We start from the raw sequence: 72,089 nt of genomic DNA, 5'->3' as shown, positions 1-72,089 counted from the left end.
TGCCTCCAGCTCTTCACGAGGGCGGCGATATTCTCCCGGTTGTGCCCAAGGACCCTTTCCAGCCAGTATCTCCTCCCATGTCCATGAATCCTTTGGAGCTGGGTCCTGTTGCCGCTTGACACGCTGCTTGGTCCTCTTATGGTGGGTTTTTCTGTCACGGTCGTCTATGTCGTCTAAGTAAGACCAAGGCGCAGCGTGTCCAAGAAACATGACTTTAATAGAGTAAAGCACGTAATACAAAACAAAAGACGACTCACATGAAGTCCACGGTACACTGACCGAAACGGAACAAAAACCCACAATTCCCACAGGAAAACATTCAGATAAATATGGCTCCCAATCAGAGATAACGAGCCGAACAGCTGACACTCGTTACCTCCGATTGGGAGTCATAGACCAAACCTAGAAATGAAGCCAACAGAAAAGCAAACATAGAAAATACACCCAAATCCAACATAACAAAATACACCGTGGCTCAAATACAAAAGTCCCGGAGCCAGAGTGTCACAGAACCACTGCTAGAGACTTTTTCTAACCTCTCTGGATTACAATCAAATTATGATAAGTGTACTATATTACATTATTGCATCACAAAAAAATACAACTATTACATTACCGTGTAGTTTACCAATAAAATGGTTTGACAGTGATGTGGACATACTCGGTATTCATGTCCCGAAAGATAGAAATTATCTCACTACAATATTTTTTTATAGAAAGTTAGCAAAAATAGATAAGATCTTGCTATTATGGAAAGGAAAATACCTGTTTTTGTGAAAGAAATAGGCCTGATTAACTCTTTAGTCATATCCCAGTTTAACCATTTGCTTATGGCCTTGCCTACACCTAGCGACTTGTTTTTTTAAATTACATGACCAAAACATATTCCATTTTATTTGGAACGCCAAGCCAGACAAAGTTAAATGGGCCTATTTATATAATGAATAAGAATTCAGAGGGCAGAAATTATAAAATATTAAAGCATTAGACCTCTCACTAAAGGCTTCAGTCAAACAAAAAGTTATACTTAAATCCGAACTGGTTCTCTAGCAGATTACTAAAAATGTCTCACCCCATTTTCAAGAATGGCCTTTTTCCCTTTATTCAGATTACAACCTCTCACCTTCAGTTATTCTGAAACTGAAATAATCTCCAAAATATCGCTATTTTTAAAACAAGCCATAGAAAGTTGGTTGCAATTTCAGTTTAATCCAGCAGGAAAGACAGAACAAATAATACAACAAATATTATGGTTGAACTCAAATATACTAATTGATTTTTTTTTTTAAACATTATTTTGTAATAACAATTCAAAAAAGGTATAATCTTTGTAAATGATATCATAAACATGACTGGTGGAGTTATGTCACACATGCAGCTAACAAAAGTATATGGAAATGCCTGCTCTACCCAAAATTACAACCAACTAATTGCAGCATTACTGCAAAAATGGAAGAGGCAAGTGGAAGGGGAAAAAGTAAGGAATTTGACTGTCTTAAAGACCAAAATTGGTTAAAGAAAAGTGTCATAAATAAAAAAGTATACCAGTTTAATTTCAGGACCAAAAAATGGACAGCTGTTGCATATAGATTGCAAAATAGTTGGGAAAAGATTTTCAATGTACTGATTCCATGGCACATAGTTTATGAACTCATACACAAAAACGACGCCGGATTCAAAACGTATAATTTTTCAAATTAAATTATTATACAAAATTCTTGCAACCAATGGAATGTTATATTTATGGGGGATACAACCATCCCAGCACTGCAGATTTCTCTGCGAAGAGACAGAATCATTAGATCGTTTTTGGGTGGGACTAAAAACAACAAGTAAACTAATGTAAAATATACTGTGTCCGTAAAATGTAAAATGTATACACAATACCAGTACAGAAGTTTGGACACACCTACTCATTCACAGCTTTTCTTTATTTTTACTATTTTCTACATTGTAGAATAATAGCGAAGACATCAACACTATGAAATAACACATATGGAATCATGTAGTAACCAAAAAAGTGTTAAACAAATCAAAATATGTTTGATATTTGAGATTCTTCAAAGTAGCCACCCTTTGCCTTGATGACTGCTTTGCACACACTTGCCATTCTCTCAACCAGCTTCACCTGGAATGTTTTTCCAACAGTCTTGAAGGAATTCCCACATATGCTGAGCACTTGTTGGCTGCTTTCCCTTCACTCTGCCGTCCGACTCATCCCAAACCATCTCAGTTGGTTTGAGGTCGTGGGATTGTGGAGGCCAGGTCATCTGAAGCAGCACTCCATCACTTTCCTTCTAGGTAAAATATCCCTTACACAGCCTGGAGGTGTGTTGGGTCATTGTCCTATTGAAAAACAAATGATAGTCCCACTAAGGCCAAACCAGATGGGATGGCGTATCGCTGCAGAATGCTGTGGTAGCCATGCTGGTTAAGTGTGCCTTGAATTCTAAATAAATCACAGACAGTGTCACCACCAAAACACCCACACACCATAACAACTCCTCCTCCATACTTTACAGTGGGAACTACACATGTGGAGATCATCTGTTCACCCACCTCGCGTCTCACAAAGACACAGCGGTTTGAACCAAAAATCTTCAATTTGGACTCCAGATCAAAGGACACATTTCCACCGAACTAATGTCCATTGCTCGTGTGTCTTGGCCCAAGCAGGTCTCTTCTTCTTATTGCATTTACATTTACATTTACGTCATTTAGCAGACGCTCTTATCCAGAGTGACTTACAAATTGGTGCATTCACCTTATAGCCAGTGGGATAACCACTTTACAATTATTATTATTTTTTTTTTTGGGGGGGGGGGGGGGGGGGGGGGGGTTGGGGTGGGGTAAGGGGGGGGGGGGTTAGAAGGATTACTTTATCCTATCCCAGGTGTTCCTTAAAGAGGTGGGGTTTCAAATGTCTCCGGAAGGTGGTGAGTGACTCCGCTGTCCTGGCGTCGTGAGGGAGCTTGTTCCACCATTGGGGTGCCAGAGCAGCGAACAGTTTTGACTGGGCTGAGCGGGAACTGTGCTTCAGCAGAGGTAGGGGAGCCAGCAGGCCAGAGGTGGATGAACGCAATGCCCTCGTTTGGGTGTAGGGACTGATCAGAGCCTGAAGGTACGGAGGTGCCGTTCCCTTCACAGCTCCGTAGGCAAGCACCATGGTCTTGTAGCAGATGCGAGCTTCAACTGGAAGCCAGTGTAGTGTGCGGAGGAGCGGGGTGACGTGAGAGAACTTGGGAAGGTTGAACACCAGACGGGCTGCGGCATTCTGGATGAGTTGTAGGGGTTTAATGGCACAGGCAGGGAGCCCAGCCAACAGCGAGTTGCAGTTATCCAGACGGGAGATGACAAGTGCCTGGATTAGGACCTGTGCCGCTTCCTGTGTAAGGCAGGGTTGTACTCTCCGAATGTTGTAGAGCATGAACCTACAGGATCGGGTCACCGCCTTGATGTTAGCGGAGAACAACAGGGTGTTGTCCAGGGTCACGCCAAGGCTCTTCGCATTCTGGGAGGAGGACACAACGGAGTTGTCAACCGTGATGGCAAGATCATGGAACGGGCAGTCCTTCCCCGGGAGGAAGAGCAGCTCCGTCTTGCCAAGGTTCAGCTTGAGGTGGTGATCCGTCATCCACACTGATATGTCTGCCAGACATGCAGAGATGCGATTCGCCATCTGGTTATCAGAAGGGGGAAAGGAGAAGATTAGTTGTGTGTCGTCTGCGTAGCAATGATAGGAGAGGCCATGTGAGGATATGACAGAGCCAAGTGACTTGGTGTATAGCGAGAATAGGAGAGGGCCTAGAACTGAGCCCTGGGGGACACCAGTGGTGAGAGCATGTGGTGCGGAGACAGCTTCTCGCCACGCCACTTGGTAGGAGCGACCGGTTATTGGTGTCCTTTAGTAGTGGTTTATTTGCAGCAATTTGACCACGAAGGCCTGATTCACACAGTCCCCTCTGAACAGTTAATGTTGAGATGTGTCTATTACTTGAACTCTGTGAAGCATTTATTTGGGATGCAATTTCTGAGGCTGGTAACTCTAATGAATTGATCCTCTGCAGCAGAGGTAACTCTGGGTCTTCCATTCCTGTTGCGGTCCTCATGAGAGCCAGTTTCATCATAGCACTTGAAGGTTTTTGCGACTACAAAAGTTCTTGAAATGTTCCGTGTTGACTGACCTTCATGTCTTAAAGTAATGATGGACTGTCGTTTCTCTTTGCTTATTTGAGCTGTTCTTGCCATAATATGGACTTGGTCTTTTACCAAATAGGTCTATCTTCTGTATACCCCACCTACCTTGTAACAACACAACTGATTGGCTCAAACGCATTAAGAAGGAAAGAAATTCCACAAATTAACTTTTAAGGCACACCTTTTAAATGAAATGCATTCCAGGTGACTACCTCATTAAGCTGGTTGAGGGAATGCCAAGAGTGTGCAAAGCTGTCATCAAGTCAAAGGGTGGCTATTTGAAGAATCTCAAATATAAAATATATTTTGATTTTGTTTAACACTTCTTTGGTTACTACATGATTCCATATGTGTTATTTCATAGTTTTGATATCTTCACCATTATTCCACAGTGTAAACATTTTTAAAAATAAAGAAAAACCATTCAATGAGTAGGTGTGTCCAAAAATTTGACTGGTGGTGTATATATATTTAACAAAATAGACATGGGGGATTGGAAATGATGCAGCCAATTACATTGATGGAAGCTACAATCTATCTGCAATATTAAAACTGATCTACCCCCTAATATATATATATATATATATATATATATATATATATATATATATATATATATATATATATATATATATATATTTTTTTTAGGATGGCTAGTCATTATTAGCCTGGTTCAGTATGGAATGTGGATACATTGTGGGCCAGGTCAGGTCACTGTCAATTTTTTATTTAAAAAAATGGTGCAACCAAAACATGTGCTGGTGTCACCAACTGAAAAAGGTGGTGCCACCAGTGGACAAAGTTAGTGTAGAACCGTGAATTTGCAGAAAGCTTATAAATCTACAACCTTTGAGTGATGAGGTGAGTTCCCCCTTACAATATTAGGCACTTTGAGACCTTTGGAAAGAGTGCAATAAAACTGTAATCCATTCCATTAATTACAATATCTAATATTTATGATAAGGTCCCATATGGGATTTATTTTCATAATTAAAAAAACCCAAATGACTTTCTATTATTAGCATATTTGATTTACGTCACAAGGAATACAATCCTTTCCATACGATAACATGACATAACCTCACAAAATATGGTTAATGATTTTGGCATTGAGCCTGAATATGTAGCTTGAAGCTGTGTTTCTTGTAGTATGGATCACGTTTCAGGAGAAGACCCAGATGCAGACAGTGTTGAAGTAACAAAAGTTTATTACAAAAACAGGGGGCAGGCAAACGACAGGTCAACGGCAGGCAGAGGTCAGTAATCTAGGGTGGTGTGACAAGGTACAGAACGGCAGGCAGGCTCAGTGTCAGGGCAGGCAGAATGGTAAAAACTGGGAAAACTAGAAAACAGAAACTTGAGAAAGACAGGAGCAAGGGTAAAAACGCTGGTAGGCTTGACGAAACAAAACGAACTGGCAGACCAACAGAGAACACAGGTGAAACAGATCAGGGTGTGACAGTATGAGGCTTTAACAAATCAGCTATCACACTAATTAGTTGTTGTAAGTCAATGGCAAGAAACTGATTATAGAAGAGGGACAAATATTTGGAGGACAAGCCAGGCAACTGGACCCCCTCTCCAAGACATACACTACCGTTCAAAAGTTTGGGGTCACTTAGAAATGTCCTTGTTTTCCATGAAAACATACAGTGGGGAGAACAAGTATTTGATACACTGCCGATTTTGCAGGTTTTCCTGCTTACAAAGCATGTAGAGGTCTGTAATTTTTTATCATAGGTACACTTCAACTGTGAGAGATGGAATCTAAAACAAAAATCCAGAAAATCACATTGTATGATTTTTAAGTAATTAATTTGCATGACATACAGTGGGGAGAACAAGTATTTGATACACTGCCGATTTTGCTGGTTTTTCTACTTACAAAGCATGTAGAGGTCTGTAATTTTTATCATAGGTACACTTCAACGGTGAGAGACGGAATCTAAAACAAAAATCCAGAAAATCACATTGTATGATTTTTAAGTAATTAATTTGCATTTTATTGCATGACATAAGTATTTGATCACCTACCAACCAGTAAGAATTCCAGCTCTCAGAGACCTGTTAGTTTTTCTTTAAGAAGCCCTCCTGTTCTCCACTCATTACCTGTATTAACTGCACCTGTTTGAACTCATTACCTGTATAAAAGACACCTGTCCACACACTCAATCAAACAGACTCCAACAATCTCCACAATGGCCAAGACCAGAGAGCTGTGTAAGGACATCAGGGATAAAATTGTAGACCTGCACAAGGCTGGGATGGGCTACAGGACAATAGGCAAGCAGCTTGGTGAAAAGGCAACAACTGTTGGCACAATTATTAGAAAATGGAAGAAGTTCAAGATGACGGTCAATCACCCTCGGTCTGAGGCTCCATGCAAGATCTCACCTCGTGTGGCATCAATGATCATGAGGAAGGTGAGGGATCAGCCCAGAACTACACGGCAGGACCTGGTCAATGACCTGAAGAGAGCTGGGACCACAGTCTCAAAGAAAACCATTAGTAACACACTACGCCGTCATGGATTAAAATCCTGCAGCGCACGCAAGGTCCCCCTGCTCAAGCCAGCGCATGTCCAGGCCCATCTGAAGTTTGCCAATGACCATCTGGATGATCCAGAGGAGGAATGGGAGAAGGTCATGTGGTCTGATGAGATAAAAAGAGAGCTTTTTGGTCTAAACTCCACTCGCCATGTTTGGAGGAAGAAGAAGTATGAGTACAACCCCAAGAACACCATCCCAACCGTGAAGCATGGATGTGGAAACATCATTCTTTGGGGATGCTTTTCTGCAAAGGGGACAGGACGACTGCACCGTATTGAGGGGAGGATGGATGGGGCCGTGTATCGCGAGATCTTGGCCAACAACCTCCTTCCCTCAGTAAGAGCATTGAAGATGGGTCGTGGCTGGGTCTTCCAGCATGACAACGACTCGAAACACACAGCCAGGGCAACTAAGGAGTGGCTCCATAAGAAGCATCTCAAGGTCCTGGAGTGGCCTAGCCAGTCTCCAGACCTGAACCCAATAGGAAATCTTTGGAGGGAGCTGAAAGTCCGTATTGCCCAGCGACAGCCCCGAAACCTGAAGGATCTGGCGAAGGTCTGTATGGAGGAGTGGGCCAAAATCCCTGCTGAAGTGTGTGCAAACCTGGTCAAGACCTACAGTAAACGTATGATCTCTGTAATTGCAAACAAAGGATTCTGTACCAAATATTAAGTTCTGCTTTTCTGAAGTATCAAATACTTATGTCATGCAATAAAATGCAAATTAATTACTTAAAAATCATACAATGTGATTTTCTGGATTTTTGTTTTAGATTCCGTCTCTCACAGTTGAAGTGTACCTATGATAAAAATGACAGTCCTCTACATGCTTTGTAAGTAGGAAAACCTGCAAAATCGGCAGTGTATCAAATACTTGTTCTCCCCACTGTAAGTATTTGATCACCTACCAACCAGTAAGAATTCCAGCTCTCACAGACCTGTTAGTTTTTCTTTAAGAAGCTCTCCTGTTCTCCACTCATTACCTGTGTTAACTGCACCTGTTTGAACTCGTTACCTGTATAAAAGACACCTGTCCACACACTCAATCAAACAGACTCCAACCTCTCCACAATGGCCAAGACCAGAGAGCTGTGTAAGGACATCAGGGATAAAATTGCAGACCTGCACAAGGCTGGGATGGGCTACAGGACAATAGGCAAGCAGCTTGGTGAGAAGGCAACAACTGTTGGCGCAATTATTAGAAAATGGAAGAAGTTCAAGATGACGGTCAATCACCCTCGGTCTGGGGCTCCATGCAAGATCTCACCTCGTGGGGCATCAATGATCATGAGGAAGGTGAGGGATCAGCCCAGAACTACACGGCAGGACCTGGTCAATGACCTGAAGAGAGCTGGGACCACAGTCTCAAAGAAAACAATTAGTAACACACTATGCCGTCATGGATTAAAATCCTGCAGCGCATGCAAGGTCCCCCTGCTCAAGCCAGCTCATGTCCAGGCCCGTCTGAAGTTTGCCAATGACCATCTGGATGATCCAGAGGAGGAATGGGAGAAGGTCATGTGGTCTGATGAGACAAAAATATAGCTTTTTGGTCTAAACTCCACTCGCCGTGTTTGGAGGAAGAAGAAGGATGAGTACAACCCCAAGAACACCATCCCAACCATGAAGCATGGAGGTGGAAACATCATTCTTTGGGGAAGCTTTTCTGCAAAGGGGACAGGACGACTGCACCGTATTGAGGGGAGGATGGATGGGGCTATGTATCGCAAGATCTTGGCCAACAACCTCCTTCCCTCAGTAAGAGCATTGAAGATGGGTCGTGGCTGGGTCTTCCAGCATGACAACGACCCGAAACACACAGCCAGGGCAACTAAGGAGTGGCTCCGTAAGAAGCATCTCAAGGTCCTGGAGTGGCCTAGCCAGTCTCCAGACCTGAACCCAATAGAACATCTTTGGAGGGAGCTGAAAGTCCGTATTGCCCAGCGACAGCCGAAAACCTGAATGATCTGGAGAAGGTCTGTATGGAGGAGTGGGCCAAAATCCCTGCTGCAGTGTGTGCAAACCTGGTCAAGACCTAGAGGAAATGTATGATCTCTGTAATTGCAAACAAAGGTTTCTGTACCAAATATTAAGTTCTGCTTTTCTGATATATCAAATACTTATGTCATGCAATAAAATGCAAATGTATTACTTAAAAATCATACAATGTGATTTTCTGGATTTTTGTTTTAGATTCCGTCTCTCACAGTTGAAGTGTACCTATGATAAAAATTACAGACCTCTATATGCTTTGTAAGTAGGAAAACCTGCAAAATCGGCAGTGTATCAAATACTTGTTCTCCCCACTGTACATGAAATGAGTTAGAATAGGAAACATAGCAAAATGCATAGGAAATGTAGTCATTGACAAGGTTAGAAATAATGATTTTTAATAGAAATAATAATTGTGTCCTTCAAACTTTGCTTTCGTCAAAGAATCCTCCATTTGCAGCAATTACAGCCTTGCAGACCTTTGGCATTCTAGTTGTCATTTTTATGAGGTAATCTGAAGAGAATTCACCCCATGCTTCCTGAAGCACCTCCCACAAGTTGGATTGGCTCGATGGGCACTTCTTACGTACCATACGGTCAAGCTGCTCCCACAATAGCTCAATAGGGTTGAGATCCGGTGACTGTGCTGGCCACTGTGAATACCAGCTGACTGCTTCTTCCCTAAATAGTTATTGCATAGTTTGGAGCTGTGCTTTGGGTCATTGTCCTGTTGTAGGAGGAAATTGGCTCCAATCAATCGGCGTCCACAGGGTATGGCATTGCGTTGCAAAATGGAGTGATAGCCTTCCTTCTTCAAGATCCCTTTGACCCTGTACAAATCTCCCACTTTACCACCACCAAAGCACCCCCGGACCATCACATTGCCTCCACCATGCTTGACAGATGGCATCAAGCACTCCTCCAGCATCTTTTCATTTGGTCTGCGTCTCACAAATGTTCTTCTTTGTGATCCAAACACCTCAAACTTCGATTAGTCTGTCCATTACACTTTTTCCCAATCTTCCTCTGTCCAGTGTCTGTGTTCTTTTGCCCATCTTAATCTTTTCTTTTTATTGGCCAGTCTGAGATATGGCTTTTTCTTTGCAACTCTGCCTAGAAGGTCAGCATCCCGGAGTCGCCTCTTCACTGTTGACGTTGAGACTGTTGTTTTGCGGGTACTATTTAATGAAGCTGCCAGTTGAGGACCTGTGAGGCGTCTGTTTCTCAAACTAGACACTCTAATGTATTTGTCCTCTTGCTCAGTTGTGCACCAAGGCCTCCCACTCCTCTTTCTATTCTGGTTAGAGCCAGTTTGCGCTGTTCTGTGAAGGGAGTAGTACACAGTGTTGTACGAGATCTTCAGTTTCTTGGCAATGTCTCGTATGGAATAGCCTTCATTTCTCAGAACAAGAATAGACTGACGAGTTTCAGAAGAAAGTTCTTTGTTTCTGGTCATTTTGATTCTGTAAACGAACCCACTATTGCTGATGCTCCAGATACTCAACTAGTCTCAAGAAGGCCAGTTTTATTGCTTCTTTAATCAGCACAACAGTTTTCAGCTGTGCTAACATAATTGCAAAAGGGTTTTCTAATCAATCAATTAGCCTTTTAAAATGATAAACTTGGATTAGCAAACACAATGTGCCATTGGAACACAGGACTGATGGTTGCTGATAATGGGCCTCTGTACGCCTATGTAGATATTCCATTAAAAATCAGCCTTTTCCGGCTACAATAGCCATTTGCAACACTAACAATGTCTACACTGTATTTCTGATCTATTTTATTTTATTTTAATGGACAAAAAAAAAAGATTTTCTTTTGAAAACAAGGACATTTCTAAGTGACCCCAAACTTTTGAACGGTAGTGTAAATAAGAAGTCCTAGTGTGAGCCTTACACATCTTTATTATAGGGGTTGTTCATGAGGTTAAAGGTCAAGTTTGTTGAGCAATGGTGTGTGATGATGATGTTATTTTGTTGATATATTAGTGTTTGTGTGTGTGTGCGTGTGCATTCTTGTGTGCATGTCCAAATCGTACATTTTCTCAGCTTACGCATAGTGGCAAACGTAAAGGTAGTGAAAATGGTCACTTTTTAACGAAAAGCAATTAGCGCTAAATGGCTAATTAAAAATCTGAGCGTGGTCTGGGACAAATTTCTCCAGAGGGGGTGACAGTTGGGAGGGTTTGAAGGAAAGCTTCAATTAAGTTTGAAATCAAAGTTCGAAATCACTATTCTGTCCACATTGCTTTAATTAAAGTGCACATCAGCACATTAAGCAATTCAAATACACTTTTCTATCATCATATTTTACTTTTTAGACTGCTAAACAGAGAATAGGAGTTTATCTACTAGAGCCCGAGCTTCTTGACTAACCAATTTTTCACAGGTTAAATACATGGAATGAAAAAAACTGATATAAATGAAAGCTCTGAGTAAATCAGAAGTAAAGGGAAGAAACTCATCATGCAGTTTGGGTCACTGGCAGAATTGTTTGCAGTGAGTTCCCATACCACAAAATAAGTTAAACATTTCATCACCCTTTCGACTACTTTGCTCCCACACCCCAGTGACTGATTTGTTCCCCCATGTGCAACTAATTAGCACTGCAACTCGTGCTAATTATATTTCTGCCGATTGGTATGCTCTTTCTTTTTTATTTCAAAGATGTTGCCCATTTAGATAGAATCCCACGTATTCATGCCAGGAAAAGCATGGTTCACATGCCAGTTATGTGTTAGGCAGCACTCTATAGACTCTCTGGTATGTTTGTCTGACACTCCCCAATGGAGAATATGATAGTGAAAGAGATGCTTTTCCTTTTTGTCCCATTTCTGCAAACTCTGTAATGAAAGTGATTATTAAAATGTAAACATTTTACTTTCAGACATTCTTTTTTGCTGCTGAAAGGATCGTTTAGGCCCCAAGACAGACAGGGAGCCTTTTTGAGTGGCCTAGCACGATGTGGTTAGCTGTCGAGGAGCTCAGGTAAGCCATTTATTCCCATTAGTGCTGATGGTGGAATAACACTTTATTATTATTTACCTTTCATGGCTGCCAGATGTAGGCTACGCTAGCACTGTGCAGCTGGGGAGGAAAGCTCACCTTGCGTGTCCGCAGCTAAACAGTTCTGCCAGAGAGTCTAAAGCACAGCCCAACATCTACAGACTACCTGCTAATTGGCTGAGTAAGTTCACTAAACATTTTCTGAGGAAAGCTAAGTAAAATCCTCTGCTTGCTTCATTGAAAGGGCAACTATGACTTTCTTTATGAGAAATCCCTGACTTTTTTGCACTTTAAATAAATGAAGAGGGATGCATCTCATAGATGTGGAGAATTGTAGGCCTAAGTGTAGGGTGTTTTGGCATGTAAAAACTGTCATTAGAGTCTACAGCCAAGCTTGGTCCACCACATTGCTTCTATGGACCACCAAGTGTATAAGTGGGCTTTCAGAGTTTGTACGTTTAGATAATGGAAACACAAGTTATAATTGGGATTGTGCATATGTATCAATCATGTGAAATGGATAACCCAGCGAAATTAGAAAGTCTTGCCACGTTAAGATTTATTGAGGAATCAGTAAAACTGTATAAGAGATCGTTTTTCAAAGGCAGTCCAGGATGTTGTCATTGTTTTTATCTATAACGGATGTAAATAAAAAGTTTAAGGACCACATGCGTTCTCCATCCTCTGAGATTTTGATTCATTTTCTGTTTATCTGCATGTTTACAGTTGTTTTTGTGAGCCAGAACTCTCTCTTTATGGATATATTGACGTAGGTGGCTGGGTCTTTATCCCCTCATCTGGCTCCAAATTCTCTCCACATGTGTCTCACACATTTGACTGCAGCCCTGAATTCTATTACATCCTGCACACCATAACTGTCCTGTTAACAATTAGCTAATCTTCACCAGGGAAATAACAGAGCTGGCAAGACTTGAGAGCTCTCTTCTGATATGCACACCCCCTCAAACATATCACGTCCCTGTGAAAAAACAGAGCAAAATAATCACCAAAAGATGTCCAATGATACTGCAATGAACCAGCTCTGTGTTCCATTACCATGGATAATTTACAACAGCATTGAGTGTAATGAAGGAAGGAAGGAAGGAAGGAAGGAAGGAAGGAAGGAAGGAAGGAAGGAAGGAAGGAAGGAAGGAAGGAAGGAAGGAAGGAAGGAAGGAAGGAAGGAAGGAAGGAAGGAAGGAAGGAAGGAAGGAAGGAAGGAAGGAAGGAAGGAAGGAAGGAAGGAAGGAAGATGGAAGGAAGAAGGGAGAGAGTGAGGGAGGGAGGGAGGGAGGGAGGGAGGGAGGGAAGACAAAGAAAGAATGAGAACAAAATAAAGAGAAAGAAGGTTGAAAGTAAGAAAGAAGGCAAGAAAGCATTACTGCTGTTGTATGGGATCAGATCCTTCAGTTTAGGGTGTGTGTGTGTGTTGTGTGTGTGTGTGTGTGTGTGTGTGTGTGTGTGTGTGTGTGTGTGTGTGTGTGTGTGTGTGTGTGTGTGTGTGTGTGTGTGTGTGTGTGTGTGTGTGTGTGTGTGTGTGTGTGTGTGTGGCTGGACATAGGGGTAGATAGCAGAGCTAGCAGAGCAGGCAAAAGAGGGACTGGGAGTGGGATTGATTACACCACAACATCAGATATAGAAGACGGCTAATCTGATGGTCTATCTGCAGTCGTACATCTTCATCTATCATCCTCCGTCCTGTCCGTCAGCACGGGGGCTTCGGGGGCATCTCAGGAGCTCAGGGGATAAAGCCTCCATGCATGTGTGTCTCGTGAGCTCTTTACTCAACACCTATGAATTCATCAATCTGTCTATCTCTGTCCACTGGCCTGTCAGACATGACTTTCTGTTGTCTGTGGAAAAGGTCTGCCAAAATCAGTGTGGATGAATCCCTTTGCCTTCCACAGAGATACAGTATACATTTCACTTTTATTTATCCTCCGAATGGGAAGATGAGATAGAAGATAAGGGCCAAGCCCAGGATGATGTTTCTTGGCTTTATCCTATTTTACTGTTCTGGTAAACATGTGTTTCCTGCGTGGCCTATTGTTCAGCTCTCCCATTCTCATTGTTACTCTGAGCGCATTTGCTTTGTATCAGACAATATAGGATGTGTCTTATTTTTTGTTTGCATTTTTCACATTATCTAGACTACTAATCACCCTAATCTTCCCACTTAAATTCCATAATGAGGCATTGCTTTGTTTTGGAGCAAAGGAAATGCACTCTACAAACAGGGAAACGAATAATGCCCTGGGAGTGGTACCAGGACATACATTTTACATTTTAGTCATTTAGCAGACGCTCTTATCCAGAGCGACTTACAGTTAGTGAGTGCATACATTTTTTCATACTGGCCCCCCGTGGGAAACGAACCCACAACCCTGGCATTGCAAGCGCCATGCTCTACCAACTGAGCTACTTGGCTTTAGGATCCACGTCCTCTAAGTGGAACGAATCACAGAGTCCAAGGTGTTTTTGATCACAACAAGTAGGACCGGAGCAGCAATTTTGACATCTGTATTAAGTAGAGAGATCGGCCTATAACTGTGCCATGTAAATATGCTTCATAAGTGCTGCTAAAAGGTGCATGATGGAAAGCATGAGGATCTATCCCCAAGTAGAAATTCAAACCAGAGTTTCAGGGGGAGTTTGCAACAGGCTTTATTTCCTTAGCAGACGGCGACTTCGTTCGCCACCAACGTTTACTCATTATAGAGGACGAGGTGGTCGACAATGGACGGGAGACAGACTCATAGCTGTTATCACCTCATATGATGAGAGAGACTGTCTGCTTCGGAGACACCAGTCCTTCAAACTCTGAGGCAATTACGCAGAGAGCAGAGAGGTCAGCGAATCAGGGATGCAAGAATGAGCCGCGTGGAATGGCTTATCGGATGGCCAGAAACCCAGAACAGCTGAGGAAACTACTGAGGCCCCTTTTATTTTAGAAGTCAGGAGAGTTCAGCACAAAGAGGGAGGTCGATGGTCGAGGATTGGACTTTTTTTTCACAGATCTCTTTACAATTTTCATAGAAGCCACGGGGAGTGGGGGCATAGAGTAATTATTAGACACTCAGTGTACTGTACAGTGGGTTTTGACCTGTTGGATTAACTTTAAATCATCACAGGCTCTGTCAAGGGCACCTATTGGATTGCAAGCATTCCTTTGACCAGGAGAGGAGCTGGTCAGATGATGTATCACTTTAAAAAAACTAGAATGACCAGAAAACACATACACAGTGTAAAAAACATTAGGAACACCTGCTCTTTCCATGAAATAGACTGACCGGGTGAATCCAGGTGAAAGCTATGATCAATTATTGATGTTAAATCCACTTCAATCAGTGAAGATGAAGGTGAGGAGACAGGTTAAAGAAGGATTTTTAAGCCTTGAGACCACTGAGACATTGATTGTGTGTGTGCCGTTCAGAGGGAGAATGGACAAGACAAGATATTTAAGTGCCTTTGAACGGGGTATGGTAGTAGGTGCCAGGAGCACCGGTTTATGTCAAGAACTGCAACGTTGCTGTGTTTTTCATGCTCACCAGTTTTCCGTGTGTATCAAGAATGGTCCACCACCCAAAGGACATCCAGCCAACTTGACACAACTGTGGGAAGCATTGGAGTGAACATGGGCCAGCATCCCTGTGGAACGCTTTCGACACCTTGTAGAGTCCTTGCCCTGACAAATTGAGGCTGTTCTGAGGGCATGCTGGCCCAACTCAATATTAGAAAGGTGTTCCTAATGTTTTGTATTCTCAGTCCATCAGAGCATAGAATTCAACAAGAAATGGAGCAAAAACTAAATCAAGACGCAAGGTATCAGCTTTCCGACTGCTGGCATGTCTTCACTAGATTAAATAATAAATGTGTAATGGCTTGTATCACGAGCAATACAATTACAATGAGAGTCCCATACCGTAAGTTTGTTATTCATGTCAAAGCTCAACTCTGATTTTGCAGACCTCATAAATTGAATTCCTCGCATTAAAAATAAGACAGAAGTCTGCATTGGGGAGCTTACTGAGGGCTTCTACTCCTGGCCACTGTATGCTTTGATCAGACTCTCTCCGGCCTCGTCAAACCGCGGTCGCCACCTGTTCCATGATCCCCATATCAGGCTTCCCGTCCACCACATATTTGTCCTGTACCTCAGTCTGCCTCCATAGTAGACATGTTCTGGAGTTTAAGGAGGCCGGTCGACAGAGTGCCCTGGCTAATAAATCACCAGCTGGTCAACTTACGATGCTTTTTAAATGTAATCCATTACAGTTACTAGTTAACTGTTTAAAATTGTAATCAGTAATGTAATTTTTTGATTACCTAAACTCATTAACGTAATCTGATTACTTTCAGTTACTTTTGGATTACTTCACCCGTTAAACACATAAGAAGAAGAAAAAAGATTATTACCAATTTAACAACATTTATTGCAGGATGTTTGAGCCACAAAGCAGAGCCACATTAGAACACATCACAAAACATTGTGACAAAAATGTATTTAAGCCCTGTATACCTGCCTCTAGCATGCATCCTTCATCCTGATCTTGTCAATTTACACCTATAAGATCTGATCACAGTCAGACCACAATCATGACTTTTAATCATGTACACCTGTTTAAAAATGTGGGCACAAACACAATGTGCAGGACAAAGGTTAAAACAATGTTAAAACCAGGTATAAGTAAGGGCTTAAGTACACAGCAACATGGATGGTGCTAAACACTTATCCCACGGGACACCAGTACAAAAAAGTATGAAAATGTATGCACTCACTACTGTAAGTCGCTCTGGATAAGAGCGTCTGCTAAATGACTAAAATGAGAAATAGAAATACAGTGAGGGAAAAGAGTATTTGATCCCTCAGTGAGAGACAGAATAACAACAAAAAAATCCAGAAAAACGCATGTCAAAAATGTTATAAATTTATTTGCTTTTTAATGAGGGAAATACGTATTTGACTCCCTCTCAATCAGAAAGATTTCTGGCTCCCAGGTGTCTTTTATACAGGTAACGAGCTGAGATTAGGAGCACACTCTTAAAGGGAGTGCTCCTAATCTCAGTTTGTTACCTGTATAAAAGACACCTGTCCACAGAAGCAATCAATCAATCAGATTCCAAACTCTCCACCATGGCCAAGACCAAAGAGCTCTCCAAGGATGTCAGGAACAAGATTGTAGACCTACACAAGGCTGGAATGGGCTACAAGACCATCGCCAAGCAGCTTGGTGAGAAGGTGACAACAGTTGGTGTGATTATTCGCAAATGGAAGAAACACAAAAGACCTATCAATCTCCCTTGGCCTGGGGCTCCATGCAAGGTCTCACCTCGTGGAGTTGCAATGATCATGAGAACGGTGAGGAATCAGCCCAGAACTACACGGGAGGATCTTGTCAATGATCTCAAGGCAGCTGGAACCATAGTCACCAAGAAAACAATTGGTAACACACTACGCCGTGAAGGACTGAAATCCTGCAGCGCCCGCAAGGTCCCCCTGCTCAAGAAAGCACATATACAGGCCCGTCTGAAGTTTGCCAATGAACATCTGAATGATTCAGAGGAGAACTGGGTGAAAGTGTTGTGGTCAGATGAGACCAAAATCGAGCTCTTTGGCATCAACTCAATTCGCCGTGTTTGGAGGAGGAGGAATGCTGCCTATGACCCCAAGAACACCATCCCCACCGTCAAACATGGAGGTGGAAACATTATGCTTTTAATCCCATAGAAAATCTGTGGAGGGAGCTGAAGGTTTGAGTTGCCAAACATCAGGCTCGAAACCTTAATGACTTGGAGAAGATCTGCAAAGAGGAGTGGGACAAAATCCCTCCTGAGATGTGTGCAAACCTGGTGGCCAACTACAAGAAACGTCTGACCTCTGTGATTGCCAACAAGGGTTTTGCCACCAAGTACTAAGTCATGTTTTGCAGAGGGGTCAAATACTTATTTCCCTCATTAAAATGCAAATCAATTCATAAAATCTTTGACATGCGTTTTTCTGGATTTTTTTGTTGTTATTCTGTCTCTCACTGTTTAAATAAACCTACCATTAAAATTATAGACTGATCATGTCTTTGTCAGTGGGCAAACGTACAAAATCAGTAGGGGATCAAATACTTTTTTCCCTCACTGTATGAAAACATTTTTTTTACAACATGAACAGTGTAGTTTTAGCAAAAAAAGTGCGGCTAGGTGCAATAAACCCACATATCAGACAGTAGGCCTATTCTGAAGCTAGCCTACTCAGATGATTGAAGGCAGATATTGCTGTTGTATCACAGCAAGAAGACATGCTCTAGGTGAGTGTCATCTCTATGATGAAGTCAAATACCAGGTGATTAACCCGGCGTCGTGAGGTGTGTGGTCCTCCTGGTTGTAGTTTTGCTTGTTTCAATGGCTCCGGGCAGCTGAGCGGAAATGGAGGAAAACTAGACTCCCTGCGGACCTGTCATCTTTTCACTCCCTCCTCTCTACATTATCTTCCTCTGTTTCCGCTGCTAAAGCCACTTTCTACTACTCTAAATTTCAAGCCTCTGCCTCTAACCATAGGAAGCTCTTTGCCACCTTCTCCTCCCTGCTGAATCCTCCTCCTCCTCCCCCTCCCTCCTCCCTCTCTGTGGATGACTTCGTCAACCATTTTGAAAAGAAGGTTGACGACATCCGATCCTCATTTATTAAGTCAAATGACACCGCTGGTCCTGCTCACACTGCCCTACCCTATGCTTTGACTTCTTTCTCCCCTCTCTCTACAGATGAAATCTTGCGACTTGTGACGGCAAGCCGCCCAATAACCTGCTCCTACCAGGTGGCGTGGCGAGAATCTGTCTCCGCACCACATGCTCTCACCACTGGTGTCCCCCAGGGCTCAGTTCTAGGCCCTCTCCTATTCTTGCTATACACCAAGTCACTTGGCTCTGTCATATCCTCACATGGCCTCTCCTATCATTGCTACATAGACGACACACAACTAATCTTCTCCTTTCCCCCTTCTGATAACCAGGTGGCGAATCGCATCTCTGTATGTCTGGCAGACATATCAGTGTGGATGACAGATCACCACCTCAAGCTGAACCTTGGCAAGACGGAGCTGCTCTTCCTCCCGGGGAAGGACTGCCTGCTCCATGATCTCGCCATCACGGTTGACAACTCCATTGTGTCCTCCTCCCAGAGTGCAAAAAGCCTTGGCGTGACCCTGGACAACACCCTGTCGTTCTCTGCTAACATCAAAGCGGTGACCCGATCCTGCAGGTTCATGCTCTACAACATTCGCAGAGTATGACCCTACCTTACACAGAAAGCGGCACAGGTCCTAATCCAGGCAGTTGTCATCTCCCGTCTGGATTACTGCAACTCGCTGTTGGCTGGGCTCCCTGCCTGTGCCATTAAACCCCTACAACTTATCCAGAACGCCGCAGCCCGTCTGGTGTTCGACCTTCCCAAGTTCTCTCATGTCACCCCGCTCCTCCGCACACTCCACTGGCTTCCAGTTGAGGCTCGCATCTACTACAAGACCATGGGGCCTACGGAGCTGTGAGAGGAACGGCACCTCCGTACCTTCAGGCTCTGATCAGACCCTACACCCAAACGAGGGCACTACGTTCATCCACCTCTGGCCTGCTAGCTCCCCTACCTCTACAGAAGCACAGTTACCGCTCAGCCGAGTCAAAGCTATTTGCTGCTGTGGCACCCAATGGTGGAACAAGCTCCCCCACGACGCCAGGACAGCGGAGTCACTGACCACCTTCCGGAGACACTTGAAACCCTACCTCTTTAAGAAATACTTGGAATAGTATAAAGCAATCCTTCTACCCCCCCCCCCCCCCTCCCCCACCCCCCCCATCAAAAAAAAAGAAGAAAAAAAGTGGTTGTCCCACTTGCTATCATAAGTTGAATGCACCAATTTGTAAGTCGTTTTGGATAAGAGCGTCTGCTAAATGATGTAAATGTAAATGTACAAGATGTCCCTTTCGGACATCTGTAGGTGGCTGTGCATATTGTCTTTAGGGATTCCCGAGTGGTGCAGCGGTCTATGGCACTGCATCTCAGTGCTTGAGGCGTCACTACAGACCCGGGTTTGATCACAGGCTGTGTCACAACCGGCTGTGACCGGGAGTCCCATAGGGTGGTGCACAATTTGCCCAGCGTCATCCGGGTTAGGGGAGGGTTTGACCAGGGGACCTTACTTGGCTCATCGGGTTCTGGCGGGCCGGGCACCTGCAGGCTGACTTCGGTCGTCAGTTGAATGGTGTTTCTTCCGACACATTGGTGCAGCTAGCTTCTGGGTTAAGCGGGCAGGTGTTAAGAAGCGTGGTTTGGTGGGTCAAGTTTCAGATGACGCATGACTCGACCTTTGCCTCTCCTGAGCCTGTTGGGGAGTTGCAGTGATGAGACAAGATCGTAATTGGATATCACGAAAAAGGTGGTGAAGAAGAAGTGCCATCTTTATTTTAATACTTATCGTTAATGCCGTCTTTGGTGTGGTTTGGTGTGCTTATCAATGAACAAGCACCTTTTTCCCACTCCTATCGCTCCTTCTATTTGTGGAACAGCTTGTTACGTTGTGGCCATATACATATAATCCATAGAAGGGTTTTGGAACCTCTAACCCTGGCAATTTGACTGTTAAACTCCTTTTTGGGCGTATTAATCAAATATTTCCTCAACTCCTGGCTCAGACACTTCATTCAGGATAAATGGAGTTAGCCCTATGTTAACCTGGAGCAGGTTAGTTCTGAAGTATTCATTGACATAAAAATATACCTGGCTAAAAGATAATCCACTTTCGTGGTACTGGTTATCCCGACTTGAACTCAGAGTTGACCAAAGTACCTCGCTAACTCCTTAAACCTGATTCGTAGTATAGGGCTCTGGCCATATCAACGGTGATAGTAGGCTATAGCAATATACATTTGGGAGCAGTATAACAGTGAGTGTACATTTCCCCTTTCTCTTTATATATTAGATATTTTTCCAGCTCCTGTGAAAAGTTTGGATGTGCGTAAAACCCTCCATAGTCAATGTTGTCTTAATATTATATGCCCACGGGGAACATAGCCTATTTAAAACAAGTTGTTTATTTTTATTAGAATTTGCTTAGAATTATTCATTGTCTTTTTAGGTCTTATCAATAGTGAATTTAATCTTGTTTATTAACAACGTTTGGCATGTCCATGGCTCAGACAAAATGCATTTTAAAGTAGGCCTATATCAATGCGAATGCTATGTTTAACAATATATTTCCATATTGAAACCACACAATTACTTTAGAACAATGTGGATTGCGAAGATGCTAAACATATTTAGCAAATATGTGATAGGCCTACATTTTGTTATTTTGTTTCTGTAGACTATTTAACAAACTAGGCTATAACGGACTAACGTTTCGAATTGGAGTTGATAACAAAAGACTGTAAATACACAACTTGAAGCAACCACATATTTAACCATGGAGCATGTTCTGATTGGCAAGTGAAGGGTCAATCCTCTAAACACCTACAACTTATTTATTCATCAAAACACAGCCCTTTCGCGCCACCACCATCTACCGCACCCATAATTCCCGCTGTGAAAATAGCAAAAATATTTCTGACACACCCCCCGACCTATAGCGCTACCACCAGCACCAAGATATACCATTGTGTTAGTTTTGTGCAAATACAGCCCAGAGTCGTCTTTGCCTACTCAATTTAGCCCAATGCTCGAAACTGAGGGACTTTAAATCTCTAGATGATCTAGCTCAGGGATGGGCAACTGGCGGCTTGTGGTCCTTTTGTAGGCCCACGGATCAATTTCCCTGACACTCACTCAATTAGCCGATGTAAGCAAAAAACTTGGAGTAATCATGGTCGATTTATTTTCTTAGTCACTCTCACTCACTCAGATATCATATTAAAAACTGCAAACATTTCTCTACACCCTATGCCAAAATGTGTACAATTTGCAGGAAATGAGCTGTAAAACTGCAATTTGTTCTCTCTGCCCAACGGGAAAATTAGTAGAATTGCATGAAATTAGTTATAAAATTGCTAAATCTTTATGAGTTCAGATTTTTTGTGGCCCCCACCCCATCAAAGTTGCCCATCCCTGATCTTGCTAGATATCTTAATTACCATAAATTATTTACAGTACATGACATGAAATGCCTTATTCCAACTTCACACACTCAAAATGTCTCCTAAATTTAGCTGGCTCTGCTCATTAAACTGCAATGTGTATGAACTAGGTTGTAGGAGATGCTGTTTATTTTGACTCGATCAGAACAATCTCACATCTCCATTACATTCTCCCGCCAGATTAATTGGGGTAATTGTCTTGTGTTAGTAACACAAGGTAAAGCCAGGCTCCAGAGAAACCTGAACCAGCCAACCTGGCAGCCACGAGCGATTGGCATCTGGTTGGAGCGCCATGCAGCAGCAGCTGTGACGAGACAACCAGACCTGCATTCTGGGTAATTGTCGACAGCTCAGCTGGTTTCAAATATCTGAGTGAATTGGCATGAAAATCCGCTGACGTGGCAGAATTACTTCCTGTTTTGTTTACTTCCTGGTTCTTTTGTGTTTAACATGGATTTGGGGATGCATTTCCTGCCTGTGGTGCAAATTCGATACTGCAATGTAATGTTCTAATTCACATTATCTCAAGCTCACTGTTACATCTGGGGGGGCAGTGTCTTTTGGCAGTGTTAAGGAGATATATCAACTACGTGGCAGGGCCTCCGTCAACGAGTCAGCACTTCCTTTAAAACAATTACTCTAGACGAGTGCCCATTAGAGCGACCATCTATCAGCGAAGCAGGGGGCTTGCGGGACTCCCGATGACATTTGTGGGACACCTAAGGGATCTCCCCCCTGCCAGCACCACCTCTCTTGAATTATGACCTCATCCCTCTGAGTCCCGTCATTGGCCCAGCCTAGCCCTGACCTCAGCTGCCAGCATTAACATACATTCAGTCAGAAGAGGAAATTGCCTCTTAGTATTGTCATGGCTTCATACATTTTTATGAAGCTCTTTGCTGAAAATGCCCTCACCTAACAATTAAACATACAGACAAGCTGAATTACCCTAGAGCATATTAAGTGGAGGGAAAAGTTATGTTGGAAGTTTGAGTGGTATACCTCACCCATAGAAGCAAGTTTGGGAGATATTGGTTTGTTTGAGAACTACACCCAGCATTTAATGTACAATATTTAGTGACCATAAACTGTTCATCATCATTTTGAACATTATGCATTACGCATTACAATGAAGTAGTCATTGATAATCCCCGACTTCATGCATTTTTTTAGGGCGATGGTTTAAGGAATAAACTAAAACCTGTGTGAGCATTATGAATTTACCCAGGGTTTGGTGAAAATGAAAGAAAGCTGCTACTTAAAAAAAGTTTTTAACGTAATCAAGATGACTTTCCACACTTTCACACAGCGATCTGGTCGATACGAATGAATGCTGCCTCTGCTGTCCTCTTCAACTGTCGGGGCCTTCGGAAAAAGAGGCCACAAACTTGTTTACTTACTCCCCCTCTTCCCCTCTCCTTCTCCCTTAATAGCTTCCCTGTTGTCTCTCACTTGTTAGTCTGAAAAGTTTGGCGGGGTGGGGAATAGATGGATGGAAGACTAAAGTACATAAATGGTGGAGGAGAAAAAACACAGGCAGGTAATCAGCTAAGGAGTCACATAATTTAACTAGAGTAATTAGCCAACTGTCTACAGGGAGCAATGCAGAATGCCCCACTGAGGCATGCTTTTGCGGTTACGGTTTCTGCCATAAAGCCACATTTGGTAGCACTTTATAATAACTCCACGTAATAAAGCATTTATAATGGATTAGTAAATAGTTATTCATAATTTATTGATCATTGTATCATTCATAAGATGTTTAATATAGGTCCTTATAAACCATTTACTAATCATTAGTATTTTTGCGTGGCCTCATCTAAAGTGTGTGCTATTTGAACTTTATAAATACTTTATAAATGTTTTGAATGACCAGTGTAATTTCTTACAAAAAGATGGGTCTCAAAACAGCCTAGAACATATCAATGGTAAATTAATAAGCACACAACACAGGATGTTAAAGGAAATATATTGAACATTTTATTCACAAAAACTGTTGTGAAATAACTGTTGCAAGGACTTAAGGAAAAGTTGTCATGTGAATGTTTGGCTAATGTTGTCAACCTCACGAACGCAAACTAATCATAAAACAGGGAGATGTAGCCTATACACAACAGCTGGCCGGACCAGTCAGTTTTTCTCTAGTGGATTTGAATTCCTTCATTACTACTGATATGTGATTGAGGTTGTAACGTATGATTTGCAGGTAGAATTGTTACATGTACAACCTTTAAATGCTTCCAGTGCTTCAGTCTTTTAACCGCAGACTATTTTCACACATGGCTTTGTTTGGCGACACCTTTACTGGTCCTCTTTAAAAATCACGATTTTCAACAGGAAAAGTTCAAAAATCACTGGAGGACTTCTTGAAACACAATGGGATAGTTCAAAGAATTAATGTATTGAGATATTTGTTTCCAAATCTCGTAAGCAGTCTGTGGACAGATTCTGGACAGATTCTGCGCGTAAACTGAATAATCTGCCTTGAGGAGATGGAATGCATATGATAAGGAGCAGCAGTAGTTCCTGTGTTTGGGTTTTCCTCACTGATTATTTGGATATACCAGAATTGGGCAAAGTTGGTGCTCACTGAATATTTGGACATACCAGGATTGAGCGAAGGCGGTGCTTAAAGTTTGACTGCTTTGCGCTTGTGGTAAAATTGGATCAACTTTTAGTTCTGGGTTAACCGAGATTAGATTGACTGCAATCCATACTTTGGTTTTGGTAGAAAAGTGTGCCAAGAAACACTTATGTTAGCATTTTCACACTAAAAAACTTTATATTACTCAGCATAGAGTGTCTGAAGTTACAAATCAGACTGTTTTGTAATAAAATGTTCAATACATTTTCTTAAACATCCTCTGAATTGTTTGCTTATTCTTCAACCATTGATATGTTCTAGTGGCCATTTTGAGACCTTATGGAGAATCAGGTAATGCTAGAATGTCTACCAATGTCATGTCCATCTTTTTGTGAGAAATTACACTGGTCACTCAAAACATTTATAAAGTAGGTTATTTATAAATTATGAATAGCCCACGCATTAGAAGAGGCTTCGCAGAAATACTAACTAATTACTAAATGGTTTATAAGGACCTATATTAAACAATCTCAATTGCACTTCACACTGCCCTCTCCCACCTGGACAAGAGGGTAAATAACTATGTGAGAATGCTGTTCATAGACTACAGCTCAGTGTTAAACACCATAGTCCCCTCCAAACTCATCACCAAGCTAGGGACCATGGGACTGAACCCCTCCCTCTGCAACTGGATCCTGAACTTCCTGACGGGCCGGCCCCAGGTGGTGAGGGTATGGTGAGGGTATTCAACAACACCTTTGCCACGCTAGCCCTCAACGCGGGAGCCCCTCAGGGGTGTGACTTAGTCCCCTCCTGTACTCCCTGTTCACCCACGTCTGTGTGGCCATGCATGACTCCAACACCATCATCAAGTTTACTGACAACACGACGGTGGTAGGCCTGATCACCGAATCCGATGAGTCAGCATACAGGGAGGAGGTCAGATACTTAGCAGTGTGGTGTCAGGACAACCTCTCCCTCAATGTCAGTAAGACCAAGGAGCTGATTGTGGACTATAGGACAAAGAGGGAAGAGCACGCCCCCATCCACATCGATGGGGCTGTTGTGGAGCGGGTCCACACATACCTGCATAGTCATGAAGAGTGCACGGCAGTGCCTCTTCCCCCTCAGGAGGCTGAAAAGATTTGGCATGGGCCCTCGGATCCTCAAAAAGTTCTACAGCTGCACCATTGAGAGCATCTTGACTGGCTGCATCACCGCTTGGTATGGCAAATGCACCGCACTTGACCACAAACTGCTACAGAGAGTGGTGCGGACAGCGCAGTACATCACTGGGGCCGAGTTCCCTGCCATCCAGGACCTCTATAGCAGGCAGTGTCAGAGGAAGGCCCGGAAAATTGCCAAAGACTCCAGAAACCCAAGCCAGGCTGTTCACTCTGCTACCGTCCGGCAAATGGTACCAAAGCATCGGCTCTCGGACAAAAAGGCTCAGAGACAGCTTCTACCCCCAACCCATAAGACTGCTAAATAGTCAATTAATAGTACCCAAACTATCTGCACTGACTCTATCGCACACTCACAAACCATATACACACTCACTCACACACACTACATTGACACTCGCACAAAAAACCTACTTGCGCGCACACACATAACAAACACACGCAGACCGATAGAACACTCACATACACATTACACACTACACACTTTTAAACACATAATTTGCTACTGCTGCTCTGTTCTTTATTTTACTCTTATTATTATCTATCCTGATGCCTAGTCACTTCACCCTGCCTTCATGTACATACAGTGCATTCGGAAAGTATTCAGACCCCTTGACTTTTTCCACACTTTGTTACGTTACAGCCATATTCTAAAATTGATTAAACTGTTTTTTCCCCTCATCAATCTACACACAATATCCCATAATGACAAATCAAAAACAGGTTTTTAGACATTTTTAGACATTTATTTAAAATAAAAAACAGAAATTTGACATTTACATAAGTATTCAGACCCTTTACTCAGTACTTTGTTGAAGCACCTTTGGCAGTGATTACAAGCTCGGCACACCTATATTTGTGGAGTTTCTCCCATTCTTCTCTGCAGATCCTCTCAAGCTCTGTCAGGTTGGATGGGGAACGTCGCTTCACAGCTATTTTCAGGTCTCTCCAGAGATGTTTGATCGGGTTCAAGTCCGGGCTCTGGCTGGGCCACTCAAGGACATCCAGAGACTTGTCCTGAAGCCACTCCTGCGTTGTCTTGGCTGTGTGCTTAGGGTCGTTGTCCTGTTGGAAGGTGAACCTTCCCCCCAGTCTGAGGTACTGAGCGCTCTGGAGCAGGTTTTCATCAAGGATCTCTCTGTACTTTGCTCCGTTCATCTTTCACTCGATCTTAACTAGTCTCCTAGTCCATGCCTCTGAAAAACATGCTGCCATCACCATGCTTCACCGTAGGGATGGTGCCAGGTTTCCTCCAGAGGTGACGCTTGGCATTCAGGCCAAAGAGTTCAATCTTTGTTTCATCAGACCAGAGAATCTTGTTTCTCATGGTCTGAAAGTCCTTTAGGTGCCTTTTAACAAACTCCAAGTGGGCTGTCATGTGCCTTTCACTGAGGAGTGGCTTCCGTTTGGCCACTCTACCATAAAGGCCTGATAGGTGGAGTGCTGCAGAGATGGTTGTCCTTCTGGAAGGTTCTCCCATCGCCACAGAGGAACTTTGGAGCTCTGTCAGAGTGTTCTTGGTCACCTCCCTGACCAAGGCCCTTCTCCCTCGATTGCTCAGTTTGGCCGGGCGGCCAGCTCTAGGAAGAATCTTGGTGGTTCCAAACTTCTTCCATTTAAGAATGATGGAGGCCACTGTGTTCTTGGGGACCTTCAATGCTGCAGAAATGTTTCGGTACCCTTCCCCAGATCTGTGCCTCGACACAATCCTGTCTCGGAGCTCTACGGACAATTGCTTTGACATCTTAGCTTGGTTTTTGCTCTGACATGCACGGTCAACTGTGGGACCTTATATAGACAGGTGTGTGCCTTTCCAAATCATGTCCAATCAATTGAATTTACCACAGGTGGACTCCAATCAAGTAATAGAAACATCTCAAGGATGATCAATGGAAACAGGTTGCACCTGAGCTCAATTTTGAGTCTCATAGCAAAGGGTCTGAATAATATGGAAATAAGGTATTTGCAAACATTTCTAAAAACCTGTTTTCACGTTGTCATCATGGGGTATTGTGTGTAGATTGCTGAGGAAAATGTTTTAATTCATAAATGTTAGAATAAGGCTGTAACATAACAAAATGTAGAAAAAGGGAAGGGGTCTGAATTCTTTCCAAATGCACTGTATCTACCTCAAATACCTTGTACCTGCACATTGATATGGTACTGGTACTCCCTGTATATAGCTCAATTATTGTGTATTTTATTGTATTCCTCTTGTTACTATTTCTTTAATATTTTTAAAATCTGCATTGTTGGGAAGGGCTCGTAAGCAAGCATTTCATGGTTGTCACGGTTTCGGCCGAGGCTGCCTCTCCCCCTTGTTCGGGCAGGCTTCGGCGTTCGTCGTCTCCGGAATTCTAGCTGCCACCGATAGATGTTTCATGTTCGTTTGCTTTTGTCTGTTTGTTTCACACCTGTTTCTGTTTTACGTAATTAGTGTCCTATAAGTTTCTCGTTGTGTTTGTCTAGTGTTGTGTATGATTGTTTTCGTCAGTGTTGTGTTTTGCTCGGTTGAGCGTATTTTCTCCACTGCGCTGGAGCTCAGTTGCACTTGTTTGTGCACCACATCGTTTTGTCGCACCTGTTTGTGCGCATTTGCCTTTTCGCCTTCGTGCGTAGTTTAGCTGTCGGGCTTAGTTGTCCTGTTGCCTGTGTTGGGCCAGAAATACAGCGTTTGGAACATACAGTCTGCGTCCTGCATTTGATTTCCTACACTACACCTACACACGCCCTGACAGAATCATACACCATACAATGGAATCAGCAGGAGCCGAAGCAGCCCAGACGAGACTGGAAGCCCAGGTTCGGGACCAGCAAGAGCAGCTCCTGCAGATGGGGAACGCCCTGCAGGAGGTGATTACCACACTCCGAGGCTGGGGTTCGCCTCCACCGCCGCCCGCCCTGCCAGCACCATCGGCCAGCCCGCCCATTCCAGCGCCGGAACCTCGAGGAGTCCGACTATCTCTCCCGAGGGCCTACGACGGGACAGCGGCTGGGTGTCAGGGATTCCTGCTCCAGGTAGAGCTATACCTGGCCACCGTGCACCCGGCACCTTCAGGGCACGAGAGCGTGTCCGCCCTGATCTCCTGCCTGGCCGGAAAAGCGTTGGAGTGGGCCAACGCGGAGTGGAGGAAGATCGACGCCACGACTATTACGTACACCGAGTTCTTCAGGGCGGTGTTTGACCATCCCCCGGAGGGGAAAGCGGCGGGGGAGCGTCTGGTCTTCCTCCGGCAGGGGAGGAGAAGTGCCCAGGAATTCGCGCTCGAATTCCGTACTCTAGCGGCAGATGCAGGGTGGAATGATCGGGCCCTCATCGATCTATACCGATGCAGCCTACGAGAGGACGTCCGTCGGGAGCTGGCTTGTAGGGACACCAGCCTCACTTTCGACCAGCTGGTGGATATGTCCATCAGGCTGGATACCCTGCTGGCTACCCGTGGACGTCTTGCGGAGGGTCCGTCCATTCCACCCTCCAGCGCCTCCGAGCCTTGTCCCATGGAGCTCGGGGGCGCTGGCGCTAGAGAGAGGAGGAGTCGGCAGGCTAGGGGGTCCATCCACTGCACCAACTGTGGTCGGGGAGGACACACCGCGGCTAGGTGCTGGGGATGGCCTCCTAGGGGAGATGACGACAGGTCCCGCACTGGGGATTCCCTCCAGGTGAGTAGGCGCCCCACTCACCCAGAGCTCTCTGTTGCCCATTTTTGTATGCCTGTACGTTTTCCACAGGTAGCACCTCATTCCCAGCATAAGGCGCTGGTAGATTCAGGCGCGGCTGGGAATTTTATTGATAAAAAGTTTTGTTTAGCGTTAGGGATTCCCCTCATTCCTGTTGATGTTCCTTTTCCCGTTCACGCCCTAGATAGTCGTCCGTTGGGTACGGGCTTAATCAGGGAGGTCACGGCGCCACTTAGGATGTGTGCGCAGGGGGATCATCAGGAGATGATTCAGCTGTTCCTGATTGACTCTCCTGCGTATCCGGTGGTGCTGGGCATGCCCTGGTTGAGTACCCATAACCCAGTGATTTCGTGGCAGGAGAGGGCTCTGATGGAGTGGTCTGCTCAGTGTGTGGGTAGATGTTTGGGCGTTTCCGTAGGGGCTACCTCGGTGGAGAGTCCAAACCAGGTGCCCGCATTGCACATTCCACCTGAGTATGGGGATTTGGCTATTGCGTTTAGTAAGGCGAGGGCGACGCGGTTGCCACCCCATAGGCAGGGGGATTGTGCGATAAACCTCCAGGCAGGAGCTGCGCTCCCACGGAGCCATGTGTATCCTCTGTCTCAGGAGGAGAAGAAAGCTATGGAGATTTACATAGATGAATCACTGAGACAAGGATACATACGGCCGTCCACTTCCCCCGCGTCCTCGAGTTTCTTTTTCGTGAAGAAGAAGGATGGTGGTTTGCGCCCATGCATCGATTACCGTGGTCTCAATCAGATTACGGTGAAGTATAGTTATCCACTCCCGCTGATTGCGACCATGACTGAGTCGTTGCATGGGGCGCGTTTCTTCACGAAACTAGATCTCAGGAGCGCGTACAACTTGGTGCGCATCAGGGAGAACGATGAATGGAAAACAGCCTTTAGTACCACCTCGGGCCATTACGAGTATCTGGTCATGCCATACGGGTTGATGAACGCTCCATCAGTTTTCCAATCATTTGTGGATGAGATCTTCAGGGACATGCAGGGGCAGGGGGTGGTGGTGTACATTGATGACATTCTCGTGTACTCACCTACCCGTGTCGAGCATGTAGCCCTGGTGCGCAAGGTGTTGCGGAGGCTGGTGGAGCACGACCTGTATGTGAAGGCAGAGAAGTGTCTGTTTTTCCAGGAGTCGGTCTCCTTTTTGGGTTATCAGTTGTCTGCGTCAGGGGTGAGGATGGAGGTAGATCGGGTGTCGGCCGTGCGTAATTGGCAAACACCAACCACTGTGAAGGAGGTGCAGCAGTTTTTGGGGTTTGCAAATTACTACAGGAGGTTTATCCGGGGTTTTGGACAGGTGGCAGCTCCCATCACGTCTCTGTTGAAGGGGGGTCCGGTGCGTCTGCAGTGGTCGGCCGAGGCGGACAGGGCGTTTGGGAGGCTGAAGGACCTGTTTACCTCGGCCCCGGTGCTGGCGCACCCGGATCCCTCTTTGCCGTTCCAAGTAGAGGTGGACGCGTCGGAGGCCGGTTTAGGAGCCGTGCTTTCACAACGATCTGGCGCGCCACCTAAACTCCGCCCCTGTGCTTTTTATTCTAAGAAGCTCAGTCCGGCGGAGCGGAACTATGACGTAGGGGACAGGGAGCTGTTAGCCGTGGTACAGGCTCTAAAGGTGTGGAGGCACTGGCTTGAGGGGGCTCAACACCCTTTCCTCATTTTGACGGACCACCGTAACCTGGAGTACATCCGGGCGGCGAGGAGGCTGAACCCTCGCCAGGCAAGATGGAGTATGTTCTTGACCAGGTTTACGTTTAAGATCACGTACATCCCTGGGTCACAGAATGGCAAGGCAGATGCGCTGTCTCGGCGGTATGACGCGGAGGAGAGGTCCGTGGAGCCCACTCCCATACTGCCTGAGTCGTGTCTGGTGGCACCGGTAGTGTGGGAGGTCGATGCTGAACTCGAGCGGGCGTTACGCACCGACCCTAGTCCACCACAGTGCCCGGAGGGTCGGAGGTACGTTCCGCTCGAGGTTCGGGATCGATTGATCTATTGGGCTCACACGTCACCCTCCTCTGGACATCCGGGTATCGGCCGGACAGTGCACTGTCTTAGTGCCAAGTACTGGTGGCCCACGTTGGCTAGGGATGTGAGGGTTTATGTTTCCTCCTGCTCGGTGTGCGCCCAGTGTAAGGCGCCTAGACATTTACCTAGGGGTAAGTTGCTACCCCTGCCCGTTCCACAACGGCCATGGTCCCACCTCTCAGTGGACTTTATAACAGACCTTCCCCTCTCCCAAGGGAATACCACCATCCTGGTCGTTGTGGACCGGTTCTCTAAGGCCTGTCGTTTGCTCCCCATGCCGGGTCTTCCTACGGCCCTGCAAACTGCCGAGGCACTGTTTACCCATGTGTTCCGGCACTACGGGGTGCCCGAGGACATTGTGGCTGATCGGGGTCCCCAATTCACCTCCAGGGTCTGGAGAGCGTTTATGGAGCGGTTGGGGGTCTCGGTGAGCCTCACCTCGGGCTACCACCCGGAGAGCAATGGGCAGGTGGAACGCGTAAACCAGGATGTGGGTAGGTTTCTCAGAACATACTGCCAGGACCGGCCGGAGGAGTGGTCAAGGTACGTTCCCTGGGCCGAGATGGCCCAGAATTCCCTACGCCATTCCTCCACGAACCTAACTCCATTTCAATGTGTGTTAGGTTACCAGCCGGTTCTGGCACCCTGGCAGCAGAGCCAGATCGAGGCTCCTGCGGTGGATGAGTGGGCGCGGCGCTCGGAGGAGACTTGGAACGCTGCACACGTCCACCTGCAGCGGGCCCTCCGACGTCAGAAGGCGAGCGCTGATCTCCACCGCAGTGAGGCACCGGTGTACGCACCTGGTGATCGAGTCTGGCTCTCTACCAGAAACCTGCCCCTCCGCCTGCCCTGTCGGAAACTGGGTCGGCGGTTTGTAGGGCCATTTAAAGTCCTGAGAAGGTTGAACGAGGTTTGTTATAGATTACAGCTACCTGTGGAGTATAAGTGTATTAACCCCTCGTTCCATGTGTCCCTTCTCAGGCCGGTGGTAGCGGGCCCACTCCAAGAAGATGAGATCTTGGAGACTCCTCCGCCCCCGTTGGACATCGAGGGGGCACCGGCGTACTCCGTGAGATCCATCTTGGATTCGAGACGTCGGATGGGGGGTCTCCAGTATCTAGTGGAGTGGGAGGGGTACGGTCCGGAGGAGCGGTGCTGGGTGCCGAGGAGAGACGTGTTGGACCCGTCGCTCCTGACGGAGTTCCATCGGAGGCATCCGACGCGCCCTGCGCCGCGTCCCCCTGGCCGTCCCCGAGGCCGGAGTCGGCGCACGTCTGGAGCCGCGCGTCAAGGGGGGGGTACTGTCACGGTTTCGGCCGAGGCTGCCTCTCCCCCTTGTTCGGGCAGGCTTCGGCGTTCGTCGTCTCCGGAATTCTAGCTGCCACCGATAGATGTTTCATGTTCGTTTGCTTTTGTCTGTTTGTTTCACACCTGTTTCTGTTTTACGTAATTAGTGTCCTATAAGTTTCTCGTTGTGTTTGTCTAGTGTTGTGTATGATTGTTTTCGTCAGTGTTGTGTTTTGCTCGGTTGAGCGTATTTTCTCCACTGCGCTGGAGCTCAGTTGCACTTGTTTGTGCACCACATCGTTTTGTCGCACCTGTTTGTGCGCATTTGCCTTTTCGCCTTCGTGCGTAGTTTAGCTGTCGGGCTTAGTTGTCCTGTTGCCTGTGTTGGGCCAGAAATACAGCGTTTGGAACATACAGTCTGCGTCCTGCATTTGATTTCCTACACTACACCTACACACGCCCTGACAATGGTAAAGTCTACACCAGTTGTATTTGGCGCATGTGACAAAGAAAATGTGATTTGATTTGACATCTTATGAATGATCTTATGATTAATTAAAGACTTGAAAAGTTGTTTATACAGTGAGGGAAAAAAGTATTTGATCCCCTGCTGATTTTGTACGTTTGCCCACTGACAAAGAAATGATCAGTCTATAATTTTAATGGTAGGTTTATTTGAACAATGAGAGACAGAATAACAACAAAAAAATCCAGAAAAATGCATGTAAAATATGTTCTAAATTGATTTGCATTTTAATGAGGTAAATAAGTATTTGACCTCTCTGCAAAACATGTAGTTTAGTACTTGGTGGCAAAACCCTTGTTGGCAATCACAGAGGTCAGACGTTTCTTGTAGTTGGCAAATAGGTTTGCACACATCTCAGGAGGGATTTTGTCCCACTCCTCCTTGCAGATCTTCTCCAAGTCATTAAGGTTTTGAGGCTGACGTTTGGCAACTCGAACCTTCAGCCTTCTCCACAAATGTTCTATAGGATTAAGGTCTGGAGACTGGCTAGGCCTCTCCAGGACCTTAATGTGCTTCTTCTTGAGCCACTCCTTTGTTGCCTTGGCCGTGTGTTTTGGGTCATTGTCATGCTGGAATACCCATCCACGACCCATTTACAATGCCCTGGCTGAGGGAAGGAGGTTCTCACACAAGATTTGACGGTACATGGCCCGTCCATCGTCCCTTTGATGCAGTGAAGTTGTCCTGTCCCCTTAGCAGAAAAACACCCCCAAAGCATAATGTTTCCACCTCCATGTTTGACGGTGGGGATGGTGTTATTGGGGTCATAGGCAGCAATCCTCCTCCTCCAAACACGGCCAGTTGAGTTAATTCCAAAGAGCTCCATTTTGGTCTCATCTGACCACAACACTTTCACCCAGTTCTCCTCTGAATCATTCAGATATTCATTGACACACTTCAGACGGGCATGTAGCGAGTGGTGCAGTGGTCTAAGGCACTGCATCGCAGTGCTAGCGGTGCCACTAGAGATCCTGGTTCGATTCCAGGCTCTGTCTTAGCCGCTGCGACCGGGAGACACAGGAGCGGCGCACAATTGGCCCAGCGTTGCCCAGGGTAGGGGAGGGAATGGCCGGCAGGGATATAGCTTAGTTGGTAGAGCATGGCATTTGCAACGCCAGGGTTGTGGGTTCGATTCCCATGGGGGGGCCAGTATGAAAAATTAAAAAATTATAATATATGCACTCACTAACTGCAAGTTGCTCTGGATAAGAGCGTCTGCTAAATGACTTAAATGTATATGTGCTTTCTTGAGCAGGGGGTCCTTGCGGGCGCTGCAGGATTTCAGTCCTTCACGGCGTAGTGTGTTACCAATTGGTGACTATGGTCCCAGCTGCCTTGAGATCATTGACAAGATCCTCCCGTGTAGTTTTGGGCTGATTCCTCACCGTTCTCATGATCGTTGCAGCTCCACGAGGTGAGATTTTGCATGGAGCCCCAGGCCGAGGGAGATTGACAGTTCTTTTGTGTTTCTTCCATTTGCGAATAATCGCACCAACTGTTGTCACCGTCTCACCAAGCTGCTTGGCGATGGTCTTGTAGCCCATTCCAGCCTTGTGTAGGTCTACAATCAGTCCCTGACATCCTTGGAGAGCTCTTTGGTCTTGGCCATGGTGCAGAGTTTGGAATCTGATTGATTGATCGCTTCTGTGGACAGGTGTCTTTTATACAGGTAACAAGCTGAGATTAGGAGCACTCCCTTTAAGAGTGTGCTCCTAATCTCAGCTCGTTACCTGTATAAAAGACACCTGGGAGCCAGAAATTTTTCTGATTGAGAGGGGGTCAAATACTTATTTCCCTCATTAAAATGCAAATCAATTAATAAAAAAATTTACATGTGTTTTTCTGGATTTTTTTGTTGTTATTCTATAATTATAGACTGATCATTTCTTTGTCAGTGGGCAAACGTACAAAATCAGCAGGGGATCAAATACTTTTTTCCCTCACTGTAAATGTGTGAATAACTAGGTTACTAACATTTACAAATGTGTGAGTAATGATTAATAAATGATGAATAAACTATTTACTAATCCATTATACATGCTTTATTACGTGGAGTTATTATAATGTGCTACCCCACATTTTACTCTAGGCACAGTTTTTTGCCTGGCAGGTCACATCATCCATCACATTTTCTATTCCAAACCCCATTGTCCCTTTTGAATCCTATCCTTTTTTTTCTACCGTCCCTTCAATGATCTTAATTAGGTGTGCTTGCTAAAGGCAACGCACAACTCTAGATTTCTTAAATATTCTTATTAGGTGTGCTTGCTGAAGGCAAAGCACAACTCTAGATTTTTTACATAGTCTTAATATTATTCTATATTTTCCGCCCGCTCTAGAGCTTAAACAATTTCTGCTATTAAAATGGAACCAACTTCCAAATGTCCAGACTTCCCCAACTTAGATAGCTTGATAAAAAAAAAATTGATAGAATTTTTACTTTTTGAACTATAACAATACTTAAATGAGCTCCCAATGCATTTCAAATGGGGCAAAAAGGACCATAGACTTGAAGGGTCACAACTACTGACCACACAACTACTGAGCACAACTACAGACCACAACAACAAAACTACTGACCACAACTACTGACCACTACTGACTACAACTACTGACCAAAACCAAACAACTACTGACCATAACTACTGAACCACAAAACTACTTACCACAACTACTGAACCACAACTACTGACCACATAACTGCTGACCACAACTACTGACCACAACCACACAACCACACAACTACTGAAACACACAACTACGGACCAAAACCACACAACTACTGACCACAACTACTGACCACATCCATACTGAAGGGCCCAAAGAAGCTGCAACACAACCACACAACTACTGACCACAACTACTGCTCTGGTCTGCACTAGCTCTGGTCCAGCCCTGCTCCTGTGCATAGTTGGCTAGCTCTAGTTCACACCCGGTCTGATCTAGCTCTGGTCTAGCTCTGGTCTGCACTATATATATTATAAATACTTAAATGTGCATAATTTAGAATATAATACCCACCAACAATAATTGTAACTCTTGAACCGTTCAAGCTAGACACACCAAACCAGCTTTCACATATTCAGGCTATCCTATCCTATCAATCAATCAATTAATCAACCAATATATCAAACTTTTCATCTACCTAGTATTTCAACTATAACCAGTCACCACCATTACTTCTGCAGATACTACCAATCAATCAATCACATTCATTTATAAAGCCCTTTTTATATCAGCACATGTCACAAAGTGCTACACAGAAACCCAGCCTAAAACCCCAAACAGCAAGCAAAGCAGATGTAGAATCACGGTGGCTAGGAAAAACTCCCTAGAAAGGCAGGAACCTAGGAAGAAACATAGAGAGGAACCAGGCTCTGAGGGGTGGCCAGTCCTCTTCTGGCTGTCCCGTGTAGCTCAGTTGGTAGAGCATGGCGTTTGCAATGCCAGGGTTGTGGGTTTGATTCCCACGGGGGGCCAGTATGAAAAAAAGAAGGAAAAAAATGTATGCACTCACTAACTGTAAGTCGCTCTGGATAAGAGTGTCTGGTAAATGACTATAATGTAAAATTATAAGAGTACATGGCCATTAAGGGCAGATTGTTCGAGACAGCAGGGAGAGAGAGAGAGTCAAAAACAGCAGATCCAGGACAAGGAAGCACGTCCGGTGAACAGGTCAGGGTTCCATAGCTGCAGGCTGAGCAGTTGAAACTGTAGCAGCAGCATGACCAGGTGGACTAGGGACAGTCAGGAGTCATCAGGCCAGGTTGTCCTGAGGCATGGTCCTATGGCTCAGGTCCTCCGGGAGCAGAGGGAGAGAGAGAGAATTGGAGGGAGCATACTTAAATTCCCACAGGACACCAGATAAGACAGGAGAATTACAATTTTTTGACCATTAAAATAACATACAATTTATCAGAAATACAGTGTAGACATTGTTAATGTTGTAAATGGCTATTGTAGCTGGAAACGGCTGATTTTTAATGGAATATCTACATAGGCGTACAGAGGCCCATTATCAGCAACCATCAGTCCTGTGTTCCAATGGCACGTTGTGTTTGCTAATCCAAGTTTATCATTTTAAAAGGCTAATTGATCATTAGAAAACCCTTTTGCAATTATGTTAGCACAGCTGAAAACTGTTGTGCTGATCAAAGAAGCAATAAAACTGGCCTTCTTGAGACTAGTTGAGTATCTGGAGCATCAGCAATTGTGGGTTCGATTACAGGCTCAAAATGGCCAGAAACAAAGAACTTTCTTCTGAAACTCGTCAGTCTATTCTTGATCTGAGAAATTGCCAAGAAACTGAAGATCTCGTACAACGCTGTGTACTACTCCCTTCACAGAACAGCGCAAACTGGCTCTAACCAGAATAGAAAGAGGAGTGGGAGGCCAGTCAAAACACCATTGGAGGCCAGTCAAAACACCAGTCTCAACGTCAACAGTGAAGAGGCGACTCCGGGATGCTGACCTTCTAGGCTGAGTTGCAAAGAAAAAAACATGTCTCAGACTGGCCAATAAAAATAAAAGATTAAGATGGGCAGTCTGAGATATGGCTTTTGCTTTGCAACTCTGCCTAGGTCAGCATCCCATAGAAGGCCCTTACGTTTCCCCACTGCATTTCTATGATTGCTGAAAAAAAAATTGTTAGAAAAACAATGTTCTCGTTCCACTGTGGGGGGATTTTCATTTGGGGTATGTGACCTTGCGGAAGACAGAGAACCACCCCTCTCCAATTTTTCCATCCGACTACATTTGTTTTTCATTTGAGAAACAAAACTGTTCTCCGTTTTCTTCTGTGAAAACACAATGTCCCAGGAGGCACTGGAACATGGAAGTATCCATCATTGTAGCCAATTCATATTGGGCCAGATTCAGACTTAGGAAATCTATTCCTTTAAGCATTTTGATATAAACACTTCTCAGTAGTTGGTAATCATACTTACCATAAACAGGTGTGTAACAGGCTTTGCAGGTGTGGCTCCATTGCACACACTGAATACATTTAATTAAACCGCTAATTAAAAAACGTGGACAAATCTGGATTTGGCGGATGCCAGGAGAACGCTACCTGCCCCAATGCATAGTGCCAACTGTAAAGTTTGGTGGAGGAGGAATAATGGTATGGGGCTGTTTTTCATGGTTCAGGCTAGGCCTCCTAGTTCCAGTGAAGGGAAATCTTAATGCTACAGCATAAAATGAGATTCTACACGATTCTGTGCTTCTAACTTTGTGGCAACAGTTTGGGGAAGGTCCTTTCCTGTTTCAGCATGACAATGCCCGTGTGCACAAAGTGAGGTCCATACAGAAATAGTTTGTCAATATCGGTGTGGAAGAACTTGACTGGCCTGCACAGAGCCCTGACCTCAACCCCATCGAACACCTTTCCGATGAATTGGAACTCCGACTGCTAGCCTGGCCTAATATCCCATCATCAGTGCCCGACCTCACTAATGCTCTTGTGGCTGAATGGAAGCAAGTCACCGCAGCAATCTTCCAACATCTAGGTGAAAGCCTTCCCAGAAGAGTGGAGGATGTTATAGCAGCAAAGGGGGGACCAACTCCTTATTAATGCCCATGATTTTGGAAGGAGATGTTCGACGAGCAGGTGTCTAGTTTTCGTTCAAAATGGTTTTCAGTAAATGTATCTAAAACCATCCCTTTAAATTCGGTGTACCTACAGTGGGGGAAAAAAGTATTTAGTCAGCCACCAATTGTGCAAGTTCTCCCACTTAAAAAGATGAGAGAGGCCTGCAATTTTCATCATAGGTACACGTCAACTATGACAGACAAAATGAGGGAAAAAAATCCAGAAAATCACATTGTAGGATTTATTATGAATTTATTTGCAAATTATGGTGGAAAATAAGTATTTGGTCAATAACAAAAGTTTCTCAATACTTTGATATATACCCTTTGTTGGCAATGACACTGGTCAAACGTTTTCTGTAAGTCTTCACAAGGTTTTCACACACTGTTGCTGGTATTTTGGCCCATTCCTCCATGCAGATCTCCTCTAGAGCAGTGATGTTTTGGGGCTGTCGCTGGGCAACACAGACTTTCAACTCCCTCCAAAGATTTTATATGGGGTTGAGATCTGGAGACTGGCTAGGCCACTCCAGGACCTTGAAATGCTTCTTACGAAGCCACTCCTTCGTTGCCCGGGCGGTGTGTTTGGGATCATTGTCATGCTGAAAGACCCAGCCACGTTTCATCTTCAATGCCCTTGCTGATGGAAGGAGGTTTTCACTCAAAATCTCACGATACATGGCCCCATTCATTCTTTCCTTTACACGGATCAGTCGTCCTGGTCCCTTTGCAGAAAAACAGCCACAAAGCATGATGTTTCCACCTCCATGCTTCACAGTAGGTATGGTGTTCTTTGGATGCAACTCAGCATTCTTTGTCCTCCAAACACGACGAGTTGAGTTTTTACCAAAAAGTTATATTTTGGTTTCATCTGACCATATGACATTCTCCCAATCCTCTTCTGGATCATCCAAATGCACTCTAGCAAACTTCAGACGGGCCTGGACATGTACTGGCTTAAGCAGGGGGACACGTCTGGCACTGCAGGATTTGAGTCCCTGGCGGCGTAGTGTGTTACTGATGGTAGGCTTTGTTACTTTGGTCCCAGCTCTCTGCAGGTCATTCACTAGGTCCCCCCGTGTGGTTCTGGGATTTTTGCTCACCGTTCTTGTGATCATTTTGACCCCACAGGGTGAGATCTTGCGTGGAGCCCCAGATCGAGGGAGATAATCAGTGGTCTTGTATGTCTTCCATTTCCTAATAATTGCTCCCACAGTTGATTTCTTCAAACCAAGCTGCTTACCTATTGCAGATTCAGTCTGCCCAGCCTGGTGCAGGTCTACAATTTTGTTTCTGGTGTCCTTTGACAGCTCTTTGGTCTTGGCCATAGTGGAGTATGGAGTGTGACTGTTTGAGGTTGTGGACAGGTGTCTTTTATACTGATAACAAGTTCAAACAGGTGCCATTATTACAGGTAACGAGTGGAGGACAGAGGAGCCTCTTAAAGAAGAAGTTACATGTCTGTGAGAGCCAGAAATCTTGCTTGTTTGTAGGTGACCAAATACTTATTTTCCACCATAATTTGCAAATAAATTCATAAAAAATCCTACAATGTGATTTTCTGGAGAAAAAAAAACTCAATTTGTCTGTCATAGTTGACGTGTACCTATGATGAAAATTACAGGCCTCTCTCATCTTTTTAAGTGGGAGAACTTGCACAATTGGTGGCTGACTAAATACTTTTCTTCCACACTGTATGTGTCTTCATTTCAGCACCAATTAGTAGATTTAAAAATACTCTGATCTTGTAGATTATTTAGGATTAGGAAAGTATTTGTGAATCAAACATGAACAAGGTTGGAGGGCCTTTACGCATGAAAAATATTGGTGAATCAAAAACAAAGTCTGTTTCATCCTTAAAGTTGCCATATTCAATTGTTCAAACCATAAAATATTGGATGGTGAGAAAAGTGTACAATAGGGGGTGAACAGTAGTGTAGTATATCTACATTAATCCTCACTAATCACGGAACTGTGATGACAACGGTCCACCGTGCACCAGGCTCCAGGTTTAAACTGCTATATACAGTGGCTTGCGAAAGCATTCACCCCCCTTGGCATTTTTCCTATTTTGTTGCCTTACAACCTGGAACTAAAATGGATTTTTGTGGGATTTGTATCATTTCATTTACATAACATGCCTACTACATTGAAGATGCAAAATATGTTTTATTGTGAAACAAACGTGCATAACTATTCACCCCCCCCAAAGTCAATACTTTGTAGAGCCACCTTTTGCAGCAATTACAGCTGCAAGTCTCTTGGGGCATGTCTCTATAAGCTTGGCACACCTAGCCACTGGGATTTTTGCCCATTCTCCAAGGCAAAACTGCTTCAGCACCTTCAAGTTGGATGGGTTCCGCTGGTGTACAGCAATCTTTAAGTCATACCACAGATTCTCAATTGGATTGAGGTCTGGGCTTTGACTAGGCCATTCCAAGACATTTAAATGTTTCCCCTTAAACCACTTGAGCATTGCTTTAGCAGTATGCTTAGGGTCATTGTCCTGCTGGAAGGTGAACCTCCTTCCCAGTCTCAAATCTCTGGAAGACTGAAAGAGGTTTCCCTAAATAATTTCCCTGTATTTAGCGCCATCCATCATTCCTTCAATTCTGACCAATTTCCCAGTCCCATACGATGAAAAATATCCCCACAGCGTGATGCTGCCACCACCATGCTTCACTGTGGGGATGGTGTTCTCGGGGTGATGAGAGGTGTTGGGTTTGAGCCAGACATAGCGTTTTCCTTGATGGCCAAAAAGTTCAATTTTAGTCTCATCTGACAAGAGTACCTTCTTCTCTATGTTTGGGGAGTCTCCCACATGCCTTTTGGCGAACACCAAACGTGTTTGCTTATTTTTTTCTTTAAGCAATGGCTTTTTTCTGACCACTCTTCCGTAAAGCCCAGCTCTGTGGAGTGTACGGCTTAAAGTGGTGCTATGGACAGATACTCCAATCTCCGCTGTGGAGCTTTGCAGCTCCTTCAGGATTATCTTTGGTCTCTTTGTTGCCTCTCTGATTAATGCCCTCCTTGCCTGGTCCGTGAGTTTTGGTGGGCAGCCCTCTCTTGGCAGGTTTGTTGTGGTGCCCTATTGTTTCTATTTTAAAATAGTTTTGGTGGGCACCCATCTCTTTAAGGGTTGATCTGAGCATTCTGTACTAACAACAGAAGTCAAGTACCCAAGCTAACTTGCTTGCTACTTCCAGACACAACAGAACAGCTCACTGAACATTACTCGCCCTAGCAGAGCTGGTTAGGCTGTTATGTTATCCAGAGCATTGGTGACTGCAACTGTGCTGTCAAAAAGTTCAAAACGTGTCGCTCTCGGAGCGTTCAGAGCGCACACCGGACGCTCTGGCCAACGAGTAGGGTTGATCCGAACGTTCTGACCTCACAATGGCAGTCAAGCACCCAAGCTAACTGGCAAACATTGGCTAGCTTGCTAGCTACTTCCAGACACATAATGAGAGAACACCCCACTGACCATTTTACTTGCCCTAGCAGAGCTGTTTTTTTTTAAATGTTATCCAGAGCATTGGTGACTGTAACTGTGCTGCTGGCAACAATTTAATTACGCTTTTTTGCTGACGTTTACTGACACCGGCCATATTCAACGGGTGTTGAGCGTTCATAAATTCATCAGTTCTTGAAATCGGAGTAGTTGGCCAGACTGAATTTACGAACGCACCTGAAATGGTTACTTGCATAGTGGAGTCTTTTGTTAAGACATGTAGCTAGCTAGCTAGGTAAACAATGAACCATAATCACAACTCATGACGTTACTACCCTGCATGAATATGCAGTTAGCTAACCAACCAGGTTCAATGTTAGTTAGCTAACATTAGGTTATAGCTAGCTAAGCAAATTGCTCTGAGATACAAATAATAAGGTTGAGCCATCCAGCTAACGTTAGCTAGCTAGCTAGGTAAACAATGAACCATAATCACAACTCATGACGTTACTACCCTGCATCAATCTGCAGGTAACTAACCAATCAGGTTCAATATTAGCTAGCTAACATTAGGCTATAGCTAGCCAAGAAAATGGCTCTTTCTGTCAAAATTAGAAATGTGTAATATCTGAAAATATAGCTAGCTAGACTCTCTTACCCGTATACATCATTCATGGATGGACGCGTCTCCTGTCGGATGCCATGGTTGCCCTTAGTTTGAAGATGTAATCCGGAGACAGGTGTTTTCTCCATCTCCTTAGCTATCGAATTCCACTGATTTCAAAACTCGGTCCTCCAGAAAGTGGAGAGCAACACTTATGCAGTTTTAATAAAAAAATGTTTAAAGCAGCGTTAGACAGGATTACCTAGACATACTGACCAGCTCAAATAGACAGAAGCGTGCTATATGGCAGAACAATCCAAACTCATCTCTCGGCATGTCCAGCCCACTCATTATCTCAGCCGATCATGGCTAGCAGGAAGGTTGCTGTCTTCTTCTTTGGCTAAACCAACTAGGCTCGAAATGTCACAATTGTATTCGTATTTACAGATGGCATACAAGTTTGTTATTAAGGCACATGAAAGTTCACATATTCGAGAAGGCATTTCTGCCAAAAAAAATGCATTTTGATTTTTTAAAAAGTTTACGTTCAAATGGCTCTCCTGTGAAGTAGTGACCCGCCAACATACGCCTAGTTTCCTGAAACGGGTCACATTTGTGACCCACCACATGGATTAAGTCCTATGTAGCAAAACTTGGAAGGGTGTTTTTTTTACAATGGATAAAAGTAGAGAAAGAGGCAGAAAATTGTGTATCATACACTGCAGTTGAGGAACAATGGGAAAGTAATTCTGCTTTGAAAGTTGATTTTGAGAAAATGTCACTTTAATGTTTTGGTACACCTACTGGAGAGCTCTTCTTTGTCTACACCCATTCAGCATTGTTCACACCCTCTTAAGCCTTAGCCCCACCCATCTCTTAAGGAGGGAGTAGTGTAGTAAACAACCAAGATTTCAAGACTAAAAGTGGTAAAAGTAGTAGCCTATAATAAGGAAAAACTCCAGGTAAAAATACACTTTATCTAGTACTTGCCAATATCCTAATCTGAGTTTGGTGCAGGTCTCTGGTAAACAGACACTATATCCAATAAAATCTATGTTTATTTGTCACATGCACAGGATAAAGAAGGTGTAAACGGTACAGTGAAATGGTTACTTGCATATTTTCATAGTAGCAATATCAAAAACAGAAAGTTTCCAGATACAAATATTTTATAATTATTAGATGACACACTTGTCATAATTGATGGGTCATGTGAAAGAAATGCTATAACCACCCCCCAGCCACATCTACTCTATGTAAGTGGATGGGTCACTATTGTCTAGACATGTACACATGTTCATGAAATACAACAGATGGCCGAAATCACCCCCAGACACACCTGGCTAACTTGATGGGTCATGTAATCATCTGGCAAAGTGGAGTCTTTTGTTTAGACATGTAGCTAACTAGCTAGCTAAACAATGAACCTGCATTATCCCAACTCATAATACTACCAATACAAACTAATTGTCATAGTTGTAGTATGAATCTGCAGGTAGCTAAACCTAACCAACTAGGTTCAATGTTAGCTAGCTAGCTAACATTAGGCTATAACTAGCCATGCAAATAGATTTCTGATTCAAATAATATTACTACACAGATCATACACGTAACGTTAGCTAGCGAGCCAGCAAGCTAACGTTCGCTAGCTAGTGAACAGTACTCTTTAACTTGCAATGAAATTGAGTTTTTTACAAAATGTGAAATGTATCATCTGAAAATGTAGCTAGACTCTTACCTGTATACATGGATGAACGATTCATGGCAGACTGGAACCATTTATCTCCGTTTTGTTTTATAGCTACATCTTGTTTGGCCAGCATTTTGTCAAGTCACTCCAGTTCACACTGACTGTGGCATGTGCAGAAAGTAGCCCAACACAACTTATTCCAACTGATCTGTCGATAGCGCTTGCTAAATTCAGGGCATCAATGTTCTCGAGAAAAGTAGCAAAACGTTTGTAGTTCTCGATGGCTAACGTATCTTTCAAAAAAGCAACGGTAGAAAGGATCATAAACACATATTGAGCAGCTCACGTTATAGACAGAAGCATGCTACATGGCAGACCAATCCAAACTCATCTCCCGGCATGTCCAGCCCAGCCATTATCTCAGCCAATCATGGCTAACAGGAAGGTTCCTGTCTTTTTCCGTGGCTAAACCAACTAGGCTCGTAATTTAACAATTGTATTCGTATTTACAGATGGAATACAAGTTTGTTATTAAGGCACATGAAAGTTCACATGTTCCAGAAGTCATTTCTACCAAAAATCGCATTTTGATAAAATAAAATATATATATACGTTCTAATGCCTCTCCTGTGAAGTAGTGATGTGCAACATACTCCTAGCTTCCTGAAATGGGTCACATTTGTCTCCAGTGATCATAAGGTAAAATAATTATAAAACAATTGTCATTTATATTTGTCATATAGTTTCAAGTTTTATTATCACGTGCACAAGTACAGTAAAATTCCTATCTTGCTTTCTCTTTCCCAACATTGCAGTAATCAATATCAGTAGTACTATATATGCATTTTAAAGTACAACAAAAACACATGAGAAATAGAAATAAGAAGAACACAAGAAAGTAAGTTAGTTATATACAGTGTCAGTTCCAGGGTCAGCTCTCAATGATGCAGCTGTATAACTTTTTGAGTATTTGAGGGCCCACGCCAAATCTTTTCAACCTTCTTCAAGACTGTTTGTGTGTGTGGACCATTTTAAGTCCTTAGTGACTTGGGCACCGAGCAACTTGAAGCCCCCGACCCACTCCACTGCAGCCCCATTTTTCTTGTCCTGGGGTGGAAGCAGTCACAATAACAGCTGAAAACTCTCTCGGGAGGTATTCCAAGATGGGTGAACAATGGGTCGAGACTTCCACTGTGCTAGAGTCAGCACACCATTTGCTGTTGATGAAGAGGCAAACCCTCCGCCTCTTGATTTCCCTGAAGCCAATGTCCTGTCCGCTCGGTGAATGGCGAATCCATCAAGTTGGATAGCCATGAAGGGTATCTTGTCCGAAAGCCATTTTTCAGAAAAGCAGAGAATATTGCAGTTACGAGAGTCCCGTTGATAGAAAACCCACAATCGGAGGTCATCCATCTTATTGGCCAATAGAACGGAGAGAAGAGGTGGCCGGTTTTCCCTTTGCCTTAAAGGCCCACCTCATAGGAAGTTACCATACCTATTTAGAGTAATTCCTGTCCTAGAGGAAATTCTCGTTTAGGTTCCACCTCAAAGACTGATGCAGACCGCTAATATATATTCAGGAATTGGGGGTGGGAACGTTGTGGTGATTACCACATGTAGCAGAAAAATAACAACAAATAGGGCACTGATTGAAAGCTGTCAGTGTAACTAGCTAGCATGCTAACCTTAGCTAGCTAACAAAATGTGAGCACCATTTCAGTTAACACAGGCATACTGTAAGGTGAAAATAATTATTTCAGAAAAAGACTACCAGCCTACCTGTCAAGAAATTAGTCTCAGCTAAACTGTGCCTATACGAGCTGTTGACATGTTGAGGGATGATGTTTGCCTGACTCTTGCCATTTTGATAATTCCAGTGAGACTGTGTTAGATTCCAGACGTCATTAATATTTGGAGATGATCAAATATCTACAATGCATTCGGAAAATATTCAGACCCCTTCCCTTTTTCCACATTTTGTCACGTTACATCCTTACTTTAAAAATATTTTTATTTTTTCTCATCAATCTACACACATAATGACATAGCGAGAACAAGTTTTAATTGTTTGGTGCAAATGTATTAAAAATACAAAACAGAAATACCTTAATTACATAAGTATTAAGACCCTTTGCTACTTGACTTGAAATTGAGCTCAGGTGCATCCTGTTTCCATTGGTCATCCTTGAGATGTTTCTACAACTTGATTGGAGTCCACCTGTGGTAAATTCAATTGATTGGGCATGATTTGGAAAGCCAAACACCTGTCTATATAAGGTCCCACAGTTGACAGTGCATGTCAAAGCAAAAACCAAGCAATGAGGTCGAAGGAATTGTCCGTAGAGCTCCGACAGGATTGTGTCGAGGCACAGATCTGAGGAAGGGTACCAAAACATTTCTGCAGCATTGAAGGTCCCCAAGAATACAGGGGCCTCCATTATTCTTAAATGGAAGACGTTTAGAACCACCAAGACTCTTCCTAGAGCTGGCAGCCCGGCCAAACTGAGCAATAGGGGGAGAAGGGCCTTGGTCAGGGAGGTGACCAAGAACCCGATGGTCACTCTGACAGAGCTCCAGAGTTCCTCTGTGGAGATGGGAGAACCTTCCAGAAGGACAATCATGGTCCAAACACACCAACACAGTCGTGAAGAGGGCACAACAACACCTCTTCCCCCTAAGGAGGCTGAAAAGATTTGGCATGGGCCCTCAGATCCTCAAAAAGATCTACAGCTGAACCATTGAAGGCATCTTGACTGGCTGCATCACTGCTTGGCATGGCAACTGCTCAGCATCCGACCGAACGGCGCTACAGAGGGTAGTGTGTATTGCCCAATACATCACTGGGGTCGAACTCCCTGCCATCCAGGACCTCTATACCAGGTGGTGTCAGAGGAAGGCCCAACATTTTTGTCAAAGTATCTCTGTTCCCTCTGCTACCACACGGCAAAAGGTACAAGAGCGCTAAGTCTGGGACCAAAAGGCTCCTAAAAAGCTTCTACCCCCAAGACATGCTAAATAGTTAACCAAATAGCTAACCAGACTGTCTGTATTGACCCTTTTTGCAACTCTTTTTGACCATGCACACACAGTGGACTCTACCCACACACTCACATATACTTCAACTGAAACTCCAACACACAGACACACACACACACACACACACACACACACAACACATAAACACAGGCACACACACACTTCCACACTCATATTACATAGTACATATTACCTCAACTACCTCAACTAGCCGGTGCCCCTGCACATTGACTCTGCAACGGTACCCCCCTGTATATATAGCCTCCCTACTGTTATTTTATTTTACTTCTGCTCTTTTTTTTCTCAACACTTTTTTTGTTGTTGTTTTATTTTTACTTTTTTTGTTAAAAATAAATGCACTGTTGGTTAAGGGCTGTAAGTAAGCATTTCACTGTGATGTCTGCAACTGTTGTATTCGGCGCATGTAACCAATAACATTTGATTTGATTTGATTTGATCATATGCTGCTGCTACTGTCTATTATCTATCCTGTTGCTTAGTCACTTTACCCTATACCTATATGTACATATCTACCTCAATTTCCTTGTACCCCTGCACATCAACTCGGTACTGGTACCCCATGTATATAGCCAAGCCATCATTGGTCATTGTGTATTTATTCCACGTGTTACACCATTGTTTATATTATTATTATTTTATTTGTTTATTGTTGGGAAGGGCCCGTAAGTAAGCATTTCACTGTTAGTCTACACCTGTTGTTTGCGAAGCATGTGACACTTGGGTTGGGTCGGAGCTCGCAAGACTGCAGCCATACAGTACGGCGCCATCTTAATATCCAAACGGATTACTCATTTACCTAGGTCTTATCAATGGCTCTTATAAATTTAGAAATTACAGTGCATGGAGCTTAGTTTTCTTTCTATCGGGAAAAAGAAAGTCAATGTTTTTCCACTTGGAGCCGACAGGTTGCTCAAACCATATTCATGTTATCTTCACAAGTAAATGTGGTGGAATTATGAGGGGATTAAGTCAAGGTCAGAATACTGTGTATCTGTAGACACACCTCTGCCACTGATCTACACCCAAACGAATAGCTGGCTGACACGTTTCTTCATGCTTAAATTCAAGGTCAGAATAGATCTACATGTATCGCTATCACTTTGACTGCATTCTGCATGAATGTTCAGAGGGGATGTTTCCTAAATAAGTCATCCTGATTGTTGCTCTAACAACTTTGTTGAACTATTGCACCATTATACTAACTTTAGGGGGAAATAATTATCCATATGTTCTCTCACAGACTTGCTTGGCAAAGGCCTGCATAAACAAATAATTGACATCAATTGCAGAGAAGTATGCAATTATCCAGTGTTCGGACTCTCCTAATTATTTTGACTATTTAACTCGGATACATTGGATCATGATGTTATGGTGTCTGTGGCCCTGATCTGACCTTTGACCTTTGAACAACAGGATGTTGACAGTAAAGCAAACAAGTTGCATCTGTAGATGATTCTGGTCTGCATAGAAATCGCAACGTTGTATCTGTCCCTTTATGTCGCCTGTGAGCGCATGGGCAACGCAATTGAGGTCATTTCCATTTTTAAGTAGAATTTGCTTTTTCTTCTACTTCTATGAGTTGGTAAGGAAACTGAAAGGTGCATACTGCCACCTGAAGTGTGTTGTTTGAACAGCAATAAAGCCAAGGTTGGCTATTTACTGCCATCTGCAGTTCTGGAATGTTTGTTCACAAGTTTTAATTCAATGGCTGATGGTAACCTAGCGGTTAAGAGCATTGGGCCAGTAACTGAATGGTTGCTGGTTTGAGTCCCAGAGCCGACTAGGTGAAAAATCTGTCGATGTGCCCTTGAGCAAGGCACTTAACCCTAATTGCTCCTTTAAGTTGCTCTGGATAAGAGTGTCCACTAAATGACTAAATCCCTCCTGATGACCAGGATGGAATTATGTTATCCATCCTTAACCCATTGAAAGTCCCACCCAGTCCTAAATGGTACTTCCCATGCAAAAACTGGTCCTCTATACATCTCTATGGTCTGCACATCCCACTGATGAGAGGATTTGGTGTTAAATATGTCTTAAAGCATTGTACATTTTCATTGAAAATGACAAGCATAGTGCATTTAATTAAATATACAGTGCATTCGGTATTCATACCCCTTGACTTTTTTCAAATTTTGTTACGTTACAGCCTTATGATGAAATGGATCAATTGTTTTTAGAAATGTTTGCAAATTCATACACTACCGGTCAAAAGTTTTAGAACACCTACTCATTCAAGGGTTTTTCTTTATTTTTAATATTTTCTACATTGTAGAATAATAGTGAAGACATCAAAACTATGAAATAATACACATGGAATCATGTAGTAACAAAAAAAGTGCTAAACAAATCAAAATATATTTTATATTTGAGATTCTTAAAAAATCCACCCCCACTTTAGAGGACAAAAATAAACTTTGTTTTTAAAGCTTTTTCTATTGTTGTTACATGTAGATTCTACACACATTTGACATACAAGGCACTTTTTATTATATTGTTGATTGATTGACTATGGCTTTCCAAATATCCCAACAGTGTAGGGTTAATTTTAGATAAATGTTGTGATTTTTCAGTCATTCCTAAACCTGTGACCAGAAACAAGATACATGGGGGCAATACCAAAATAAGTGATCTAATGATTCTGTCTCTTTGTATCAAAATCTGCAGAGCTCAGATGGTTGTATGCCCCATATACATAACATTTTGTTTGTGGCAAGATTTTTGTATAATAATTGAAATTGAAAAACTATGAGTTTTAAATCAAGCGTTGTTTTGTGTATCAGTTCCTAAACCATGTGCCACGGAATCAGCACATCGCAAATCTGTCAACCGCTGTCAACATTTTGGTCCTCAAGTAAAACTGGTATATATTTTTATTCATGGTCTTTAATAAAAGGCAGACAAACAAGTTCCCTACCTTCATAAAGAAAATCCATAAAGAAAATGAATATGTTTGAATTTAACCATAATATTTGTTCTGTCTTTTCTGGAGGATGGAACTGGAATTGCAACCAGCTTTGTATGGCTTGTTTTAGAAAGGGCGATATTTTGAAAAAGGTTATATTTTCAATTAACTGAAAGTGAGAGGTTGTAATATGGATAAAGGGAAAAAGGCCATATTTGAACAAGGGGTGAGCCGTTTGGATTTAAGTGTAACTTTTGTGTTACTGATGCTTTTAGAGAGAGGTTGAATGTTTTAATTCTTTATACCACAAACCCCCAAGGTGCTTTATCGCTATTATAAACTGGTTACCAACATAATTAGAGCATTAAAAAGAAATGTCAAGTTGTAGAAACATCTCAAGGATGATCAATGGAAATATGATGCACCTGAGCTCAATTTCGAGTCTCATAGCAAAGGGTCTGAATACCTATGTAAATAAAGTATTTCTGTTTTTATTTTTAATACATTTGCAAAAATGTCTTAAAACCTGTTTTCACTTTGTCATTATGGGGTATTGTGTGTAGATTGATGAGGAGTTATTTTATTTTATCAATTTTAGAATAAGGCTGTAAAGTAACAAAATGTGGAAATAGTCAAGGTCTGAATACTTTCCGAATGAACTGTCAATTCCCATGTTGTTTTAATAGCTGCAGGTCTCCAGCTGCGACAGAAAGGGTTATTCTTCTGGTTGCCTTCGATAATAGGTCAAACAGATTCAACAGTGTCGATTTAGACTGTAATGGTAGTTAAACTAACCGTAAAAATAGAATCAAATTGATGTGCGCTGCTTCCTGTGGTTATGTTTAGACTTGTTCTCAACTTTTTTCTTTGACAAATCACCTTTGCAGAAGAGCGCTCACCGAACATGCACCATGCCGTAGCTTCTCACATATCCCATGTGGGAGATGTGGTAAGGTTGGCCGTCCCAACTACAGCGTAAAGGCAGTTAATCACGACACGACGAAGACAGATCTTGAGAATGTTCAGAGCTCACTTTGTGCCACACTCAAGCTCATCCCACATTAATTATCCTCAATTTTCAATTTTTTCTCTGATTTCCCTGCCTCTGGCTCTTGAGTTGAACATGGCACATTGTTTTCTAGATCTTTCAACATGTCACTATCACGACTTCCTTATTCTGTCTCTTGGATGATGCAGGGAGGGGAAAGATTAATTGTGCTGTGGAAAATGTCCTATTGATGTCTCCCATATTTTCCTTTAGTTTCCACTTTGGTCATTTCTCATCCATTACAGATAAAAGTGACCTGTGAAAGTGGCTTCATACCGTGCGGGCAGGGGGATTATCAACTTCAGTTTATTTAAACTTCATTAAACTTGTTGTTTTCGAGATGGAATACTGTTCTGTCATTTTTATATGATACAATAACAATATCTTTGCTTAGTGGTATGAGGTATGCATAGTTAAGAGTTTAACACCTTTTTCCATTTACCCATCTGGCAATTTACTAGAGCAATACAAGTCACACAAATAACATAAGAGCAGCATGCCCCATCTGAGATTTGTAGACCCCCAATCTGGTACTTCGTCCATGTCCCTAATGTCTCATACCAGTAACAGTTAGGCCTACAGTGCCGTAAAAAAGTATTTGTCCCCATTCTAATTTCCACTACTTTTACATATTTTTTATACTGAATGTTATCAGATCTTCAACCAAAACTTAATATTAGATAAAGGGAAACTAAGTGAACAAATAACACAACAATTACATACTTATTTCATTTATTTATTACATAAACAAAGTTATGCAACACCCAATGCCCCTGTGTGAAAAAGTAATTGCCTCCTTACGCTCAATAACTGGTTGTTCCACCTTTAGCTGCAATGACTCCAACGAAACGCTTCCTGTAGTTGTTGATCAGTCTCTCACGTCACTGTGGAGGAATTTTGGCCCACTCTTCCATGCAGAACTGCTGTAACTCAGCAACATTTGTGGGTTTTCAAGCATGAACTGCTCGGTCCAAAAAGTTGAATAAAGTTTGCCAAAAAGCACCTGGAAGCACCTGGATGACATGGGTCCCATTATGCCTGGCGAAATCCAAACATTGCATTCCACAGTAAGAACCTCATACCAACGGTCAAGCATGGTTGTGTTAGTGTGATGGTTTGGGGATACTTTGCTGCCTCAGAACCTGGACGACTTGCCTTAATAGAAGGAACCATGAATTCTGCTCTGTATCAGATAATTCTACAGGAGAATGTCAGGCCATCTGTCTGTGAGCTGAAGCTGAAACACAGCTGGGTCATGCAGCAAGACAATGATCCAAAACACACAATCAAGTCTATATGGAAATGGCTAAAAAGCAACACATTATACGTTTTGGAATAGCCTAGTCAAAGTCCAGACCTAATCCCAATGGAGATGTTGTGGTAGGACTTGAAATGAGCAGTTCGTGCTTGAACACCCACAAATGTCGCTGAGTTAAAACAGTACTGCAGGAAGCATTTGGCTGCAGTCATTGCAGCTAAAGGTGGCACAACCAGTTATTGAGTGTCAGGGGGCAATTACTTTTTCACACAGGGGAATGGGTGTTGCATAACTTTGTTAATTAAATAAATAAAATAAGTATATTTTTTTGTGTTATTTGTAAACTCTGTTTCCCCTTATCTAATATTAGGTTTTGGTTGAAGATCTGATAACATTCAGTATCAGAAATATGCAAAAACTGAGAAAATCAGAAAGGGGGAAAATACTTTTTCACGGCACTGTATATAGAGTAACTTTGTTTTCGATGTGTTTAAGCTAGCTATTGTCGTCTGAAATCAGGAAGACATTACAGGTGCATTCCAGAACCATTTGTTTAACACATCATCCAGCATTGCAAAGCTAAAATGACCTGCGCAGACCTATGCAGCATTTAGTCTACCTGGAACATGCCCAATATGTTCCTGTCCAAGTTTGACTACGCTTTGGTCACCTCTCTCTTTCCAAGGTGGTGGACCTAAAACAAGTCTGCAGTTGCTAAGATACAGGAGATCTAATGGATTTTTCCCAGGCATCCTATAAGAACATCTCTCTGCAGCCGCAGACAGATTTTTAGATTTTAGTCATTTAGCAGACACTCTTATCCAGATCGACTTACAGTTAGTGAGTGCATACATAATTTTTTATATTTCATACTGGCCCCCCGTGGGAATTGAACCCACAACCTGGCGTTGCAAACGCTATGCTCTACCAACTGAGCTACATCCCTGCCGGCCATTCCCTCCCCTACCCTGGATGACGCTGGGCCAATTGGCAGGTGATTTGGACGGAGTCAGGCGCAGGAGGGTAAATCATTGAATAAATGGTTTATTCGGTAAGACAGCGGTACGCAGCAATGTGTAAAACAGTCCAGTGCGGTAAATACGGCGCACTGGAGAAAACAAGGCACAAGGGTGAATATCCCGGTGATACAAAATACAATGGCTCCACCGAGCTATAATAACCTCCACAATAAACAATCACACACAAAGACAAGGGGAGCAAAGGGAATATTTACAGTGGGGAGAACAAGTATTTGATACACTGCCTATTTTGCAGGTTTTCCTACTTACAAAGCATGTAGAGGTCTGTAATTTTTATCATGGGTACACTTCAACTGTGAGAGACGGAATCTAAAACTATGCAAGAACTATTTAGGGAAGAAGCAGTCAGCTGGTATTCTGTCTATAATGGAGTGGCCAGCACAGTCACCGGATCTCAACCCTATTGAGCTATTGTGGGAGCAGCTTGACCGTATGGTACGTAAGAAGTGCCCATCGAGCCAATCCAACTTGTGGGAGGTGCTTCAGGAAGCATGGGGTGAATTCTATTCAGATTACCTCAACAAATTGACAACTATAATGCCAAAGGTCTGCAAGGCTGTAATTGCTGCAAATGGAGGATTCTTTGACGAAAGCAAAGTTTGAAGGACACAATTATTATTTATATTAAAAATCATTATTTCTAACCTTGTCAATGACTACATTTCCTATTCATTTTGCTATATTTCCTATTCTAACTCATTTCATGTACAGTGGGGAGAACAAGTATTTGATACACTGCCGATTTAGCTGGTTTTCCTACTTACAAAGCATGTAGAGGTCTGTAATTTTTATCATAGGTACACTTCAACTGTGAGAGACGGAATCTAAAACAAAAGTCCAGAAAATCACATTGTATGATTTTTAAGTAATTAATTTGCATTTTATTGCATGACATAAGTATTTGATCACCTACCAACCAGTAAGAATTCCAGCTCTCAGAGACCTGTTAGTTTTTCTTTAAGAAGCCCTCCTGTTCTCCACTCATTACCTGTATTAACTGCACCTGTTTGAACTCATTACCTGTATAAAAGACACCTGTCCACACACTCAATCAAACAGACTCCAACAATCTCCACAATGGCCAAGACCAGAGAGCTGTGTAAGGACATCAGGGATAAAATTGTAGACCTGCACAAGGCTGGGATGGGCTACAGGACAATAGGCAAGCAGCTTGGTGAAAAGGCAACAACTGTTGGCACAATTATTAGAAAATGGAAGAAGTTCAAGATGACGGTCAATCACCCTCGGTCTGAGGCTCCATGCAAGATCTCACCTCGTGTGGCATCAATGATCATGAGGAAGGTGAGGGATCAGCCCAGAACTACACGGCAGGACCTGGTCAATGACCTGAAGAGAGCTGGGACCACAGTCTCAAAGAAAACCATTAGTAACACACTACGCCGTCATGGATTAAAATCCTGCAGCGCACGCAAGGTCCCCCTGCTCAAGCCAGCGCATGTCCAGGCCCATCTGAAGTTTGCCAATGACCATCTGGATGATCCAGAGGAGGAATGGGAAAAGGTCATGTGGTCTGATGAGATAAAAAGAGAGCTTTTTGGTCTAAACTCCACTCGCCATGTTTGGAGGAAGAAGAAGTATGAGTACAACCCCAAGAACACCATCCCAACCGTGAAGCATGGATGTGGAAACATCATTCTTTGGGGATGCTTTTCTGCAAAGGGGACAGGACAAAAATCCAGAAAATCACATTGTATGATTTTTAAGTAATTAATTTGCATTTTATTGCATGACATAAGTATTTGATACATCAGAAAAGCAGAACTTAATATTTGGAACAGAAACCTTTGTTTGCAATTACAGAGATCATACGTTTCCTGTAGGTCTTGACCAGGTTTGAACACACTGCAGCAGGGATTTTGGCCCACTCCTCCATACAGACCTTCTCCAGATCCTTCAGGTTTCAGGGCTGTTGGTGGGCAATACGGACTTTCAGCTCCCTCCAAAGATGTTCTATTGGGTTCAGGTCTGGAGACTGGCTAGGCCACTCCAGGATCTTGAGATGCTTCTTACGGAGCCACTCCTTAGTTGCCCTGGCTGTGTGTTTCGGGTCGTTGTCATGCTGGAAGACCCAGCCACGACCCATCTTCAATGCTCTTACTGAGGGAAGGAGGTTGTTGCCAATACTTATGGCATGCAATAAAATGCAAATGAATTACTTAAAAATCATACAATGTGATTTTCTGGATTTTTGTTTTAGATTCCGTCTCTCACAGTTGAAGTGTTCCTATGATAAAAATTACAGACCTCTACATGCTTTGTAAGTAGGAAAACCTGCAAAATTGGCAGTGTATCAAATAGTTGTTCTCCCCACTGTATATGTACTGATGAGGGGATATGAACCAGGTGTGTGTAATAAACAAGACAAAACAAATGGAATGATGAGATGATGAGTGGCAGCGGCTAGAAGGCCGGTGAAGACGAATGCCGAAGCCTGCCCGAACAAGGAGAGGAAGCTGCCAGGAGAACGCGGAGCAGGGCGAGCCAGATGGCGAAGGTGGAAATCCGGCAACAGGGAGTGATCGAGGACATCCCTCACCGGGACACAGCACCGCTCCTCCGGACCGTACCCCTCCCACTCCACAAGGTATTGAAGGCCCCCCACCCGACACCTCGAATCCAGGATGGAACGGACGGAGTACGCCGGGGCCCCCTCGATGTCCAGAGGGGGTGGAGGGACATCCCGCACCTCAGACTCCTGGAGCGGGCCAGCCACAACCGGCCTGAGGAGAGACACATGAAATGAGGGGTTAATACAGTAATCAGGAGGGAGTAGTAACCTATACGTAACCTTGTTTATTCTCCTCAGGACTTTGAACGACCCCACAAACCGCGGGTTCAGCTTCCGGCAGGGCAGGTGTAGTGGCAGATTTCGGGTCGAGAGCCTGCCCTGATCACTCGGTACAAAGAACGGGGCCTCACTACGGTGGCAGTCAGTGTTGGCTTTCTGGCAACGCACGGCGCGCTGGAGGTGGACGTGGGCAGCGTTCCACGTCTCCTCCGCACGCCAAAACCAGTCGTCCACCGCAGGAGCTTCGGTCTGGCTCTGATGCCACGGTGCCAGAACCGGCTGACACATTGAAAGAGAGTTAGGTTAGTGGAGGAGTGGCGGAGAGAGTTCTGGGAATATTCGGCCCATGGCAAGAACACTGACCACTCCCCCGGCCGGTCCTGGCAGTAGGACCACAGAAACCTACCCACATCCGGATTTACCCATTCTACCTGCCCATTAGTCTCGGGGTGAAACCCAGAGGTCAGGCTGAACGAGACCCCCAGACATTCCATGAACGCCTTCCAGGCCCTGGATGTAAACTGAGGACCCCGGTCAGACACTATGTCCTCTGGAACCCTGTAGTGCCAGAAGACGTGAGTAAACAGGGCTTCCGCTATTTGCATGGCCGTGGGGAGACCAGGTAGAGGAAGGAGGCGGCAGGCTTTAGGAAAGCAGTCAACAATGACCAGGATGGTGGTGTTTCCCTGAGAGAGGGGAAGATCAGTGAGAAAGTCAATTGACAAGTGGGACCATGGCCATTTTGGAACTGGTAAGGGATGTAACTTATTCACTGGGAGGTGCCTAGGTGCCTTACTCTGGGTGCACACCGAGCAGGAGGAGACATACACCCTCACATCCTTAGCCAAGGTAGGCCACCAGTACTTCCCGGTCAGGCAGCGCACGGTACGGCCGCTACCTGGGTGACCAAAGGAGGGGGACGTGTATGCCCAATAGATCAGATGATCATGGACAAGAGACGGCACGTCCCGCAGCCCAGCTGGGCACTGAGGTGGAGATGGCTCTGTGCGTAACGCCCACTCTATGTCCGCGTCCACTGCCCACACTACCGGCGCCACAATGCAGGAGGCCGGGAGTATGGGGTTGTTGTCTATGGGCCTCTCCTCTGTGTCGTACAGCCGTGACAGTGCGTCTGCTTTCACGTTCTTAGTAGCTGGTATATATGACAATGTGAAATCAAACCGGGTGAAGAACAAGGCCCACCTGGCCTGGCGAGGGTTCAGCCTCCTCGCTGCCCGGATGTACTCCAGGTTACGGTGGTCAGTCCAGATGAGGAAAGGGTGTTTCGCCCCCTCGAGCCAGTGCCTCCACGCGGTCAGGGCTCTGACAACAGCCAACAGCTCCCGATCACCAACGTCGTAGTTCTGCTCCGGCGGGCTGAGCTTCTTAGAGAAGACAGGGGCGGAGCTTGGGTGGCATGCCCGAGCGTTGAGATAGGACAGCGCCTATCCCTACCTCGGACGCATCCACCTCCACTACGAATGGTAATGATGGATCGGGATGGGCCAGTACCGGGCTGAGGTTACAGAGCCCCTCAGGTACTGTCAGCCTCAGCAGACCAGCGGAGCCGGGACGGCCCACCCTTCAACAGAGAGGTGATGGGAGCTGCAACCTTGCCAAAGCCCTGGATAAATCTCTGATAGTAATTGGCAAAGCCAATAAAGCGCTGCACCTCCTTTACCGTGGTTGGAGTCGGCCAATTACACACGGCTGAAATGCGGTCTCCCTCCATTTCCACACCTGAGGTGGTGATGTGGTTTCCGAGGAAGGAGACGGATTGCTGGAGAACAGACACTTTTCTGCCTTGGCATAATGGTCATGTTCTAACAGTCGGCCCAGCACTCTGCGAACGAGGGACACATGCTCGGCGCGCGTAGCGGAATACACCAGAATGTCATCTATGTAGACCACCACACCATGACCAAGCATGTCCCGAAACACCTCATTCACAAAGGACTGGAAGACGGATGGATCATTCATCAACCCGTACGGCATCACCAGGTATTCGTAATGCCCCGTGGTTGTGCTGAATGCTGTCTTCCTCTCGCCCCCCTCCCGGACACGCACCAGGTTGTACGCACTCCGGAGATCTAATTTTGTGTAGAAGCGCGGCCCATGCATTGATTTCATAACAGAGGAGATGAGGGGCAGAGGGTAACTATAGCGAATGGTAGTTTGATTAAATGCCCGGTAATCAATGCATAGCCTCCGTTTCAGCCTGCGACAGGGGATAGACATGACTCCTGGATGGCACAGAGTCTAACTGGAGGTTTATCGCGCAATCCCCCACCTGATGAGGTGGTAATTTGTTCGCCTGCGTTTTGGAAAACGTGTGCGCCAAGTCAAGGTATTCGAGGGGAATGCGCATGGTGGAGGTAGTGTCTGGACTTTCCACCGTGGTTGCACCAACGGAAACACCTACCCTGACACTCTCGCGACCACCCTGTGAGAACCCTCTGTGGCCATAAAAAGGTGGGGTCGTGTAGTGTGAGCCAGGGAAGACCCAACACAACAGGGAAATCAGGGGACTCAATAATATAAAAAGTGATTTGCTCCCTATGGGTTTCCTGCATAATCATCGTGACTGGTGCTGTAACCTCCCTAACAAAACCTGACCCTAATGGTCGACTGTCAAGTGCTTTGATGGGAAATGGAATGGGTAGGGGAACCAATGTGATAAATAACCTATTAGCTAAAAAACTGTCCATAAAGTTCCCAGCTGCACCTGAATCAACCAACGCCTTACACTGGGGAACTACCGTGTGCTCAGGGAAGTTGACGTGTATGGTGAAGTGCGCAGCAGAGGGCTCTGAAAGAGTGTGGGTTTGAACTACCTGGGGTACGTGAGAGTGCCCTGCCTGCCGCCTCCAGACCAAGAAGAATGCTGACGACAGCGTGCAGCAGAATGTCCTCTCTTGCCACAAGAGTGACACTGGATCTGTCATCCTCCGTTCTCCCGGATCGCTGCCCCACCCAGCTCCATTGGCACGTAATCCGGGTTGCAGGGGGGTGAAACGGGCTGGACCCTTCCAGGACGTCCTCTGGAAGCCAGCAGGTTGTCCAACCGGATGGCCATATCCACCAGCTGGTTGAAAGTCAAAGTAGTATCCCGGCAGGCTAGCTCCCTTCGTACGTCCTCCTGCAGGCTGCACCGGAAGTGGTCAATGAGGGCCCGCTCGTTCCACCCGGACCCCGCCACTAGAGTTCTAAACTCCTCGTCCCCTGCCTCAGATGGACCAGGCGCTCGCCGGCCTCTCTTCCTTTCGGGGGATGATCGAAGACTGCCTGGAATAGGCAAGCGAACACCCCGTAGTTGTCCAACGCATCTCCTCCTTCACTCTAGACCGCGTTGGCTTACTCCAGGATTTTACCCGAGAGGCAGGAGACGAGGACGGACACCTTCTCCCGCTCCGAGGGAGTCGGGCTGATGGTGGAAAAATAGAGGTCCAGCTGCAGAAGGAATCCCTGGCAGCGGGCCGGTGTCCCGTCGCACTCCCTCGGTCGGGATAGGTGAATCCCTCTGGGTGCTTGTGTGTGGGTGGCTGGATCCGGTCGCTCAACTGGTCCCAAAGGGTTGGGTCCTCTCCTCTCCAGGCTTTGGACGACCTGGAGAACCCAATCCATCGCTTCGCCCAAGCTGGCTAGCTTGTTGGAATGCTCCCGGACCCGCTCCATGACTCCAGGCATATTCCCGTTTCCTGCTGACCCCATGCTGTTGGGTGTGTGATTCTGTGGCGGGTGATTTGGACAGAGTCAGTCGCAGGAGGGTAAGACAGCGGTACGCAGCAATGCGTAAAACACTCCAGTGCGGTAAATACAGCGCACTGGAGAAAACAAAGCACACGGGAGGTAGCTTAGTGGGTAAGAGCGTTGTGCCAGTAACCAAAAGGGCACTGGTTCTAATCCCTGAGCCGACTAGGTGAAAAATCAGTCGATGTACCCTTAAGCAAGGCACTTGATCCTGCAAGTCACTCTGGATAAGAGCGTCTGCTAAATGACTAAAGAAATAATAATAAAAATAAATTGCCCAGGGCTGCAACCAGCTTCACCTTTAGTGCTCCAGCTTTTTACTGTTACACGTTTGCTTCTAAAGATTGACATTCTTTGTGCAATAAACAAATTATTGCACTAGAAATCATGAACCATGAACACTCGTTCTCAATCAAATAGGGTCAAGGTGACTAAATATGTTCTAACAAATAAATAAACAGGATTAAGATGTGTTTATTCATTATGGAATAATCAGCCACACGAGTGCAATACAGTCCTGGGCTGAATATATTGATTTACTGTAAGAGCACAAATCAAATCAAAATAGTTCTAATCAAATTTTATTTGTCACATGCGCCGAACACAACAGTGAAATGCTTACTGACAAGCCCTTAACCAACAATGCAGTTTTTAGAAAGAATATATAAAAAAATATATATATATATATAATTAAAGAGCAGTAGTAAAATAACAATAGCTAGGCTATATACAGGGGGTACCGGTACAGAGTCAATGTGCGGGAGCACCGGTTAGTTTTAGGTAATTGAGGTAGAAGCAATCCATAATTCATGTAGAAGTGTTTTATATACACTCCGGTCAAAAGTTTTGGAACACCTACTCATTCAAGGGTTTTTCTTTCTTTCTTTATTTACTGTTTTCTACATTGTAGAATAATAGTGAAGGCATCAAAACTATGAAATAACACATATGGAATCATGTAGTAACCAAAGAAATGTTAAACAAATCTAAATATATTTTATATTTGAGATTCTTCAAATAGCCACACTTTGCCTTGATGACAGCTTTGCACACATTTGGTATTCTCTCAACCAGCTTCACCTGGAATGCTTTTCCAACAGTCTTGAAGGAGTTCCCACATATGCTGAACACTTGTTGGCTGCTTTTCCTTCACTCTGCAGTCCGACTCATCCCAAACCATCTCAATTTGGTTGAGGTCGGCGGATTGTGGAGGCCAGGTCATCTGATGCAGCACTCCATCACTCTCCTTCTTGGTAAAATAGCCCTTACACAGCCTGGAGGTGTATTGCGTCATTGTCCTGTTGAAAAACAAATGATATTCCGACTATCCCAAACCAGATGGGATGGCGTATCGCTGCCGAATGCTGTGGTAGCCATGTTGGTTAAGTGTGCCTTGAATTCTAAATAAATCACAGACATTGTCACCAGCAAAGCACCCCCACACCATAATACCTCCTCCTCCATGCTTTACAGTGGGAAATACAAATGCAGAGATCATCTGTTCACCCACACCGCGTCTCTCAAAGACATGGCGGTTGGAACCAAAAATCTCCAATTTGGTCTCCAGACCAAAGGACAAATTTCCACAGGTCTAATGTCCATTGGTCGTGTTTCTTGGCCCAAGCAAATCTCTTCTTCTTATTGGTGTCCTTTAGTAGTGGTTTCTTTGCAGCAATTCGACCATGAAGGCCTGATTCACTTATCTCCTCTGAACAGTTGATGTTGAGATGTGTCTGTTACTTGAACTCTGTGAAGCATTTATTTAAGATGCAATTTCTGAAGCTGGTAACTCTAATGAACGTTTCCTCTGCAACAGAGGTAACTCTGGGTCTTCCATTCATGTGGCGGTCCTCATGAGAGCCAGCTTCATCATAGCGCTTGATGGTTTTTGCGACTTCACTTGAAGGAACTTTCAAAGTTCTTAAAATTTTCCGTACTGACTGACCTTCATGTCTTAAATTAATGATGGTCTGTCGTTTGTCTTTGCTTATTTGAGCTACTCTTGCTATAATATGGACTTGGTCTTTTACCAAATAGGGCTATCTTCTGTATACCCCCCCCCCCCCCCCCCCCCTACCTTGTCACAACACAACTGATTGGCTCAAACGCATTAAGAAGGAAAGAAATTCCACAAATTAACTTTTAAGAAGGCACACCTGTTAACTGAAATGCATTCCAGGTGACTACCTCATGAAGCTGGTTGAGAGAATGCAAAGAGTGTGCAAAGCTGTCATCAAGGCAAAGGGTGGCTATTTGAAGAATCTCAAATATAAAATGTATTTTGATTTGTTTAACACTTTTTTGGTTACTACATGATTCCATATGTGTTATTTCATAGTTTTGATGCCTTCACTATTATTCTACAATGTAGAAAATAGTTTTAAAAAATAAGAAAAACCCTTGACCGGTAGTGTATATATATTTCCACACTATAAGGTTGTAATAATACTGTGAAATTGTGAAACTGATGATAATGCCCGGGTAAATCTTTTTTAAACACATGGCTGAGAGGCGTCAAGAGACACACGACCTTGAGCAGCCTTGAAAAGTATAACAGGAAATTAAAGAGGAGTTCGGTAGCCAATGATGATCCTGCATTCCAAGCAGAGGGGGCACAGCAGGGTCAAGAGTGAAAGGTCAGGGCTGGTAGATGGCAAGGCACAGCTGTGTGCAATGATGAGTCCATCGGGCCGCCCCTGGATGACCCCTCAAGTCACCACTTCCCCAAACGTCCTACCCATAACACATCTGGGCCTGATTCCCCCTAGGAGCATGTAGTCCTTACAAACAAACATAGAGAGAAGGAGCCCCTCTGTTCTCCTGATACCTGGCTGCTAGAGGGCTCCTAGGGGGAATCAGGCCCAGATGTGTAATGGCTATGGGTATGACGTTTGGGGAAGTGGTCGTCATCCAGTGGCGGCCAGATGGGCTCCTCATTGCATGAGCAAAGCAGGGTTGAGGGTGGGACTGGGTTAATACATTTTATTAACCCAGTCCCACCCTCAACCCTGCCTTGCTCATTAGCCCTTTAATTGACAACTTAAACAGCCTTGCTTTACAAAGCTTTGATAAACTCAGAGACAACTTCTACCCCCAAGCCATAAGACTGCTAAATAGCCATAAGACTGCTAAATAGTTAATGAATGGTTACCCAGACTATCTGCACTGACCCTATCTTGCACAGACTCTAAGACTATGTATACACACTGTAATACACACTCACTCACTCACACACACACTACACTGACACTCTCACACAAAACCCGCACACATTCACATACAGTGCCTTCAGAAATTATTCATACCCTGTGACTTATTCCACATTTTGTTATGTTACAGCCTGAATTCAAAATTGATTTTTTTTTTCATCTCACCTGTCTACACACAATACCCCATAATGACAAAGTGAAAACATGTTTTTATAATCGTTTGCAAATTTGAGTCAATACTTTGAAAAAGCACCTTTAGCAGTGATTACAGCTGTGAGTCTCTCTGGGTAAGTGTCTAAGAGTTTTCCACACCTGGATTGTGCAACATTTGCCCATTATTCTTTTCATAGATTTCCAAGTACAGTTGAAGTCGGAAGTTTACATACACCTTAGCCAAATTCATTTACACTCAGTTTTTCACAATTCCTGACATTTAATCCTAGTAAAAAGTCCCTGTCTTGGGTCAGTTAGGATCACCACTTTATTTTAAAAATGTGAAATGTCAGAATAATAGCAGAGATAATGATTTATTTATGTTTTTATTTCTTTCATCAATTAGTATTTGGTAGCATTGCCTTTAAATTGTTTAACTTGGGTCAAACGTTTCGGGTAGCCTTCCACAAGGTTCCAAAATAAGTTGGGTGAAAATTGGCCCATTCAACCTGACAGAGCTCGTGTAACTGAGTCAGGTTTGTAGGCCTCCTTGCTCGCACATGCTTTTTCAGTTCTGCCACAAATGTTCTATAGGATTGAGGTCAGGGCTTTGTGATGGCCACTCCAATATCTTGACTTTGTTGTCCTTAAGCCATTTTGCCACAACTTTGGAAGTATGCTTGGGATCATTGTCCATTTGGAAGACCCATTTGCGACGAAGCTTTAACTTCCTGACTGATGTCTTGAGATGTTGCTTCAATATATCCACATAATTTTCCTTCCTCATGATGCCATCTATTTTGTGAAGTGCACCAGTCCCTCCTGCAGCAAAGCACCCCCACAGCATAATGCTGCCGCCCCCGTGCTTCACAGTTGGGATGTTGTTCTTCGGCTTGCAAGACCCCCCTTTTTCCTCCAAACATAACGATGGCCATTATGGCCAAACAGTTCTATTTATGTTTCATCAGACCAGAGGACATTTCTCCAAAAAGTACGATCTTTGTCCCCATGTGCAGTTGCAAACCGTAGTCTGGCTTTTTTATGGCGGTTTTGGAGCAGTGTTCTTCTTCCTTAATGAGCGGCCTTTCAGGTTATGTCGATATAGGACTCGTTTTACTGTGGATATAGATACTTTTGTACCAGTTTCCTCCAGCATCTTCACAAGGTCCTTTGCTGTTGTTCTGGGATTGATTTGCACTTTTCGCACCAAAGTACGTTCATCTCTAGGAGACAGAACGCGTCTTCTTCCTGAGCGGTATGACGGCTGCGTGGTCCCATGGTGTTTATACCCTCGTACTATTGTTTGTACAGATGAATGTGGTACCTTCAGGTGTTTGGAAATTGCTCCCAAGGATGAACCAGACTTGTGGAGGTCTACGATTTTTTTTCTGAGGTCTTGGCTGATTTCTTTTGATTTTCCCATGATGTCAAGCAAAGAGGCACTGAGTTTGAAGGTAGGCCTTGAAATACATCCACAGGTACACCTCCAATTGATTCAAATGATGTCAATTAGCCTATCAGAAGCTTCTAAAGCCATGATATTATTTTCTGGAACATTCCAAGCTGTTTAAAGGTACAGTCAACTTAGTGTATGTAATCTTCTGACCCACTGGAATTGTGATACAGTGAATTATAAGTGAAATAATCTGTCTGTAAACAATTGTTGGAAAAATGACTTGTGTCATGCACAAAGTAGATGTCCTAACCGACTTGCCAAAACGATAGTTTGTTAACAAGAAATTTGTAGAGTGGTTGAAAAACGAGTTTTAATGACTCGAACCTAAGTGTTTGTAAACTTACGACTTCAACTGTAGATTTAAGTCAAAACTGTAAGTCGTCCACTCAGGAACATTCACTGTCTTCTTCGTAAGCAACTCCATTGAAGGTTATTGTCCTGCTGGAAGGTGAATTCATCTCCCAGTGTCTGGTGGAAAGCAGACTGGACCAGGTTTTCCTCTAGGATTTTGCCTGTGCTTAGCTCCATTCCGTTTATTTTTTATCCTGAAAACTCCCCACTCCTTAACGATTACAAGTATACCCATAACAGGATGCAACCACCACCATGCTTGAAAATATGAAGAGTGGTACTCAGTAATGTGTTGTATTGGGTTTTCCCCAAACATACTGTAACAATTTGTATTCAGGAATTGCCTTTGCCACATTTTTTGCAGTATTACTTTAGTGCTTTGTTGCAAACAAGTTGCATACTTTATAATATTTTTTATTCTGTACATGGTATTCTTTTCACTCTTTTAATTAGGTTAGTATTGTGGAGTAACTACAATGTTGTTGATCCATCCTCAGTTTACTCCTATCACAGTCATTAAACTCTGTAACTGTTTTAAAGTCACCATTGGCCTCATGGTGAAACCCCTGAGCAGTTTCCTTCCTCTCCAGCAAATGAGTAAGAAAGGACAGCTGTATCTTTGTAGTGACTGGGTGTATTGATATACTATCCCAAGTGTAATTAATAACTTCACCATGCTCAAAGGGATATTCAATGGCTGTTAAAAAAAAAAAAAACAGCTACCAATAAGCGCCCTTCTTTGCAAGGCATTGAAAAACCTCCCTGGTCTTTGTGGTTGAATCTGTGTTTGAAATTCACTGCTCGACCGATGGACCTTGCAGAAAATTGTATGTGTGGGGTACAGAGATGAGGTAGTCAATCAAAACTCATGTTAAACACTATTATTGCACACAGAGTGAGTCCATGCAACTTGTTATGTGACTTGTTAAGCACATTTTTACCGCTGAACTTATTTAGGCTTGCCATAAGAAAGGGGTTGAATACCTATGGAGTCAAGACATTTCAGCTTTTCATTTTTTATTAATTTGTAAACATTTCTAAAAAACATATTTATTCGTTGACATTATGGGGTATTATGTGTAGGCCAGTGACAAAACATCTTAATGTAATACATTTTTAATTCAGGCTATAACGCAAAAAAATGTGGAAAAAATCAAGGGGTTTCAATACTTTCTGAAGGCACCACATACACATACATAACACACACACATATACCGACAACACAAACACTCATACACCCACACACAGTTATACCGACACAACATAAACACGCACACGCACGCACACACACACACACACACACACACACACACACACACACACACACACACACACTTTACACTCATCATATGCAGCTGCTACTCTGTTCTTTATTTTACACTTATTACAGTTTTTTTCAATTGTTTAAGCACAATTTTGAAAACAGGGTCCGGTTTGTCAAAACACTACACACAATTAGCGCAACCCTACACCAAAGTAGCACAACACTTCAGATCATTTGCAAAATGGAACACTTTTGTCAAAACTATACACGACTTCATAAAAACAATATTTTGTTACCATACGAAACACACACATTTCATATGACTTCAATCTTTTTGAACCAGTTACACACTGCTGTTGCTAACCTAAAACACTTTTAGCAAGTCTAATCCTCAGTGATTAGAGTACTGTAAATGAAGTACACAGAGAAAGTGCAACTAAACAAACACTACACAAGACCAATGCTGCAGACTGAGGAAAATATCATTTATTTCTCTCCATATACCCAAATCAGTCAACATGTCAACATGGAGAATCACAACAAAATATGTCCCAGTTTTCATGCTACTACAGTAGTGTGCATAACACTGTTAGCTCAGCAAGCAACAGACAAACGTAAAATACTGTATCCAGTACAGTTTACAATTACAGTAAATAACAACAACAACAAACATAAAAAATTATCTGAAAAAAACTGACAATATTGTACAGAAAATACTACAGTAAACATACTATACATTATCTCTTCGCCTAGCTGGATCTGGCCAGAGAATTTCATCAACATCACAAGCAATATCCTCATTAGCAAGACAACGCGGGAAGAACCGTCTTGAATGTCGAATCCATCCTTGCACAGCTGCAGCGTCGACTTGGTCACAGGCGTCCTCCATGGCCTGAATGAGGGGTACCTGAGCCTGGGGCTGGAGATCGTAAACCTTCCACCGCCATGCAGAGAAAAACTATTCGATAGGGTTTAGAAACGGATAGTATGGTGGAAGGTATAGTACTGTCAACAGTGGATGGTGTTGAAACCAGTTCTGGACCAAAGCAGAGCGGTGGAATGACACATTGTCCCAGATGACAGTGTATTGCATCTGGTGCATTTCATTACCTGCTGTGACGATGTGGTGCAATCGGTCAAAAAATGCGAGAATGTGAGGTGTGTTGTAAGCGTCCATTTTGGCATGACGGAGAAGAACCCCATGCTGTGAAATGGCAGCGCAAAGGGTGATGTTAAACCCACGTTGCCCTGGGACATTGATTATAGCCCTGTGGCCAATGATACAGTGGGGGAAAAAAGTATTTAGTCAGCCACCAATTGTGCAAGTTCTCCCACTTAAAAAGATGAGAGAGGCCTGTAATTTTCATCATAGGTACACGTCAACTATGACAGACAAATCACATTTTAGAATTTTTTATGAATTTATTTGCAAATTATGGTGGAAAATAAGTATTTGGTCACCTACAAACAAGCACGATTTCTGGCTCTCACAGACCTGTAACTTCTTCTTTAAGAGGCTCCTCTGTCCTCCACTCGTTACCTGTATTAATGGCACCTGTTTGAACTTGTTATCAGTATAGAAGACACCTGTCCACAACCTCAAACAGTCACACTTCAAACTCCACTATGGCCAAGACCAAAGAGCTGTCAAAGGACACCAGAAACAAAATTGTAGACCTGCACCAGGCTGGGAAGACTGAATCTGCAATAGGTAAGCAGCTTGGTTTGAAGAAATCAACTGTGGGAGCAATTATTAGGAAATGGAAGACATACAAGACCACTGATAATCTCCCTCGATCTGGGGCTCCACGCAAGATCTCACCCCGTGGGGTCAAAATGAGCACAAGAACCACACGGGGGGACCTAGTGAATGACCTGCAGAGAGCTGGGACCAAAGTAACAAAGCCTACCATCAGTAACACACTACGCCGCCAGGGACTCAAATCCTGCAGTGCCAGACGTGTCCCCTTGCTTAAGCCAGTACATGTCCAGGCCCGTCTGAAGTTTGCTAGAGTGCATTGGGATAATCCAGAAGAGGATTGGGAGAATGTCATATGGTCAGATGAAACCAAAATATAACTTTTTGGTAAAAACTCAACTCGTCGTGTTTGGAGGACAAAGAATGCTGAGTTGCATCCAAAGAACACCATACCTACTGTGAAGCATGGAGGTGGAAACATCATGCTTTGGGGCTGTTTTTCTGCAAAGGGACCAGGACGACTGATCCGTGTAAAGGAAAGAATGAATGGGGCCATGTATCGTGAGATTTTGAGTGAAAACCTCCTTCCATCAGCAAGGGCATTGAAGATGAAACGTGGCTGGGTCTTTCAGCATGACAATGATCCCAAACACACCGCCCGGGCAACGAAGGAGTGGCTTCGTAAGAAGCATTTCAAGGTCCTGGAGTGGCCTAGCCAGTCTCCAGATCTCAACCCCATAGAAAATCTTTGGAGGGAGTTGAAAGTCTGTTTTGCCCAGCGACAGCCCCAAAACATCACTGCTCTAGAGGAGATCTACATGGAGGAATGGGCCAAAATACCAGCAACAGTGTGTGAAAACCTTGTGAAGACTTACAGAAAACATTTGACCTGTGTCATTGCCAACAAAGGGTATATAACAAAGTATTGAGAAACTTTTGTTGTTGACCAAATACTTATTTTCCACCATAATTTACAAATAAATTCATTAAATATCCTACAATGTGATTTTCTGGAGAAAAAATTTCTCATTTTGTCTGTCATAGTTGACGTGTACCTATGATGAAAATTACAGGCCTCTCTCATGTTTTTAAGTGGGAGAACTTGCACAATTGGTGGCTGACTAAATACTTTTTCCCCCACTGTATTTCTGCCTCTCCTTGCTTTTGTGAGGTTTAACCCTGCCTCATCAATATATATGAATTCATGCAGGATTTCCTCAGCATCCATCTGCAAAACTCTCTGAAATACAGTGAAAGACAAGATTGTGTCGTTCAGGATAGGTCTAGTATACAGTCAATGTAAAAAAAAAAGTAATGTGTGCAGTTTGCAACATCACAGTGCTAAAGTGAACAATACAAACCTCCACCTACTCATGCCGCAGCCGTTTGACCCTCTCTGAATTCCGCTCAAAAGGCACTCTATAAAGTTGTTTCATTTGAACCTGATGTCTTTTCAGGATGCGTGCCAGTGTTGACTGAGAGACCTGATGGACATTATTGAAAATGGCATGGTCACCGCTAATGTTGGCTTGTAGTTCTCTGAGCCTGATAGCATTATTGGCCAAAACCATGTTTATTATCTCTCTCTCTTGTTCTTGCGTGAATATGGGCCCCCTTCCTCCCTGTCGTTCCCGACCCTCAATCCTATGTAGAGAATAATACATGTAACTTACTGTACAATGTCACAGGAAGGGGTATCACAAGTGCTGATATGGTGCATACAATACAGTTTTTGCCCATTGCTTACACACTAAAACCGAATGCTTAGACCAAAGCCTCAATACCTAAACTTCTTGTAGCATACCTTAAACACAGTGTAACCATAGCTTAAACACAATGTCAACTTTGCACTTTGTTTGCAATTCTGTAACACACTTATTGCGAAACACTACACACGTTTTCTTACATTAGACACTTTGTTCAAAAACGAAATCACCTGTTATCATTGGGAAAACACTCTGTTCAAAATGCAAAACTCATCTGGCAATTGTATGCACTTACATACACACCTGAAAACACTTGCACAGAAAACAGAACACCAATCAGTCTGAGCCTTAGCACTACAAATAGGCCTCAGGTAAGCCATTTTTAGAACTTTGCAAGCATGGAGGCAATGAGAGTCAGAGTAAGAGGAGGACAAAGAGAGAGTGGAGTCGGATGTGGAAGAGGACGTGGAAGAGGATGAGGACCAGTGCGGAGACGTATATCAGATGACATCAGTGCTACTCTGGTGGACCATGTGATAAATCATGGCCTGTCCATGAGGGAGGCTGGGCAAAGAGTCCACCCTAACCTCAGTCGCTACACAGTAGCATCGATAATAAGGACATTCCGACTGGAGAACAGGTATATCTTCAAGTTTCTACTCCAGACTGTACCTACTGTATGTGTCACATGATTCTGTATCATATTACAGTATTACTGTACTAACTATACTATACAAAATGGGTAGTGCTGTGAAGTACTGTATATGTAAAGGAATACCATTGTGATGTTGCAGTACTGTGTACAGTTTGAAAGTACAGTATATGAAAAATAACCTAACCAATGACATCTTGTGGTGGCATTTTCTACAGAATGGTTGGATGACCTCCTCAAGGTGGAAGGGAACGGCTCTTCACTCAACAACAAGAGCTTGCCATCATTGAAATGGTGGCAAGGCAAAAACGCATAATTGCAAATGGAAATGAATTCAACAATATCAACAGGGTTAGCATTTCTACACTAAGTCGCATCCTACAGAAACATAACTTCAGAATGAAGCAGCTGTACAGGGTGCCATTTTAGAGGAACAGTGTCAGGGTCAAGAACAGGGGCGGCCTGTTCAATAGGGCGATATGGGCGACGCACTGCCAAACGGGAAAAGGAAGGGATTTTTTTTCTAATCAATTATATCACGGCAACAGTAGTTATCAGTGTTGTAATCTATACGTCTGATCTGCCACAGTGCCACACTGCCACTAAATGTCGAATCAGGCTAAAGTCGTGCTTCAAATGGCTCCCCCCCCTTTTGGGGCGATTTCAGTCAGGTTGAAAATCGCCCAGAAGTCTGTCATAGACTCCCATGTAAAATCTATTTTTTTCAAATTTCAGAGCCTTCAATACAATCTCAATGGGTGTCTGTGGGCTTGCACTTACGCGCTTTCGTCATACGTTACGTAACCATGAACGTAACTGAGAAAAGAGCGGATTGTTTGAAAGAAGTTCCTTTTTGTCGGCGAACAAATGAAGATAAATTGGCAACGAAACAATTAGGACCTCCCAGACCAAATTTAATAATTCAACAGGTTTCTACTAAAGGCGGAAAGTCCTACACCCGAGGATTTTCCAAAAATTGGTACGAACGAAAAAAGACATTGCCACTCACTCAACTGGATGAGGGATACAGGCTAGCTGTCCGCCGCCACAACGATGAGGTTAGTGTTGATAATCACAAGTTTACTGGAGAACTGAGACCAAGTAGAGACTTTGGACAGGGTGGATATGGTATAATAAAGGCAGTTTATTCAGAGGTAAAGATATCTGGAATCGCGTTCACGGACCCGTTCGTCAAACTCTTAGGGAGCTATAAATTAAGCCCCATTACTTA

Source organism: Coregonus lavaretus, assembly GCF_964263955.1.
Source record: "Coregonus lavaretus genome assembly, chromosome: 6".
Taxonomy (NCBI): Eukaryota; Metazoa; Chordata; class Actinopteri; order Salmoniformes; family Salmonidae; genus Coregonus; species Coregonus lavaretus.
This window is presented reverse-complemented; position numbering follows the sequence as displayed.